At 43.2% G+C, this 60,948-nt stretch overlaps 1 protein-coding gene across 1 annotated transcript; it reads right to left on the reverse strand.

The window, feature by feature from the left end:
• Positions 1-22,660: 22,660 nt before the first annotated feature.
• Positions 22,661-44,862, reverse strand: ATP7B (ATPase copper transporting beta). The gene is made up of 20 exons (XM_009486293.2): positions 43,662-44,862; positions 41,867-42,103; positions 40,542-40,705; positions 39,497-39,658; positions 37,953-38,029; positions 37,400-37,574; positions 36,598-36,831; positions 36,317-36,408; positions 36,050-36,177; positions 34,777-34,931; positions 34,445-34,579; positions 33,519-33,713; positions 31,790-31,972; positions 30,071-30,221; positions 28,795-28,932; positions 27,326-27,468; positions 25,513-25,716; positions 25,285-25,402; positions 24,395-24,497; positions 22,661-22,925 (listed from the first exon to the last, which is right to left on the reverse strand). Exons 1-20 carry the CDS (start codon positions 44,857-44,859, stop codon positions 22,661-22,663), a joined length of 4,257 nt encoding a protein of 1,418 aa, XP_009484568.1. The 5' UTR covers positions 44,860-44,862.
• Positions 44,863-60,948: the final 16,086 nt, after the last annotated feature.

The following is a 60,948-nucleotide window of genomic DNA, read 5'->3' on the forward strand; positions in this document are numbered from 1 at the left end:
ATCTCACAGAACAGCGTTTATAGTCTACTCCAAACAGAAGCTACCTTGTAGAAGGGCACACAGATTTGGCTGCGGGACTGCAGGCAAGGGGTACCTACAACACCTCTGCGTGCATATTCCCATAGGCTGCTCCCTTTGCATTGCCTCTCTGAAAAACATTTGTGATCCAGCTCCCATCACAAGCGCTTTCTACTAGTGAACCTCTGACATCCTCCAGCGGTTTTATCCTACAGTTCTTCTGTGTGGTCAGGACACGTACTATGGTATGTATACATATTACTATGTCAGTGTAACAGGCCGGAGACACAGGCAACGTGCTACCAATGTGCATGGCCTGGGTGCATCCTAATGCCATACTGGAAGCCCGGGGCACACCACTGTCCTTGCCCAGTGCCCTGGTTTACATGGGAAGGAAACAGAGGCAGACGTAAGAGATGCAGATGGGTCTGGATGTCAGGGGAGGACTGCAGTCATACTATAAACCTAAGGTCCAGATTAAGGTTGATATTTGGGCACCAAATGCGATTAATGTCACTGTGCATGAAAGTCCTGCGCACCTCCAAGGGTCTGGGCAGGGGTGGCCTGTCTGACAGCAGAAAGATGGCTCTCAAAGGGCTGACCCTGTTTTTTGGGGGGCATTTCATAGTGCACAGACCACAGCCGCCTTCTCCCCGCTCCTTGGCTGCAGCCACGATGGAGACACTAGAAACAGCCATAAGAACAAGACAGTGCTGTACAAAACTCTTAAACATGACACAGTGATTTCCAGGCTCCCTTTTGACCAAGCGATAAGATAACCCTGACTTCAGATGCTTACATACCATTTAACCATACACTTAACACCTCTCCAGCTTGTTCACATGTTACCTGCTCACAGTCAACTGCCAGCAATGGGGCCAATGTGTCTCGTGACAACTGTAAGGAGAGGAATGCTATTTTTAACCCAATTACTGCTGATAGCACACTGCAGACATTATGGGAAACCTGTGGGCTAGATTTCCTAAAGAACAGCTCAGTCATCAGACAGAGAGCCGTGCTCCCAGTGGCGGGCGATGCCGCCTTCACCTCTCCAATACCCACCTTGGCAGCAGAAACAACCAGCTTCACCCTCCAGCACCCCCTGCCACACTTAGTCTCCCGTCTCTGCCCCATCTCCTCCCCTTGCTGGGGAGCTCCTCCCCAGCACAGCCCCAACCCTTCCTCCTCCACAGGAGATTTCTTGATGCATGGCAACCTGCCTGGAGGCAAGCAGCAGGTTAGCATATAACCTATAGCCAGACACTTTGAGAAATAGAGAAAAAAAACCTCAAAATAAAGCAGGCAGAAGTGCTGGCTGGAAAGAGGATACGGCCAGGAAAACCCAAATGGGTGGCAGCCACAGCCAGCATGACCCTCCTCATGATGTGCCTATTTTCCACTGAACAGCAAACAGTGACAAATATATGTAATGTTTCATTGCTAAAATGATTTGTATTATAGGTAGAGATGCTGGACTCCTCAATTTAGTGCTGGCATGTGAAATTATCAGTTCGCAGCCTTAAACACTGAGACAATAACTGGTGCGGCACACATTGTCAGTGCTACGTATTTTTAGACTGCTGTAGGCGTTTGCAGTCATTTCAAAGAGCCTTGATGATTTTTCACGCGTTTTTCCAAAGGAATGAAGATTGCTTCCTGAGCTGGGACAAAATGAATGGTGTGCAAAAAAAATGGCCAAGTGACAGTATTTTGCCCTCAGGTCAGGGCAGATTTTGGGGGGACAAGAGCAATTCTGAGGCTGCACAGTCCTTCCTTCTGCTTTCTCTCTGAAGGGCTTTGTGATGTTGGCCAGAAACAGTTTTCATGACTGCCCATTCTACCATGCCCTCAAGCAGGGACGTGCTCCTCAGGGGTTGCAGGAAGGTTTCGCTCGCAGATGTTTAGGCAGGGGCTGGTTTTCTCCCTTGTGCTCCCTGAAGGCAGGCTGTCCTTGGGACAATGCCAATTAAACCCAAATGCTTTAATTGCATTATAAAAAAAAAAAAAACCCAAAAAAAACAACTGTGAAAATTTGATTTTAGTGGGTAGCAGGTTCACAGTTCCTACAACATCATTCATGAGTGGTTCAGGAAATAATGTTGGCTTTCTGCAGGACTCTGGCAGGGCTGAGCCAAGCCCTGCAGGGAGCTGGGACCAAGGAGCAGCAGGAGAGCTGGAGGGCAGCACTCGGCTCCTTGCAACTCACCCATTGCAAGGATGCTCACATCCAACAGCTTTCTTGGGGCTGGGGACAAGTTTATAAGATGATACTCAGACTATGGTTCATCTCTGATCAAATCAGGGTTTGCTGGGAGAGCGAGGCAGTGAGAACAAGGGATGACTCCATTACATATGAGGCATTTGCTATCGTGGACAGGGTTTTCAGCAGTTTCCACCAAAAATCCAAATTAAACAGTAAGTGCCTCAATGTAATGATTACATGTTGATGGTTTTTAATAGCTATAAATATATGTGCATTCGTGTGTGCAAATATGTATGTGCAAACAGGTGTCTCTGGGTTTATAATCATACCCACAATGAGACTCAGACCTGCCTGAGACCACATACACTTTAAAATGTGCTTTTTGCCTAAAGATTTACTCTAAGGGCTCTAAAACCTGGATGAAATTTCTAGCTCCTCCTTCTGCAGTGCTTGGGTGCTTTTCATGGCCTGAATTTGGGCTTCTTTGACAAGGAGATTCATGAGAAACAGAGGGGAAAAAAACCAACAGTTTTTGAATAGAGTCAACCGATGCTTAAAACAATCATGCATGCCTGGGTGTGCATGAAAATCGCAGGACCAAACCTTGCCCTCCAAATTGTCCAAATTTGGTTTTGGCTAGTGCATAGTGAGCCTTGGACTTTAGGAAAGTGTGCTGGAAGACAGTGCAGGAAGATTTCAGGTCTTTAAAATGGTCTGTACAGAGCAGTTGGCACCACCAAGATGGAAACATGGATGTGCACAGGGTTACAAGGATTGCATTTTCACTGTGTTGTAACTCAATGGGTCCAAAAGGCATGGTGGGATCATTAAACTCGAACCTACACCACACAGCCTGTCAGTCCATCTCATCCTTGGCTGTCTTGGGAGAGAGGGCTGCCAGCGGTATGGTTCTGCACACTTGTGTCAAGGAGGTTTTACTGCTATGATGGAAATGTGCCCTGTGATGTTTGGAAAGGGCTTGGACTATTCTCTTGAAAATAATACATTGTCCCCATTGGATCAGTTCCAGGGTATGTTGCTGTTTTTCCATTTGAGAGCCAGAATAATCATTCACATGCATTTATAATCAGTTTGCTGTGATTTAGCAACAGGGAATATAAAGGGCAGAGTCATGTAATTACACTCCAGGAACAATGGGTCTGTGTAAGCTTAATGTCAAGGTGTTCTGTGCATGAGGTGCTGGCAATATTTTTGGATGTCTATCCCTTTTTTTGGAACAGATCCCTGGAAGAAGAGGGTGAGGGCAGTGGGCAGTGAACAGTGGGGGCAACTGGGACAGGGGGAGGAGTTGGGGTGGAAGGTGGGGCTGGGAAGGGATGGGAAAGTCCCAGCCAGGGTGAGTCGGGGGTCATGGGTGGGCAGAGCAGGAGCACTTAGACGGGTCAGCTCCACATGTGCAACTCCTCCCTTGCACTGCACTGCTGGGGAAGGATATCGGTCCTTCTTCCGTCTCCCCTGCCCTGCCCTGGGGCTCTGGGCTGACTTCTCTGGCCAGGAGAGCAGCTGGTGGGCTGTAATACATAGAGCAATTCAAACATCAACACAGTGATCAAAGCGGGGCAAAGAAGCAAAAAGAAATGTTCATAAAATCATAGAATCGTTTAGGTTGGAAAAGACCTTCAAGATCATCCAGTCCAACCATTAACCTACACTACCAAGTCCACACTAAAACAATCAAGGGTAGACTAGACTAAACCATGTCCCGAAGAGCCACATCTACCCGTTTTTTGAACACTTCCAGGGATGGTGACTCCACCACCTCTCTGGGCAGCCTGTTCCAGTGTTTGACTACCCCTTCCATGAAGAAATTTTTCCTAATATCCAACCTAAACCTCCCCTGGCACAGCTTAAGCCCATTTCCTCTCGTCCTATCGCTAACTACTTGGGAGAAGAGACCAACACCCACCTCACTACAACCTCCTTTCAGGTAGTTGTAGAGAGCGATAAGGTCTCCCCTCAGCCGCCTCTTCTCCAGACCAAACAACCCCAGTTCCCTCAGCCGCTCCTCATAAGGCCTGTGCTCCAGACCCTTCACCAGCCTTGTTGCCCTTCTCTGAACACACTCCAGTACCTCAATGTCTTTCTTGTAGTGAGGGGCCCAAAACTGGACACAGTATGCCAGGTGCGGCCTCACCAGCGCCAAGTACATGGGGACAGTCACCTCCCTGCTCCTGCTGGCCACACTATTCCTGATACAAGCCAGGATGCTGTTGGCCTTCTTGGCCACCTGGGCACACTGCTGGCTCATGTTCAGCCGGCTGTCGACCAACACCCCCAGGTCCTTTTTGGCCAGGCAGCTTTCCAGCCACTCTTCCCCAAACCTGTAGCATTGCATGGGGTTGTTGTGACCAAAGTGCAGGACCCGGCTCTTGGCCTTGTTAAACCTCATACAGTTGGCCTCAGCCCATCGGTCCAGCCTGTCCAGGTCCCTCTGCAGGGCCATCTTACCCTCGAGCAGATTGACACTCCCACCCAGTTTGGTGTTGTCTGCAAACTTACTGAGGGTATACTCAATCCCCTCATCCAGATCATCGATAAAGATATTGAACAAGGCTGGCCCCAAAACAGAGCCCTGCGGAACACCGCTCGTGACCGGCTGCCAACTGGACTTAACACCATTCACCACTACTCTCTGGGCTCGGCCAGCCAACCAGTTTTTTACCCAGCAAAGACTACGCCCATCCAAGCCATGAGCTGCCAGCTTCCCAAGGAGAATATTATGGGAGACGGTGTCAAAAGCCTTGTTAAAGTCCAGGTAAATGACATCCACAGCCTTCCCATCATCTACCAGGTGGGTCACCAGGTCATAAAAGGAGATCAGGTTGGTCAAGCAGGACCTGCCTTTCATGAAGCCATGCTGGCTGGGCCTGATCCCCTGGTTGACCTGCACTTGCCTGTTGAGTTCACTCAGGATGAACCTCTCCATAATCTTTCCTGGCACTGAGGTCAGGCTGACAGGCCTGTAGTTTCCCGGGTCCTCCTTCCGGCCCTTCTTGTAGATGGGCGTTACATTGGCAAGCCTCCAGTCATCAGGGACCTCCCCTGTTAACCAGGACTGCTGATAGATGATGGAAAGTGGCTTGGCAAGCTCCTCTGCCAGCTCCCTCAGTACTCTCGGGTGGATCCCATCTGGCCCCATAGACTTGTGAGCATCCAGGTGGCATAGCAGGTCATTAACTGCTACCTCCTGGACTATGAGGGCTCCATTCTGGTCCCCATCCCTATCCTGTAGCTCAGGGGCCTGAGTACCCTGGGGATGACCGGTCTGGCTGTTAAACACAGAGGCAAAGGCGGCATTAAGTACCTCAGCATTTTCCTTGTCCTCAGTGACAATGTTCCCCCCCACATCCAGCAAAGCATGGAGATCCTCCTTGGCTCTTTTATTGCTGATGTACTTATAAAAGCATTTTTTATTATCTTTTACAGCATTGGCCAGATTGAGTTCTAGCTGGGCTTTTGCTTTCCTAATTTCCTCCCTGCAGGTCCTAACAAGATCCCTGTACTCCTCCTGAGTTGCCCGCCCCTTCTTCCAAAGGCGGTAGACTCTCCTTTTTTCCCTGAGTCCCCACAAAAGCTCCCTATTCAGCCAGGTCGGTTGTTTTCCCCGCCGGTTGGTCTTATGGCACACGGGGACAGCCCGCTCCTGCGCCCTTAAGACTTCCTTCTTGAAGAAGGCCCAGCCTTCCTGGACCCCTTTGCCTTTCAGGACTGCCTCCCAAGGGACTTTCCCAACCAGGGTCCTGAACAGGCCAAAGTCTGCCCTCCAGAAGTCCATAGTAACAGTTTTGCTGCCCCTCTGCTTGGCATCACCCAGAATTGAGAACTTTATCATATTGTGGTCGCTAAGCCCGAGACGGCCTCCGACCTCGACATTTTCCACAAGCCCTTGTCTGTTAGCAAACAGCAGGGAATTAATTGGAAAGAAATAGAGTAGAGCAGAAAATATGCCATTGTAGAAGTCAATGGTGTGTGTGGATCTGGTATCTCCATCTCCTGAAGTGAAAAGGATGCAGTGATGGGAACCCGGGAAGCAGGAAATGTGGGACAGGTCCTGTGCAGCTCAGCCTACAAAAGAGGTGAGTGGAGACAGAAATGAAAAAGGTCTCTGAAGTCCTGCGGGGCACAGACAAAGCTACTAGTCTGCACTACTACAAAATTCAGGAGGCATCGAAAGAAACTAGCTGTGTTGGCATGAATAGTATTCCCTATTTTAAGTGCCCAACATTTCCTGGTTTCCAGAAATGTAGTTTTAATCGCTAGCCCTTTCCAAGTCTTCAGAGGTTTGAAGTATATGACCCGAAATATAGCATACCAGAGGCAACCTTAATTCCCCTTTAACCAAGTTCTGCTGCAGGGTTTTGTACTGAATGCCAGCCAACCAAGCCATTTCCAAGGGACTAAAAGTCTTTTAACACCTGGAAATCCATCAGAGAGGTCCTGCATGATTTTTAGGTCACTGTAGTGTGAAAATCCTCCCACGCCAAAGGATAAAGTCTGTAACCATGAGGGACATCAAACACCACAACCAGCTCCACAAAAAGAAAAGCTAGCACAAAGCAGGTGAAGAAGGGAGCATCCATGCCACGTCACACTGCTGCTGTGCAGTACCTTGTCCCTGCTCCCGAGGGCTCTGTCTGACCTTGCCACATCGCTGCCAGGGCTGGCACAGCGCACGGCAGCACAAGGACAGCAAACACAAGAAACACAGGAAACTCAGCAGCAGCAGCCTATGGGTGGCTGCCCTGGGGGCATGCCGGGCAGCCTGGGTATGCAGCACTCCCAATTTCTCACCGCTCCACTGCTAGACAAGCTTTTATTAGAGCTTGGTAGGAGTTTAGGTAAACCCATTTATTATTTTTATTACTGCCTCAGCAAAAGTGTTCCTGCTCTCAGCAATATCAGGAAAGTTTTATGGGTTCGTATGGAAGAGACAGACCCTGGCATCAGTAGATTCTCATCGTTTGTATTATTATAGGTCCTAAACAACCTGTTTGGTGTCAGTGTTTCTTGTATTAGATGCTATCAGTAATTCTGTGCCCCTCACTCATCAATTAATGTTCATAATGAAAATCTACCCAGCCAGTTTATCTCACTAAGTAAGTCCGCTGTGTTTGTCATCCTGGCATCTGAATGTCCAGTACTGCAATTGCAATCAAAGGGAGAGATCATCCATGGTACAATTTCTCTCTCATTCCCCAGAGCCAGACAGAAGAAAACAGCAGTGAGAGACAAAATAACCCTCTTGCTGCTTTTAAATGTCAGCCACAGCCTCCAAGGAGCTGGAGAAATGGGCCTCTATTATTAAACCATAAATTGCATGTGCCATATATAAAGGATTATGTTGGACTGTTTACATTTTCCTACATTAGATCAGCATTGTCCTTTTCTTTTTTTCACCTAGTTTGTCAAACGAGCTGGATCCTGACTGCTTTTATCAGTTAAACTCTTCAGGACATGAGAAGAACACCCAACCAGTCATGCCTACCTGTCTTTCTATGTCAATGAAGAGCTGCGGAGGTGGAATCCCTTCCCTACCCTAAAACACTTGCAAGGAGCCAGGCCGGAAGCTGGTTATGTACCCTAACTAATACAGGTAGCTGCTGGTACTGGTAGCAGTTGTTGAAGAGCTCATAGATGTTTGCCTGAAGTGGGGGGAGAAGGCAGGTACTTACAAGTACTTATTGTGTGGGAAGGTCCAGGTGGCAAAATACTACATCAGCAATAATGCTGCACCGGTAGCCCACTTGCAACATAGCTGCCCCATAACACAGTTAAAAATATAGTGGAACTGGGATCTTATTGTGTTTTATGGGTTTTCTCAAATACCTGAGAACAGTAACTACGGGCACAGATAAAGAAAGATTCTAGCAGGGTTTAGACATGTCCTTAAAACACTGTTTTTTTCTCATTATTATTTTCATTCTTAAAAAGGACTTTTAAAGGATTTCAGGAATACTTAGTGTTTTCAACGCAGGCACCATCTGCCTGGGGAGGATGCCCTGAAGTCCTCCAGCAGGCATCCTCCAGGTCTGGCCATGCCATCTGGAGAGGATGATGTCCCAGAGTTGTGCCACTGGGAAATACCAGGGGAGCAGATCATTCAAAAACAGAATAGCTGTGTAAACACTTTCTGAAGTGAACTGTGTGGCTGCCCATAAAAGCATTTCTTCACTATGCTGGTGAGTGTTAAAACCTGCAATGCTCATCATGGCAGCTCATGCTCCTCTGCATTGTGGTGAGCAAACCCCAAGCCCTTCTGCGCTGCAGCTGGGCTCTGAAACACGGATGCAGCTGGGTGATGTAGCAGAGTGCAGGCTGAACTGCGCCATTTAAAGGCAAACCAGCAGATTCAGGCAAATCTCGAATTAAGTAAAGCCTAGGAGTTCAAATTAAGACTAAGGGGCTGCACGCTCCTGCTGGTGGGAGAAGCATGGCTAAGCTCCAGGATCACCAAGCCTTCAGGAAGCAGGTGTCTCTGCTAGAAGAGGGAGGCCTCCAAGTATGCTGGAAAGAGCAGAGACAACTGAGTCCATATCACTGAATTGCCTCTGCAAAGGGTAAATCTGGATGAAGGGGCAAATTGTACCCTCAGCAAGTCTGCTGATGACACCAAGCTGGGAGGAGTGGCTGGTAGACCAGAGGATCATGCTGCCATCCAGTGGGACCACAACAGGCTGCAGAAATGGGCTGACAGGAACTTCGTGAACTTCAACAAGAAGTGCAAAGTTCTGCACCTGGGGAGGAACAACCCCATGCACCAGTACATGCTGGGGGCTGTCCAGCTGGAAAGCAGCTTGGCAGAAAAGGCCCCGGGGGTCCTTCTGGACAACAATTTGACCATGAGCCAGCAATGGGCCCTTGCTGCAAAGAAGGCTCATGACGCCATGGGCTACATTAGACAAAGTATTGCCAGCAGGTGATCTTTCCCCTCTGCTCAGCACTGGTGAGGCCACACCTGGAGTGCTGTGCCCAGTTCTGAGCTCTGCAGTACAAGAGAGACATGGACATACTGGAGACAGTCCAGTGAAGGGCCACAAAGATGGTTAAGGGACTGGAGCACTTCTCTCACGAGGAAGGGCTGAAAGAGTTCAGACTGTTAAGCCTAGAGAAGGCTCAGGTGGGATCTTATCAATGAATAGAGATACCCGAAGGGAGGGTACAAAGAGGATGGAGCCAGGCTCTCTTCAGTGGTGTCCAGTGACAGGACAACAGGCAATGGGCACAAATGGAAACACAGGAGGTTCCTTCTGAACATCGGGAAACGCTTTTTCACTGTGAGTGTGACCGAGCACTGGCACAGGTTGCCCAGAGAGGTTGTGGAGTCTCCCTCCTTGGAGATACTCAAAAGCCATCTGGACATGGTCCTGGGCAACTGGCTGTAAGTGGCCCTACTTGATCAGGGAGTTGGACCAGATGACCTTCCCACCTCAACCATTCTGTGAATCTAATTGCTCCGACCAGCATGTGCTCTTAACACATTACACTTTTGCATTAAAACTTTCTTAGCAGTGAAGGGACATGGAGAAAAACTGGTAAATGTTGGTTGACGTTCATGATCTCTCTCTAATTCTCAGCTTCTAGAGGCAGGGACAAGCAGTGCATTCCCATACGGTGACAGGAGTGGCTCTGGGAAATGCATGTTGCAAACACGGTGCCACATGATCATCGGCACAGGACCAGCAGTGATGGGAACAGCACATCTGACGTGGACAGAGAGACAGGACGTCCACATGGGCTTTTGTGGTGAAAACGCATTCCCCAGCTATCCAAGGCCATGGGAAATGCTGGTTCCTGGCTCTTCCTGTAGTCAAGCCAATCTCTTTGAGTAGGAAAGCCACCTCCCCGCTCCCTGGCAATTGCTTTTGTGGTAAATACAGTTGGGGCTGAATAACACTAACAAGGATAGCTTTTCTGCAATTAATTATTTTCAAAAGGAACTGGGATTCAGCCAAACGCTAATGAAGTCAGAGGGAACCGGGAGCTGGGCCATGCATGAAGCAATGAAAAAGCTTTACCAGCAGTTTAAGAGCTGTATCGTTTTCTTCACAAAACCAGATGGATACATCTTTCTGCAGCCCTTTGCAGTCACTTTTCACACTTGAGCTCTCCATTCCTTCTGCAAACCGTATCACTGAAATCCTATGCTGGTATTTTAAAAGAGAAACTAATATAAGATGAAAGACTGGTGTACAGTGGAAAAGCCTGAGCCAGAACTTGAAAATATTAAGAGTGAATGAGAAATAGCTTGTTTAGTCTGAAATAACTTGCTTAGTGTGGAAAATAGGATGGGGAGAAAGGCCAAATGGAAAGAAACCCATGCGAGAGGAAGTGCCTGATATTTTTTTAAGCACCAGGTAGAAAAAGAGATGTAGGGACACAGGGGCTTGCAGGTCTTGGGTTAAATAAATGAGAGGGTCCTGTGTTTTCGACCCTATACCCACCTCCAAGAGCAGCAATGAGCCAAGGCCATGAGAGCTGCTTGCTCACACAGAGCTACAGGGGAACAGACGGCAGGGTGAGCAGTACATGAAATCCCCATGCTGACACCGTGCTAGTGACTGGGATCACTGGCAGTCGGAACATTTGAAATGAGACCATGCGGCTTACCAACTCTTTTTTTCCCAAAGGTTTTCAGTACTATCTTGGATTAACAGCCAAAGAGTATGGCTCATCCAGCACATGGGTATTCACTATCTGGCAGGCCAGGTTCTTGAGCTTTTGCTGTATAGAAATACGCCTACCTTGTCTTTATGATCCAAATGATTTTATGTACCTTCTGTTAGGCATGAATAACATCTTCCCTTAAACTTTCACATTCATATGCAAATAAACAACACAGACGTCTTGCCAATGTCTCCTCCATATTTCAAGAAAACTCAGCCATCCTCCTCTTTTCCAAATCATCCAGCCTCTATTAGAAACACCTTTTATTTTTAAATCAGTTGTGTGGAATTGCTGTGTTTCAGAATCCAGGAGAGGGTAAAGCAGACAAGCTTGCTGTGGACAAACAGGGGAGAGTGGTAAAGATCAGAAAAGAGAAATGTATAATCAATAAATTAATACTTACAATAACTACTAAGTTATTGAGAAAAAACTAGTTGTGTTCACGCCCCTTGACGATGGGCTGCTATTAGCCAGAATGATGTAATTAAAATTAATCAAACCAGGCAGTTTGAAAGCCCTTCCCATTCCCCTGCCTCACATCCCCAGCTATCTCTCTGTCTGAGATTTCCATGTTTGAAATATGTTAAAAGATGCCTTGCAAACATGCACAAGGTTTGATACAGTAAGCATGTGTAGGATTTACTGCACATACCATATCAAGTTGACCTGCAGATGGGCTGTGGCCACTTGCCAAGGACATGGCGGTGTCTGGCAGCTGGCTGAGAATTATTTTGGATATCCAGAGGTTCTGGGCAAATGCTCAAAGTCTTCTAATGCCATCCCAAGTTTCTAGGCAGAAAAAGAAACCACCACATGTGGAAAAGACCCAGGCATGTGTCAGCCCCAATTATGTGTCTGGGGATAATATATCTGAGTCCCGCTCTTCTAAACAAGGTACGCTAGTCCACTTCAACCTTAGCAGCGTGAAGAAAGGGGTGATGGACCTGAAGTAAGTGCATGATGACCCAGGCTAACAGGGTCAGCGTTGCTCCAGTCTGTGTGTCACATGGGACTGAAAAAATAAAGATGACACTGGGATCTGCTAAAAATACACCTCTCCTGTTGGTGATGGTAGAAGCCACCTTCAGAAGCAGCAAGGCAGCTTTTTCTCTCAGTTAGTAGAAGAGGAGAGGTGGCATAAGACCCTGGTGACTTAGGCTTGGTTTCTCCAGACTCTGCCCTTGAGCTGCTATGCATGTGTAGCCTCTGTTGCATTTCCACATACAAATCCCAAAGTGTCTTACACACAGGACACCAGCTAAACTTGTAGAGGGAGATGAGAAACAGAGAAGTAAAGTATTGTCACAAGTGACAAATTTAACAGACCTCTGTGCCTCCTCTTGCCATGCCAATGACTTAAGCTTGGAGTGGCCTTATTAAGTAAATGGAAAGATAATTTTTCTTTCTGAGGCAATAGGAGACCCTCAGCACAGAAGAAACCATGGTCATCAAAGCACCGAACTCTGTAAACAAGAACCTTGGGATCAATAGAAAACCAAGAAGAAAAGGAAAAAAAGGACTAATGTTCTCTCAGAATAACAGAGGATAAAATGGGATAGCAGATGATGCAGGTGAAGCAGCCCTTGGGGGAAATGTGCTAGCACTTTCTAGTTATTGCTTTGATACTGCCCTGTATGCAAGCGCTGGTGTCAAGAGCTGGAATTGCTTAGAGTATTACTGCTTGCTCCGTGCCCCAGCACCTGTCTGAACAACTAATCAGAGTAAAAAGAATATATAATTTGCCATCGTTTGCCATTTCCGTCTCTGTTTTTTTGGTTCTTGGGTGTTAAAAGTGCTTTTCTGCTGAAGCCAGTGTATGCATTGCAAAAACACTGTGGCCATTCACAGCACCAGATGTGCCTGTGTACAGCATAGTAAATTAAATGGGGAGATTATTAATACTGGTATAGGTGTAGTCATTCTCATTACACCTACTGCTATTTCTAAACATGTGTTTTAATTAATGAAGACGTAAGTGGAAGAAGAGCATTCAGAGAAAGCTCTGTCATTAGTGCAGATGAGTAAACATGATGCATAGAGAGTACACGCACTGTGGCAGAACTTGTAATCTGCTCATTTCATTACTCTTCAGGTCTCTTATTACAGGGTTTTCCAATGCGTCTCTTTTCTGACTTACTCATACAAGATGTTGAAAATGATGGAAGAGCTGGTGGGGATGGAGAAGGGGAAGAATTTGTTGGGGATACAATCATACGTGTCTGAATCAGAGACTAATAACTTGTCTGTGGGTGAGTTATGTTTTTGTTCATTTGTTTTTATGAAGCTAAGTGAGTTATTTTAAACCCAATTTTTATTTTATTTGGGTTTTTTTTAGAAAGAAGTGAAGCAATCAGGAGAACAAGGCAAGATGGTGGTGAAGAGGCAGGGCTGAAACACAAAACATCCTGGTAACTGCTGGGGTCAGACACTGCTCAGGTCACTTCACCTGTGCCTCAGTTCAGCCTTGTGTAGGATGCAATCAACACTTTCCCCATGGATGTGGCTTGATGTTTTATTGCTGTAAAGTGCCTTTATCTCAGGGCTTACATTTAACAAATGTGCAGGGAATTAAATAACAGCAATGATAGTGCTACCAAATCAGTGCTGTGCTTTTCTGTAGAATTTAGCACCTTTTCAAAGGAAGAAAACAGCGAGGCTACTTTGGGCTTAGCCTTGTTTCCACCTCCCTTCCCAGCCCTCCCCCTCAGCGCTGCTGTAGAGGCCCTGCCCTCTCTGGGACAAGATCCTGGGATGAAACTCTCCGAGCAAAGCTGCTTTTCTTGGTACTTTAAAGATTGCTCAAGAGCAAGCCTATTTTTATGCTGCCTTACCTTTGTCCAACCTGCTTATTATTTAAGCAAGAGGATCTTATCCTGCAACCTAATGTGTTCAGAAGGGAAAGTGCTCTGTCAAATTCCCATTTCCTGCCTTCTCTTTAGGCATGCAGAGTTGTTGCCATAGCCATTACTAACTGGCTAATGGCTTCTGCAGGGAAAGGGACTTGATCTGCTGCCTCCTTCACTGCAAATGTGCTGTGTGAAACCTGCCATGGACTCACAGGTTTTGGGGTGCTCCCGGCTCCAGCTGGAGGCTGTTGTGGGTGCTGGTCAGACCCTGGCACTGCTCTGAACGGCTGAGGCTTTCCACCATCTGGGATCCCCCAGCAAAGTGCCCCAGTGGCCTGGAAATCCAGGTGCCCCCTTCCTACAGAAGCAACCCTCACGTCCCAGTTTCTCTCTCTGCTCATGACAGGTCTCGGTGAGATGCTCCTACCCCCTTCAAGATACCTGTGTGCCTTGCAAATATTTCTCCTCCTTGTAGTTTCCCTTTCCCACCTTATTCAACAGCGCCATATAAACCCATATTTTATGGTCCATAGATTGTATAAGTCATACTTTCCTGTCTGCACAGCTGCTATTTGTCACGGTAGTCATGAGTGAAAATCAGGCACCCTGTTTTCAGAACAGACAGGAGTCACCTGGTGTCTTTGGTTTGCTATAGCAAACCTTCATGGAGGAGGGAAATAAGTTACGGCAGAAGTGCTCTGGCCACAGCGTCCCTCAACAAGTTCTGCAGGTTGGCAGGGCAGGCACGGTGGGAGCTTATGCCCAGCACCCATCGCTGGGTTTCTCAGCCCACCCATCCTGGGGGTGGGTACCTGCACCAGCAGAAGCAGGTGACTGCAGGCAGATTCCACCAAAACTTCCTTTTCAGCAGCTTCTTGTGAGCTAAGGGTATAAACTTTCTCATTGCAACATGGCCTTGGCCAAGGTAGCATTGGCCAAGTCACCTTTACAGCCAAAATCTGCTTCCCCCATGGGTGTGAAGCAAGCAGCATGCTCCCCAAAAGCCTTGCCTACCTCCTTTTCATCCCTAAGATGATGATGTGCTTAATGAGCTCCACGGTCTGTAAAGAGAACAATCAAAAAACAGCCTCTAAGTTACTTGTGGCACGAATATATTGGCAGCTGTATGTGGTTTTTCTAATCCTCCTGCCATAGTGAGAGGATAAAATTCCCAACACAAATGGCAACTCTGCAGCAAGTATCTGACATAATTACAGTAATTATATTGTCTCCACACTCTCTTATAAATCAGTGACAGTATATATTTAATGAGCTCTTTCCTGTTCAGCAGGTTGCTCCCAGCCACTCAGATTTGCAACTGCAATGCAGAGGTATCTTAAAATAACATTAATGCTTGGAAGCGATGCCCCTTTCTGCAGGGACCCGGGAGGGTCTCTCGGAGCAGCGTCTGACTCTGCACGCCCTTCCCTGTGCCGCTGGAAAGCACAGGCAGGCTTTGGAGCAAGCCCCTGTGCAGGTCTGGGTTGCCCTGGTGAGTAAAATTTTGCCAGTTCTGCCCACGTGAGCTGGATGCGGTGGGTGTGAGCACTGTCGGGATGTAAGCTGCTTGTAACCTGCTCTCTGTGCACGGAGCGTGCAGCTGGCCAGCGCTGCGTGGCACATCCCGTACATCCCAGTCAGTGGGGAGGTAATACGGTTCACTCTGGGGATGTGCTGCATCTAAGCCATTTAAAATCCAGCATTCCTCTGCAAAGAAGCCCGTTACATTTCCATGCCAGGGACAAAGACAAAGCTTATCGTGTCTGTTGCCGGGAGCACGTGATGAAGCAATCCCCCCGGCTGGCAGGAAAGCTGGCACACACCCGTGCACTGAAGCACCTACATCCGACCTTCACTGCCAACTCAGAAGTGCTCTGCCTGCCCCAGCCAAGACCCTTAGCTGTGTCCCCTGCTTCAGGCACATACACTGGCCCACTGACATGCAGGGAATTTAAGAACCAGCTCTAAAAACTGAAAACGAGTGCACACCAGAGGACCAACAGCCAACTCCCTGGTGTGGGGTGCCCCCAGCGCAGTGGGGGAGGCCCCCCAACCTTTCCCAGCAGCGGGCTTGGCACCAGCTCCGGCTCACACCTCTGTGGCAGGACTGCACTGGGTCCCCCAAGGGCCCTGACTAAATCCATGTGTGTTTTGTGCATCTGGCCTGTGCCTCCGGCACCGTGCACTGCTTGCCAGGCAAAGAGAAAGCTGCAGAGCTGCAGGACAGCTGGGGAGTAGCAGGTTTGCTGTGCAGCCCCTCCATGCTTGGCCAAAAGGGACTGTGCCCTCCTCCTGCCACCCATGGCTGGGGGACAGGGTGCCACCTCCAGCCCTTGCCCTAACACATCACCCTTGTGCATGGGTAGGAGAAAGGTGAGAAAGTGGAGAGCTCAGGGGACACTGACGCTCAGCCAGGTGTTCCCGAGCAACAGAAATGTCTAAAAAAATAATAGAAGTGCAGAGATAAAAGCTAATTTAAAAGTTATTTGCTTTAAGCAAAACTGCCACAAAACATCCCCTACCAAAGCAGGGTGATCCCATTGAACTTGTGTATCCCCAACAGCATCTTTGGCATTGCCTGGGAGCTGCTCTTCCTCTTTAGCAGCCTGTGTCACCTGGGAGGTCCTCATGCTGCTGGGGACTGAAGGCAAGCAGGGTTACAGAGGTTTAAATAATAATACAGAGCTACAGCACTTCATGATGGTGGCATTGCTGCTTTTCACAGCAGCGATGTGCCATCTGCCAACCACACAGATGTGTCCTGCACCATGTCCAACTTAAAATGAGGTTACAGTGGGGGAAAACCAGTTTGGTGAACTTCTTTCAAACCCTATTTGAGGTCTATTTACTTATTTTAAAGAAAGTAATTCGAATTTTGGGCAGCTCCCTAAGTGTGTGGAGGCCTCAAATATTCAGATTTATGCCTAAATTTTTTTTATTTAATATCTACCATGAGCATGCAACCCCATGCAACACTATAGGCTTGGGGAAGAGTGGCTGGAAAGCTGCCTGGCCGAAAAGGACCTGGGGGTGTTGGTAGACAGCTGGCTGAACATGAGCCAGCAGTGTGCCCAGGTGGCCAAGAAGGCCAACAGCATCCTGGCTTGTATCAGGAATAGTGTGGCCAGCAGGAGCAGGGAGGTGATTGTCCCCCTGTACTCGGCGCTGGTGAGGCCGCACCTGGAATACTGTGTCCAGTTTTGGGCCCCTCACTACAAGAAAGACATTGAGGTGCTGGAGCGTGTCCGGAGAAGGGCAACGAAGCTGGTGAAGGGTCTGGAGCACAGGCCTTATGAGGAGCAGCTGAGGGAACTGGGGTTGTTTGGTCTGGAGAAGAGGAGGCTGAGGGGAGACCTTATCACTCTCTACAACTACCTGAAAGGAGGTTGTAGTGAGGTGGGTGTTGGTCTCTTCTCCGAGGTAGCTAGTGATAGGACAAGAGGAAATGGGCTCAAGCTGTACCAGGGGAGGTTTAGACTGGATATTAGGAAAAATTTCTTTACGGAAAGGGTAGTCAAGCATTGGAACAGGCTGCCCAGAGAGGTGGTGGAGTCACCATCCCTGGAAGTGTTCAAAAAACGGGTAGATGTGGCACTTTGGGACATGGTTTAGTCTAGTCTACCCTTGATTGTTTTAGTGTGGACTTGGTAGTGTAGGTTAATGGTTGGACTGGATGATCTTGAAGGTCTTTTCCAACATAAACGATTCTATGATTCTATGATTCTATGAGACACGTGCAGCTGTAGTTCAGAGGAGTGTTGAATACGTGCCTTATCTTCATTGAATTCAGAAGCATTTACACTTGTGCTTTGGTGCTCTCCTGAACAGCAACATATTCCTGGAGCCTTTTGGTGGGTCTACATGGTGACTTCCCCCATGGTAAGAGTCTACTTAAAAACCAAACAAACACGCAGTCTTACACCTTCAGCTGCCTGGGGAGTTTAAATTCACGTCACAAAGTGCAGGTTTGTTCCAAGAGTGCAGGCTCCATGCTTCGCCTTCCTGAAGCACTGCTTTTCTTCTTGAATCTCAACGTGTCCAAGGAAAAGAAAAAAAAATGCTAACCATCATTTCAGAAAACAGCATATGCAGAGCTCAGGAATTACTTAAGTGTCAAATAATACTAACAGGGTAGCAATTCAGAGCTCAACACAATCACTTGCCAGAAATCTGCTCCTGGGCTATATAATTTCAAATCAGCCCAAAATTTTAGGCATGTTATATTATTTGACTTAAACTGCCCCCTTTGCATTTTTTTCCCTCACTGCTAACCAGCACTGAATGTGTTGGATTTTCAGATGCTTTACAGATTAAGGGGATTCTGTGGCTTGGGCTGGACCTGCAGTGACATCTCGTGGTCCCCCCGCGAGGCAAGGTGGTGGCTGCCAGGCGGCACAGCCCCCCCAGACCCAAACCTTGCACTGGTGCCCCTGGACCACAGAACTGACCAGCACTGACCAGCACAAATCTCCCAGGGGGACTCAACCTCCACCCGGGGCATCTGGATGCCCAAGTGGGGAAACAAGCACACACCTCCTGCTGCGACATCCCTTCCCCTTCACCTGCAGCACCAGGGGAAACTTCAGAAGTCATCCTTTTATGCATGAAGATAAACAAATCATGAAAATCAGATCATTGCATGGAGAGCCTGTGGGTGGGCCATGCGTGCCTGCAAAGCCTAGGTGCTTTTAACTCAAGACAAGGAGAGGAATTATTCTGCCTCCTCCTGTGTTTGTGCCCATTTGAGACTCACATATGAGCAGAATGCTTTGCCCTTTGCCACTTCTTCTTTTGTTGTGACTCTCAAATAATTTCCCACTGAAAACCAACGTGCTTGCTGTTGGCATCTTAGTAGAGGAAATTAAATCTGACATTTTGTTGTTATCTGATTTCCCATCCCTGTAGACCATTGTGTAGTTTCACCACCTACTCAGTTGTTTTCTTCACACACACAAGTGCATTTAGAGTAAATACAATCCTTGGAAGAATATTTAGTCAGAGAAGGGTTGTAATCAGCTTGGATAGAAATCAGACAGTTCATTTGCCTGAAAAAGGGGGAAGGGAGGAGGAAATGAAATTCAATAATTTTTTTGCTGTGAACTTAGGGCACCAAAAAATTTTATGGCAAACTATAGCATGAGAAGGAAAGTAGTTGAAAAACTTTGCAGGAAACACTGCTCCTGACCTATTGCACTAAAACCAACATGAAAGCCAAAATAAAAGATCTGATTCATTAGACATCTTCTGTGTTCATAAAAGAAAAAAAAAAAAGTTACAGGAAAAGACTCACGAGCTTTTCCCAGGGCAAAATAACCAGACATCCCATGTAAATCATCAGCTATATCAGCATTTAGGGTCAGATCAGCAGTAACTGAGTCATGCCGGGAGAACCTGCAGAATGTAGACACCTAAGACCAAAACTGGGATTTGAAAAGCTTCTCCACACTGTCTAATCCACCAAAATACTCAGTCCTGGGAAAGAGGAGAAGCACGGTGTACTGGCAAGCAGCTGGAGCACCGAGCTTAGGGATTACCTCAAGAGCCCGTCCTCTCGGGCACCTTCCTCCAGCCCTTTCACTGGGCCTGGCTCATAGCACAGAGGACCACCAGTCACAAAGTCATCTCACTCTGCCGGGGGGTCTACAGGCAGAAGGTCCCAGTGAAGGCAAGAAAGCTCGGTGAAGGCGAGGAAAGCTCTTATTTATATTATGCAGAAATGCGGATGCTGTCCTCTCATCAGCCCCTCCAGTGAGCCAGCTCAGGTTTAACAAGAGCACATGATCACGTGTCAGCACTAGCACTTATATCTCTTTTTCTTGACTACGTGTAGCTATTCTAACTTCCTTATAGGCATTTATGCAAGTTTCACAGCAGATTATAGTCTAAGACATTATGCAAATATAGTTAGGAAACTGGATATTTTCCAGTTCATTTCAAGTCATTAAATAAAGTCAAAACGAATCTTTCTTCCAGTCCTTTGGCACCTCTTGAGAGCAGGATAGTATAATCAGTCCTCTACTCCAATAATTTTCCAGTTCACATTACGTTCACAGAAGTAAGAGAAAGGCCAACTGGAGAGAAGGTCAGGAGATGTCCACAGCAGTCGCCTGCCCCAAGGCAGGATTCACCTCTGGCTAACGCATTTTCATCAGATATGTGCCCGATTGCCCTCCACATCCAAAGAGCCCCCCCCTCGGCAATCTCTTCCAGTGCTTCATAATCTTTCCTGTTACATGGTTCCTCCCTAGTGACTAATCTAAATCTTCTTTATTTCAGTAAGCCTTTTATTTCTTGTTCTAGCCACCACGAACATAAAAGACGCTGAAAAGATGAAAGGAATAAATTGTTCTCTTTGTGTTGGAGACTCGTATTTCCTTTGAGTATTCTGTAGGCAAACCTACTCAAACTCCTTCGATCTTCTTATATTTCTCATTCTCATGTACTTATATTCTCATGTTTCGTAGATTTCTGTTAATCTCATTGCTCTTCTCTGAACTGTCTCTGTTTTTTCCTAACAAGTATGACATATAAAACTAGACGTGATACATCAGCTGATGCCTCTCCAGAGCTGAACAGAAAGAGGGATTTTATGTCACATGGATGATAAAGTCTTTATACATCTCAGTGTTTCTGTTCATTTTGCACCATCACTGTGTTGTTTGAATGGGTCACAAAATGAATGCCAGCCAACTACCTGACCTTTTTCTGCCAAGTTGATCTTTAATTCCTCTCTTTCCTGTTGGCAAATTTTGTCACTTCTGTCCAATTTCTCAAGATGATATTGAATCCTAATTCCACCCTTCAACATGCTTGCAACCCCACTTGCCTCAACATACAATACAAACCTGTCTCTTTTTTCCCTGCTCTACATCCTGCCTGAAATAGATCACAAAGCAGTCACAAAATCTCTCTTACGCATATGTATCCTGCAATCCAACAATCTGCTTACACTTCTTTTTTTGCTGTACCCCTCAAAAAACCAAAGGTGCGAAGTTGTTTGTTTGTTTGTTTGTTTTAAAAAACACAATATTTTTATTGTAAGCACTGATAAGAAAACATAAAACAGTGAAACAGCAGACCATCTTCCCCACAGGGACATGTATAGGAACCTACGGCATGTTTGAAAAGTGTGTGTGCTGTGAAAGTAATCTCTACACATGTAAAGAGATTCTACAGTTTTAAAACTGATTTGTAATTGTATTTAAGACAGTGCTGTCAATGTTTGCTAAGGAGAGCTCAAAAATAATATTAAGAGGAAGAGAGAATGCTCAATGCTTTAAGCACAGTTCTTTTCCTCTCTGACTTGTTTTTCATTTTTACATTAGGAGGAGCAGGATTTGAAGCCATGTTGGAAACAGTTCTGTATTTAAGTCAGTGAAATTAAATGGTTATTTCACATTGCTTAGCACAGAAATTCCTGTTCTTTCACTTTTTTAGATTAGACTATAAAACTCCGGTTTGCTCACTTCAGTCCCACAGTTGAGCAATGCAGCACATTGGGACCAGATTCAGTGCACCAAAGCCATTGATTCCTACTGTCCTGACTAAAAAGTGTTAAAGGATGAATTTGACATTCACAGTGATAAAGTTATTTCAAGCTTTGGTAAAGACATTAAAGTGAAAAAAGGGTAGTTCAGCACCTTGATTTCTCATGAAACTAGAGCAAAAAGGGAAATTAAAACCAATTCAAAACATGAATACAAATTTACATTAAAATTCAAGCTATTACAAATCTTCTTAGGTCAAGTCCTTCTGTCATCAGAAATGGTTATTTATATGATAGCAAATAGAAGCCCCACATTTTAAAGACATTTTTCCACCTTTCCCATTTAAACTTTTGGTTCCATTTTAAGCAACCAGCAAGTTGGGGTTAACTTATGCAATAAACTCACTCCATTCAGCCATGCTGGAGTCACAGCAGTGCAAGTTCTGCTCTCAGTCACACCACGGTAAATACCTCCTTTGCTTGCACTGGCATAAATTCTTCACTCTGTCAGAGCGAAGAGACAGACAACTGCCCAACTGTCAGGAGATTCATGGGGTCCTGCAAGGTATCCACAGGACCAGGAATTGTTCTGCCTTTGTGGACTTCAATAGGAATGGAAAAGTTCCTGGTGACTTAAAGGAGTTTGTCCCAAACAGGAATATCTGTAAACATAACAATAACTCATAGAAGATACCTTGTGCAAAGAAAGGGGAAAAAAGAGCTCATATGGAGTAAAAGAGAAAATCTAGGAGAGCAGTGGGAATGACAGAACAAGTTAGCAATGGAAATGTGTATCAAAAGGATACGATACCTGAAAGCAAGTGAAAATCTTTGAAAGAGACCTTTCAGAGAGGTATAGTCAGTAAAACACTGAAGCATTTTTGGTCCAAGGAGATGCACATGAATCCTAAATACAAAGTGCTCTCACAGTGATGTGACTAGTTAGGATTCTGTGTAAAAATGCAACTTCCGACCACAGAGCTCCTTATGTCGTTGCTATTTTCACTTGGACACAGAAATTAATATTTGGCAGCTCTGAAGACATTTTTGCTTCATGTGCTCTTGAAAGAAGTTAGAAGTTAGAAAGAGTGAAAAGTATGAAACTTGGTGCCCAACAAACAGTCTAGAAGAGAGAAACTCTTTTAGACTCTGAAAATTACAATTTTACATTATTTCACTAATTGCTGTGTGCAAAGGAGCCAGTTCATTATAGAGCCACAGATTCTTTCCATGACTAGAAATAGCTGGTGACCTGAAAAAAAATCCATGGTCCATACAACCCAACATTGAGCTGAGTTGTAATTGTTTTGTGAGTTGAAGGAATGACTTAATTTACAGCCCTGAAGCTCTTGATGACATAAGTCAGTCCCTCCCATCACTGGCAAGGAGGAACATTTCCTTCTGTACTAAGAATACAGTGCTTCAGATGTACTGTTCTTCATCTCCTCCATTCATGAGCAATGACCACTTGTCCCCTTCCTCCTCAACAAAACCATTACGTCTTGGCAGCTTGTCTGAAGTCAAGGAAGAGAGAGACACTTGGCTAATCTGATCCCAAGGAGCCGGTCTGGATGAATCCCTCCTCCTATCATCCATTCCAATATGAACACTAATTTGGGAAGGAGTAAGCGGCTTCATGCGGCCTTGAGCTTGTGCTTCATAACTTTCTGTGTCTGGCTTCTTATAACTAAGAAGAGGAAGAGAAAAGATGTTTAGTACCTAGGGGTCAACACGTAGAAGCATCTTCAGCATTAGAACAAATCAGAAGCTTCTGACAACCTAAATGTTACCTGCTCTTCAGACACAACGTTAATGGCTAAGAGTACTGCTCACACAGCATTAAGACATTTCAATAGTAAAAAAGAGGGACACTCAAAGTGAGGTTTTTTAAGAAAAATTATGAGTTTGCTGAATTATGAAAAGGTATGTAGTAGACAATTGCAGGGGAATGGACCTGATGACCCAAAAATCACTTTCTGATTCAATGTATTCTAGGTCAAAAAAAGCCCAGCAGTGGCAAGGATGCATGGTCTTCTTCACATATATGTATTATGGTGTTCTTTGGAATCTGGAGTTCTGTTCAGCTGATGTGAAGCTTCGAGAAAGATTATTGTCCTACAGAGTATACTGTAATACAGGTTCCATAAGTCTGAAGCCAAATATGTTTTGGGGGGTTCTCAATATCTAACCACAGTGGTGTCCGATACTTAATGTAATCAGCACAAGATCAAAAGAATTGGAGAATAAGGAATCCCTTTATAGAAATTTCTCATACTTCAGATAACTACACACAGAAAGTTTTTAGGATGAAAAACCTGTAGTAGTAGGGTGGATTCTGCAAACAGACATGAGCACATATGTAGTTTTTATTCTATATTGTGGTCTCATTGAGCCTTTCCAGCATCAGAATCATGACGCAGCAACAGATTTCCTGTATTAGTTTATACTGTACTATACTATACTATGCACTACAGAAGACCCCAGCTACAGTAGAAATATTTAAAGGTTTGGACTAATCTCAAACACTGTAAAAAGTCTTATTTTTGAAAGATGTTTTCTCACAATGCTGTTAAAAACAGGTCCACTGTAACTGCACCCAAAAAGGGTACCCCAAAAATGTAGCATAAAAAAATTAACAGAATTTGAAAAATCTTGTTATAGTCCAGAAACTGGTTCACTTCCAAAAAAATAGAGCATGATACTTTATCTGTGGCAAGGTGCAAATGAATAAATACACTGCTTCTCTGTTTCTTTCTGGCTGAATTAAATAGAGAAAAAAAAAACAAAACCCAGGTACAAATCTTTTAAAAAACATCTTCTGCCACATTATGGACAACTGTCTTTTGAATGACTTGTTCACTTGATATTCACAGCAAAACCAGTGCTGATCATTACCTCACTTGGTATTCAACTAGATCTCCAACACAGGTGCCCAGGTGGCATCCGGTCACACTTTTAGCTGCTAAAGAATGCTCAGCACAGTCTTAGTCCAGGTGACATCTGTCTCTTTTGGAGCCAAGGATTAGACAGGACAACCCCAAGCTAAAGGACTGTCAGGTACTTTTTTGGTATACAAAGCCCAAAGTAACATCTCACTGGAGTCCCAGCAGCAGTGCTGTCTATGGTTCCCCAATTGATTAGTATGAGACAACTTACCATTTCAGCTGCAGGGAAGACAGCACGACAGACACAGAAGAAGCTGCCATTGCAGCTGATCCCATCCAAGGCTGAAGCACAAGGCCAACAGGCATGAACACACCTAGCAAAAAAAACATAGGGACATCAGCCAGAGCCACCAGTCCCAATACAGACATTTCTGTCCCTGCATATCATAGAACAGATCAGCAGTTCTACAATTGACTTGCTAAGACCTCCATAAACACAACTACATTGATATATATTTACTCACTTGTTTTTAAATACGTCCCTTCCGTTGCAAGGGATGACCTTTGCACCAATTCAGCTACAAGACTGCGGCCACAAGGTAAGACTATTTGTCCCTTCCAGCTATTCTGCACATATGAAACAAAGCAAAAGCAAGAGAAAGACAAGGCAATAGTCCAGGCAAAGGAAGGAGAAGTTACTCATAAAGAAAAAGAGGAATGCTTGAAGTAAGTTTTAAGGAGGAATTTGGAGCATGAGAAGATATCTGAGAGAAGCAGAAAGAATGCAAGTAGTAGGAGAGAAAATGTGTGATTCAGGGTGAATAAAAGAGGAAGCACCCAGAAGTGGGATGGTATTTCTGATTAGAGCTGGGTTTGAATATACAGAAACTAATCCTCAAGTACTGCTATGTGGAATAAAAGCTGGGTTTTAATTTCATCATATAAGAATTTATTCCTCAGCGTTTAAAATTTGAGGAACAAAGATTTTTTTCTACACCATGAAAAAAAAAAATGAATGTATTTATTTTGTCCTCCTTCTGCCAAGTTTTAAATATTCTAGGAACCTCTCTTTGGTTCCTTGAGCAGGAAACCCTGTGACAGGCACCCCAGAGCTCAACTGTGCTGCTGTCTTCGACCAGCTGAGCCCTGGTAGTCACATACCTGCTGCTATGGGTATTCCAAGTAGATTATAAATTAAGGCAAGAATCAGATTTATTCGTATTCTTCGAACTGTTCTCTTTGATAAGCGAATACTGGCAACTACATCCAGCAAGTCGTTCTGCAAGACAGAAGAGCATTGAAAGTTTTCCACGTGCAGTCTTCAGAATACCAAACCAAAAAGAGGAGTGTCAGTGATAAAAGAGGGCAGGTCAAAACTGTAGTGCTCACTCGGATAAGAACAACATCTGCTGCTTCAATGGCAACATCAGTGCCCGTTCCAATTGCAATTCCAACGTCAGCCCTGGCTAGTGCAGGGGAATCATTGACTCCATCACCAACCATCGCAACCTTCCTCCTCCCATTTTGGAGCTCCTGGACCTTTGCAACCTTGTGAGAAGGAAGAACCTCAGCAAAGACTTTTTTGATTCCAACCTACGTACAAAGAAAGAAACATACCCAGTTGGTGATATGCTTCATGCTAAAAGCAAGAGCCATTTGCTGTTTTGGGTGAAGGGGAAACAAAGGAAGATCAACCAAACTGATCCCAGTGGAGGCAACACTTGCAAGCTACACAGAAAGCTGAAGAGCAACATGCCTTTGGCATAAGAAAGGGACTGGTTACAGCCCCCTCCATCTTTACTGCAGAGATGCTGGCAAACCATGCTCTGCCCTTAGCATCATGCCCCACAGCGCTTCTGAAGTTCTACTGCCCTGGCAATAACGGTTTGATGGTTAAAAGAGCCAGTTTTCAGCTAATCTTGCTGTTTGATGCACCAATAAAGGTTTCAGGGAAATGCAACACAGGAACCACGTATGATCAGGCAGTTACACTGGGGGAAACACAGAAATGCCAAGTATGTGCACATCTCAGGGAAACTATGAAAATAAAGCAGATGATGGCTGGCTAAATGCTTGTACCCATCTGCATCTCAACTAATATGGAGTTGCTACCAATGGCTTTAGAGCTATAGTTCAAAAACAGGTGGGTGTACTAAAAGAGGGCCAGAATAATGCCTCTGGTTTGGCTGCCTGACCAGGCACAGATCAGTTTTTCACTACACAAGGTAGAAGCTCTCTTTTAACCTTTCAAAAAGTAACATCTGTAAAAGATTTTAGGACTGGCTTACCATTTTTCCATTGGAAAGGAAGCAAGTGCCAAAAATTCAATGAAAATTTAGGTTGGCACAGACTAAGCTTGTTTGAAAACTTCACTTGAGTACCTGGAACCATAAATCGAAGCTTGTTTCTGAAAGACTTCTCTTAACAAAGAAAGGTGGGGTGGGAAAGTGCTTTACCACAATTGAACACAAAAGCAAAAGCATGAATCAAAATAGGAGAAGGATTAACGCATCACACTGAGAAACAAAAGAGACCTCACAACATTTGAGAACGTGCATACCACAGTGCTGGCTGAGGTAGCTGTGTGGTAGGATACCTTAGGAAAGCAACGTGGCACATGGTAGATTAGAAGTAGACTGATGCAAAGGGAAAGAGGGAAATGAGGATGGAGAGGGTGGAAAATGTAGCAAGATAGAGTGAGAATTTGGGTTTGCCTTTGGAGCAACATTTATAATTTGAGATCAAGGAAATCTCATAAAAACCCAACCTCTTTTAGGCTGCTATGCTTCTTAACAATAATTCTTATTGTTATTACTATGTTAACCTTAAAGATGATGACAAATCTCCACTTCCCTTATTGGGAACAGGACTGGACCTTAAAGCACCTTTCCTTTGTTACTAACCAAATACGACTGCCCTTCATTGAAGGGAAGCAGGAGGCTTCAGTTCAGCAATGGACTAATTACTGCAAGAAACTCTGTACCTCTGGAGAAGGTAACATTTGTCTTCAGTGTGGTCTTAATGCACCCACTGGCCTTTACTATGCCATTGTACCTGACCTGATTTTCATTCCAATTCAAGAAAGGTTAGTCTTCATTTAACATATCCAGGGAAACTCTGAGTTCCTGCTCCAAATTCGCTGAGTTAAGCAGAGTTTTAGAACCTCATCATGTATTTTTTTGAAACGCAAAGAAGCGGATACCTGAGTAGCAATGGCTTTTGCAGTTTTTCTGTTGTCCCCTGTTATCAGCACCACATCTATTCCCATGTTTTTCAGCGTGTGCACAGCAAGGGCTGCCTCCTGCTTCACAGTGTCTGCTATTGCAATCATTCCACACAATACACCTGCAGAAAGAAATGTCCTGTGTTAGAGAGAGCTGTGGAGGCAAAGTGGCAGCAAGAGAACAGGACTTCCCCTCCATCACACCACGGCAGCTTGTGAAATAACACATTCTGGGAAATATTGACACTCATAAGCCTGAACAACTACAATTTTCTAAGTTATGGTCTCTTTCTTACACACACAGACACGCTTTTCTCATTTATCTGTTTCAGATCGAACAACAAACACTTTTGATATTTAGGGACTAGGAGGAAGGGGAGAAGAGGAGCTTAGCTTTTAAATATGCCTGATGTCTAGGTTTTATGGTATGGACAAATACAATAGTGGGCCAGAGAAAGTTTTGGTATTTGTGCCCAGGTCAGATGTTGAAGGCACTCCTCCAGAAGGAAGCATATAGAGTATCTGGTTTTATGTCCCCTAATCTTTCTGGGTTGGTTCTCTATTATAATTAATTACTTTCATACAGAAGTGTTGCACCTGCCTTCCAACACATTGACTCAAAGGTGCATTCACATTTCCTTCACGTGACCTACAAAAGTCTCACATTGGTTTATCATTGCATGTTACCTTTCAAAAGCAAGGACTTAAGTAGGTTTTGCACCCCTGTATCTCTATTTGCTATCACTAGCAGTGATAAGAATGCCAGCTGTACATCAGAGCCCTTATTTCCATGTTAAGAGCACTTGATTTTGCTGGACTGCTGATGGATCCCTGGCTGAGACATGCAAATGCCTCTCAAAATTGCTCTGGAGGAGCACCAAGAATATTTATTCAGTAATTGAATCAGAGGCCCCATTTCAAGATCACAGATGCACTGGCAATCTATAACACCGTTATAGCAGTTTCTCATCTTAAGGTATTGTCTGGGATCTCTTTCTGCGTAGCACAGACAGAATCCCTCTGGCAAAAATCATTTAGTCTGATCTATTATACTTGAATGATCTAATGAATCATCATGTTTATTCATGAAATGTTTTTAAATCAGTGATGCAATAGGTTGGCGTGTGATCCTTAAGTGATGTAAAGTCAGGATGGGACATGGCACTGCACTGGCACTGCTTTTCTGAACAGCAGTCCTAGACAACAGGGGGTTCAGAAATTAATACTTAAATTAAAAAATACCCAACAAAATCTTGTAAACACTGTTCTGAGGTGAAACCTTCTTTTAAGAACACCTGGTACTTTGCAGTTCACAAGCAGTTCTGCACTAAAAGATTAGTAGTTTCTTGACACTAAGCCACTGATCAATTGCCCCAGAGTTTGTTTTTATCCATTCCACGGTAGGATCAATTGATATTTATTAAGTCACTCCGAAGAACAGCAGTTACCATCTATAGCCACTAGTATGGCAGTCTGTCCTTTTGTTTCATGGTCTGTCATTGCATCATTTACGTCATTGGCAATGTGCAAGCCATTACGTCGCATCCACTCACGATTTCCAATCAACACCGAGTATGTATGAGAAGCTGATGGACCTTTGTGCACAGACAAAAAGAAAAATGAGCAACTCAGAAATAGTGAACACAAGCCAGAGATGTTTGAGGATGACAATGTCAGGCTGCATTAGCTACAGAAAGATATTCTGAAGAGGTTTTCCTAATTTTTTTGTGTGTGTGTTCTGGACTGGCAATGGTCACACTAAGACACAAACAGAATTAGTCTTGTTGAAGTACTGCTGTCACGGCCACACACAAATGCATAGGCACTACCTGAAGACAGCCTCATAAAACTTTTCTCCTTCAAGACTCAGTCTGTGCCTGTTTATACACATAACTGTATCATGAACTTAATGGAAGTATTTGCCTGTATTTTCCTGTACCAGTTGGCATTGTTTTTCTGGATAAGTGCAGTATGCACATTTCATAAATGCCATGCTGCTTTGTTCTCACGACTAATGACTTCTTTCAAATATAAAGGCTATTTCTGGTAAGAAAAAAGTAGTTTTGTTCTAACAAACAATGAAACGGTATGTAGAGCACCTCATTATGAATTCAGTCCAACTTCACAAGAGCTGTATGAGGCAGGTGACAAAATATTACATGAACACCATTCACAAATGGCACAATTCTGATGATTAAAGTTCTTATTTTATTTAATTCTTCTAATAGCTTTCTCAAAAAGGCCAGGAGAGCCACAGTCTTCTGAAGAGAACTGATGAGCTTCTTAAGGAAGGCTTTAAATACTTGTTCTTTCTCTCCTACACTACAAAAGAGCAAAGTGACTTCCACAGAGCCTGAAACAAAAACAAATGTATTGGCCTACATTGCTGGGTATGCCTTATTGCCTATGTATTGTATGGACTTTTCAAGTACCTGTCACTGTAGCATCTAAATTCTTATTTAGGTTTCTGAATTGCAAAGAGATCGAGAGCAGGGGAAAGAAAGCGCTCCAATTTTTGTTATGGCGCATTTTTGTCCCTCATGTTCTTTGCTTCCTTCTTCCATACATCCACCTTTTGCTTGTTCCTAGTCCAACAGGATTGTTTTACAGTGGTCGGCACTGTCGATTCATTAGCCCTCTCATTGCGACTGGCGGTCACTTCGGGGGCAGACATACCATGTGATTCGGAGAGCGTGATCAGCGCGTTATCTCCCAGAGGAGCACTGCTGTCCTTGCTCCTGTTAGCGTCCAGCTTATCGAGACCCTCCTCAGCTGTGCCCAGGACGGCCTCAACACCTCCGACTTTGCAGCTGATGCCACAGCCTGGGACTGCCTGGAAGTCGGTGCAGTATCCTAGGCTCTGAGTGCCAAGCTCCTGCAGACATAACCAGAGTTCATCATCAGCCTGTGCTGCCCATGTGGGGTGCAAATATTAGGTAACTCCTGCCGAAAAGAGGCCTCATTCCTCCTCTTGACAATGACTGACAGAAAAGCAGCGTGGGGTATCAGTAGCGCAGAACTAAAAATAAAGATGTTCTGGACGTGCTGTGGTTTAGACTTCTAGAAAGGGGCAGCCATACGGATCATATCCAGGTCTCAGCCCTAGCAGCAGGAAACCGTAAAGGAGAGCTTTTCCTGGTAGTTCAAGGATGAGGTAGTTACATTGGTGGTTCACGACCTCAGCCAAGACTAGGAACTAAAGAGAAATACTACCACAATAAGCCATACAGCTTCTGAAAAGATGCAACTTCTAATTAACCTCACAGACAACTGGCTGTGGGGGATCAGGCCTTTTATATATATGTAAAAGTACAGTGAAAAAACATATCTAATTCCTGGAGTGGTCTGGTTGGATGATAAGGAAACTGGGTCTTTCTGTTGAGTTAGAGAGAGAAGCCAGTGAGTACCTTCAGGATGAGAAAAGGGATTACCAGGACCCTATGAGTTACAAAAAGAATGGAGAAAACATGCATTCATACACAAGTTATTCTGGGTCATCTCAGGAAGTTGGAATTATATGTACCTTTCAGTGACCTTCTTACAACACAGGGTTGATAAGGCAGGTGGTAAGAATATTAGCAAACAGTATAGCATTGCAATTCATATAAGCCATGATCCAGTAATAACTGGTGCATGGGATGACTACAGAAGTGTCGGGGAACGAAGACAAATTTGAAAAGAGAAAATGTAAAACACGAGAGAGGCAACTGAATCATTACCCGTACTCTCTTTTTCCTTCTAAATTTATATGTTAATTTCCAAATTTTACCACTGAAAGATCTATTACTAATAAGTTTGACATATTCTTGCCAATGAATTTTTCCATAAATCAATTAATGACTTGTCTCAGCAGAAAGAAATTCTTTATTTAAACCAGGCTTCCTATTTTGGTTACTATTTGTGCTTTCATTCTTCCTGAAACATTTGAGGAACACATGCAATATATAAATGACCTTTGAGGATTTGCAAAATTTGCAAAGACTTGAGTAATCTATTAATTCATTTGTGAAATTCACAAATATCACAGTTTAATATTCAGGTTTTAAAGCTTTTTGCCTCAGCTATTCAGATAAGCAAGTGACTAATAGAAGTGACTAGAATCAGGTAACATATGAAATGTCACTACACGCATTTGCTTCACAATGCTATTTTAAGCATAAGCATTCCTCCTGCACATATTCCACAATCCTTATTTTCCCACTAGTTCAGGAAAAACTTTGTAAGATCTTGCTTGAGACCTCCACAGCGTTACCAGAAAAGCAAAGCTTAAAAAATGCCTTCTGGTATTGTCCAGACTAAGATGCACAATCATAAAACCTGCCAGCTTTCCAGCCTGTTACTTTTCAGGCAGGCCTGTCCCTCTGGGACTTGCTCATTTTATACAACATTGCTGCATTTGCACAGATCCCTTCAGGCCTTAGATGAAATAGGAAGGCTAAGTACCTCTTTGCAATATTTAGTGACTGCCAGTCCTAAAGGATGCTCACTGCTGGCTTCTGCAGTGCCAACCACCGCCAGTACCTTCTTCAGAGAGAGCACAGCCGTGTCTCCCAGCAAAAGCACCCTCATGACTTTAGGAACTCCGCAAGTGATGGTCCCAGTTTTATCAAACATCACAGTCTTGATCTGCAAGAAATAAACTGGAGTTACTGCCTAAGCCCTGTGAGTATAGGGATGCTCATATGCTCTAGGCACATAAATACAGGCAAGACCTTAATAATCAGTTGACAATATCCACACCAAGACAGAATAAACCTACAAAAGTGGGATTCCTGCATGTACCTTGAACTGTCTGTACAGTAGCTCTCCTTATGCTTTCTTATTCATTCCCCATACAGTTATTCACTGAAGCTACAACATCATCCCCTATCTATATCAGGATCTCAGACAACAGAGTCATTGCAGGACTTGTACTGTCCTTTGTGTGTGTATGTATGTATTCACATGCAGGATTGACATAATGGCACCTTAATCACTTTTACCACAAGGTATATGATGCAAGGAGGGCTTTTACAAATGCTGTTCTAAACAATTAATAATAGCACTGAGGAAAGAGGAGACAGGAAGTTATTTGGTGATAAGACCAGGTGGGAAGAGTGCAAGAAGCTGCAACAAGTTCCAGAAACAACCACCTAACCAAAACCAACCTCATACTATTCACCAAATTGAGCAATCACTTGTTAGGCAGCCCAATGGGTCTTGAGGAATCGGGAATGAACCAAAAAACACAGGCCCACATACACTGAAACCCAAAGCTCAAGTCAATTCTAATCCTGAAAATAAACATGGCACAGAGAAACACACGAACCAAAAAACTCAACAAAATAGGCTCTATTTCCATTTCCAGCTATTCCAACCCACCAGCCTTGTACAATCCAACAGGTCACCTAATTTTCCAAGCCCTGACCCTAGCCTCACTCAGATTCAAAAAGTAAAAAGTCCTGACACTAATTAGCAGTCATTATTTGGTTTTTGCAGAGCCTTGGAAAAAATTCTGGTCTATGCTTTATAATGTACAGTAAGAACAAGAATTACCAGTCTGATTAATTTATTCTTACCACCCTTTTCACTTAAAATGTTCTGCCTATGTCTAATCCAGTCTACCATAGAATGGTTTAAACTCATATTCTTTTCACTGGCTGTGGACATGTCAAACCTCCTCCTCCTTCAATCTCCTCCTCCTCTTTTCATCAGTTTTCTGTCTTTGAAGGGCTTTTTCTGCCTCCCGTCCATCCTTTTCCTATACACTAAAAGAACTTCAAATCATTCTGTTTCTCTTACATCCTACAGTTTAAACTATTGATCATGAACAATATGCATTTCACAACAGCCTTCTGAGGAACGAAGGAAAACACCAGATTATTGGGCTCTTTGGCAGAAGAGGTAAAGAGAGTGCAAAAGTCAGAAACCTCTGAGGTCATACAGAACATTAGCAGCCTCACTGGCATAAGATTGCAGGAACTGTTGGCTCTCAACACTTTGCTGTGACTGCTTTGAAGAAAGAAGGTCAGATCTGTCTTCTTTACCTTAATGAGCAGCAACCAATAGGAAAAAAAAACCAAACAAACAACATTCTGCAGCCTTTCTCCCCAAGCAGCAGGATTTCCTGGGAAATTATATTCCATGTAGCAACAGCTGGATAAGCTACAAAAGTACAGAACGAACTATTTACCTTGTGTGCCATTTCCAGTGGTTTTCCACCTTTGATGAGAATACCATTCTGCGCAGCAACTCCTGTGCCCACCATCACAGCTGTGGGGGTAGCCAAGCCTAAAGAACAGGGGCATGCAATGCTCAGCACAGTGATTGAGGTTTGAAATGCAAACCTCAGTATTAGTTCAGCTTTTGAAACATGTTTGTTCTGATTCTGCAAGAAAAGGGAAGAGAGGGGGAAAAAAAAAGAGATGCATGATTGCTGATAGAAGATAACATAGATGTAAAATCAATCATAGCCATTTCAAAAAACACATTTACCTGGAAACCTCCAGTATAGGAAAGCAATCTATTATTGTTACTGCAATGGTAGAGAAAAGTCAATGTTACGAATTGTTTATGGCAGTATTTTCTGGCTTTTTTTCTGCTCAAGCACACATATGCTTGGCTCTGCTCTCAAGCTCCTGGATGACAATATAGCTTGCTGGCATTTCCTTTATAGCTTAGCAAAGAAGAAGCCTGTTTCCAGGTACACAGATCCCCACAGTTGCTGAGCATAGCAAATACACATCCTAAAGACAACAGAAGCTCATCTTCTTTCTAAAGCCAAACCCACTATCTGCCATCAGGAGCAAGGATGTCCAAAAAAATTTCAGGCAATATAGGAAAGGCTTAGCTCCTTGCAATGCAGCTATAGATCATGTTTAGTCCAGAAAGACTGCCAATAATTTCAGTTTGTAGGAACCCCATGCAGAACTAAGGGGTAAATGCAAAGGTATATTTATACCTGCAGATAGATTTTAATTATCTGCTCTGTGTAGAAAACACCACATTATACAAAAGTATTTGCCAGGTCGCAACATCAAACCCTACACACCGAAGGCATGTTAATTACACTGGAAGATATCCTAGCACCAAAATCCAGCTTTTAATGAAATTACTTACAGGAAAATATTTTTGAATAACATCAAAATTTATAAAACCAATTGCGATCCATACTATCAATGTCACTGTTGAAATGATGATGATAAATGGAACAAAATATCCACTAAACTTATCTGCCAGTTGCTGTATGGGTGCCTGTAAAAAAGAAATGTTTACAATCAAAACACATAAGTATGTAGAGTTCATGAAAATATCTAATATTCTTCATCTGATTCTTTTTTGAAGTCTGGAAAACACATAGTTTGTTGAACAAGTAAATATATAAAAATATAGAATCTTTTTCTTATATAATCAAAATCTGTGAATAAATTTTTCTTTTCTATTATTTTTACCTTTGACATTTGAGCTTCTTCCACCAATTTCACGATTTGTGCCAGAGTGGTATCATTACCAACATGAGTTGCATTAACAAGAACTGAGCCATGTGCATTTATAGAACCAGCAATCACTGTGCTCCCAGGCTTTTTAGTGACTGGCATAGCTTCCCCTAGAAAGAAAAGGAAAGAATAAATGAGGCAATACCCCTAATAATAGTGAACATAGCTCATTAGCACACAGCTTATTGTATGCTGGCAAAATCAGCATGCTAAGCAATAATGACAAGAAATCACATACGGTATATCTCTGTCTAGTGAAGACATCTGTAAGTGCTGTCATACTTCTATAAACCTTTTTCTAGGTTTAGTTTCAAAGCAAATGCTGTTTCCTTGGTCCTAACCCTCCAGTATGCCATCCCTCAAAAGGGCCAGGAGCAAATTGATTGTGAAAGGAACTGCTAAGAATTTCTCCGATTAATACTTTGCATAGCCATGGGAGTTTGAGCAATCTGTCTTTATTTCCACCACCCTCAGTTTTCAAAGACTAGAAAAGTTGTCTCTGTGGCAAAGCTCCTGTTTTCACGCTGCCTTTCCAACAATACTAGCTCTACATAATCTTTATTTTCTCTGTTTTTAGGGTTAGTGGTAATAACTGGTTCTCTTAAACTAAGGGTGTCCCTGTTCCCCAAGCAAACTAAAACAAGTAAGGCGATGCCAATGTAAAGGTTTTATATCCTTTACCTTATAAATAAGAATTGCGTGATGCAGCAAATCCTTATTATATTTACAAAATGAAATGAAAATTTCAGAAGCTGTGAAATGTCCCATGATCCTTAATGAGTATCAAGTCGTGAGGCTTTCTTTCCCTCTTCTTGCTCACTGGAGATCCCTGTCAGAAGCCCTGTTCAGTGCCCACGCATACACACCCCAATGTCTCAGCAGTATTTCCTCATCACCCCTTAGAAGTTATTTCTGAGAAGGTACCATCTCTACAAATACATTCCGAGGGAAACTCCCATCAGATCTCTGAAATAACAACAACTGTGTTTAGACTCTACCCATCCCATCAGTACGTTAGTAAAAGTGACGAAACTGAGCGGAAATTCTTCAGCTTTTTAGGGTGCGTGCAGATGCGGGATTTGGATTCAAGCTCACAAAGGCCAGGCACAGCATCCATTAAGGTGGGAGGTTATTCAGACAGCAGCTTTTGGGTTGGGTCTGCTCTCTTTTCTTGGAAGAAAGTGTTCTAGAAGATGTTACTTCTTCATGTAAGTGTAAGGGAAGTTACCGGTAATGAGAGACTCATCTGCCATAGAACTGCCTTCAATGACCTTTCCATCCACTGGGAACTTTCCACCAGGAACAACCTTTACAATATCACCCCTTTGAACCAGTTCAACAGCTACCTGCTCCTCCCTGCAAAAGACACAAGTAGAACAGACAAATTATTTACACCATCAGCTTCAGAAGAATAACAATGCTTTAACATTAACTGCATCAAGCCTAGTCTAAGCAGCCGGGCAAGCTGAAGGGGTTTTGGTTCATAAATATATACCTGACAATCGAGTGGTCAGGTCCAAGAGTCACCACAGTGGCTTCTGTGGCTTGAAGAGATATAAGTTTAGCAAGAGCTTCTGAGGTCTTACTCTAAGAAACAGAGATAAATGTTTAAGATATATTGAGATATATAAATGCTGATGTCTACTTAACACAATGAACTCTAAATGACCTTGTATAATATAAGCTACATCAGAAACATCTGACTCAAAATTCCTCTGAATAGTTTTATTCTCCTCTCATCATAAATACACAATAATTTGTGTGAAGGTGAATTACCTTTGCTATGTGTTCCAGCCATCTCCCAAGGGCAATGAACACGAACAGCATCGGAGGAGTGTCAAAGAAAGTGACAGGGCTTTTCTCTGCCTTTTCAATTATTGCTACCATCAGGATCACACAGGAATACACATAAGCAATTGTTGTGGCCAGTACAATGAGCACATCCATATTGGCTGTCTTGTGCTTCAGTGATTTGTAAGCTTGTACGTAAAAATACCATCCACCAAGAAACTGTTGGTGTAAGCAAGGACAGACTTGTATTAAGATCACAGCAGTGAAAGCAGAGAGTACATAATACTACCTACAGCAGAATTATAAACACCTAGTAGATAAGGGAAGGCATTGCTGTCCCATGCAAATTTTATACTGATATAACTTCAGTGGAGTGGTCCACTAGGAGGCTGACTCCATTGTCATCTTCTCACTTGCCCTTCCTTGTTCTCAGAACAACACTGCCACCTAAATATCATCCTTTTCCTCAGCAATGCAAAGCAAAGAAGTTGAAGGGATTTACCTATAGCTACCCAATTAGTTTGCAGCTGGTCAGGTATTTCTTCAGTTTAACACTACCTTCCCCACATGGAAAACTATCTGATGCAACTTTGGCGGGAGTAAGTGCTGTGAGCAATTACAGAATGGATAACTTGCAGAAAAGTGCCACTTCATTCTGTGTAGGCGGTAGAGACAAGAGGGCAGGGCTAATCCACCAAACCTTTCCAGTCTTCTGTCTTTATCACATCAGATTACATAAATGGGAGATGAACAGAAAGCAAACCCTTAGAAAGTACTGTGGACATACCTGAACAAAAGTGCACAGGACAAAGAAGAGAAGATTTAAAATAGATAATCCAGGAATGAGATTCTGTTCCAGCACCATAGACCCATGGTGCTCACCGTCGGGTATTAGCATATAAATCATTAGGATTAAGACAGGGATACCAAACAGTAGGCTGCACAAGAAAGATTTCCTCCACCTGAAAAGTAGAAGCTGTAAATCCCTGGTTGTCGTACACCCCGCAGTACCCAGGCCAAACAGTGTGCTCACAGTGCAGAGCTTGGGTATTAGTACTGATCTAACACACAGCTTCAGGGTATTTGGGAAAGATCCAACACTTTGGGACAGTTTCAGTATCTCCTACATGTTTAACTCTATAGACTTCAATCCATTAAAAACTGAAACTAATGAAAGTAATAAAAGTACTTGAACCGAATGGCAAACCATAAAATTAAATACGCTTTACACAAGGATAAGCTAAATTAACTGGGAAGGCGGGGGGTGGGGGGGGGGGGGAGGTGAGTTACAAGAGATGATCTATACACATTATTAGTGAGAGAGAAAGAGAAATACTTACTGCTGTATTTCCCTTTTATGATCCAGGTTATGTGCATTTGGAACTCTTCTAGCCACAGAAGCATGAAAGCCAATTTCCTTTTTATTGAAAGAGAAGGCAAGATGAGTTAGTTTTGATTAAACTAACCATATTACTTATAACATATTCAAATGACACTAGTTTTAGAAGAAATGTCAGAAAAGGACACTTCCATATTTAATAAATGCCAACTTCTTACTTATTTTTAGATCCTGCCAACATAAGAGGATATTTCAGACAGTACTCAAAATGTGGGCTGCAAAGGATTTCTGCTACCTATACATGGACACAGTGTAGAGATGCAGTAAGTGTCCCAGGGTTCTTAGGCACAGGAGGCTCCCACTGTCAGCTGGAGTTCTGCTGCCCTCCCCCTCAAGGGAAATTTATGCCCTTTCATTTCCACTGGAATAAATATGAGAGATGGGAAATACCACAAAGGAAGGTAAAAATGTACAAGCCACTGGGCTAGTCAACCTTGCAAGCATCTCCTTAACACAAGGACTGAGTAGATATACCTGAATTTGAAAATCAAAGTGGCTAGAATCAGTTTAAACCTGTAAAACAACAAACTGCAGGGCAAAGCATCCCAGAAACAAATATATGCGACAAGCCAGTTTTGACTGATGCTTCAGTGATTTACTGCAGTAGAACTACCCCCGCCCCCAAAATAAAAAAAAACCACAAAAAAACCAAAGCAGACTTGCAAGCACAATACATTTAAACTTCGTATCTGTATCATGAGATGCTCCTGTGGCAAGATGCACTTTACAGGACTATGCCAGCCTGAAGAGTCTACTAGTTAACATGTTAATCAATGCTGCCACATCAATTCTGCGGTCTAGGAGCTTTTTTCTGAGCTAATACGCTAGAACATGAAATGCAAACAGCCTCTCCTGTCCTGACTACTCACTGCATGCACGTCATACAGTAAGTTCTCTTCCCTTCTGGTGGGGCAGAGAAGGAAAAAGGTTTGTCCACACCTGGGCCATGATAACAGCAGATTTTATGATCTGTGTGGTTACTGGTAAGCCAGGATCTTTTTTTCTTTTAGTGGCTGTATCACAAGCTCTTTTGGTTTAAAAAGTCTTTCTCTGAATTGATGTGGGAATAAGTGCCAGTGTATACAGAGATGTGTAATACGTGTGGTATGAGCTGTCGCAAAGCTTCTTTTACAGCCTCTTTCACCGGTAAGAGAAAGTAGTATTTTCTTCTGAAGTATCAACACGTCACTGAAATGACTGGAAATCAGAGGCACATGATTCCACACACAGAATTGCGAAGAATTAATATATGACACTTTCACAGGATATAGATAAAAACGTTTCTTTTTGTTGGTTTTAGGGCGTGTTTTTAGAGTAACAACCTGGGAGACTACGCACTACTGTGGAGTACAGCAGCTTCACCGCAAGAGCATAAAAACATATGGCATCTGCAAAAGTCAGTGAAACTCTCAAATACCAGCTGCTTTATTTCCTTTTTAACTTCACCTTATAATTGTCCATACATAAAAAATTTCTAAAGCCTACCTCAATTGTTTTTATAATATCTCGAGGTCCAGTAATTTCAGGATCAAACTGGATGTGAGCTTTGCAAGTAGCAAGTGCAACCGAGGCATAGAGTATGCCATTTGTTCTCATGAGTTTGGATTCAATATTGTGAACACAAGAAGCACAAGTCATCCCTGTAATCTAAAGAAAAGGCAAATTTAGGTACAGTGAGCAGTCCTCCACATTCACCCAATATCTGTGGATGAATTTGAAACAAGGCCTCCCCATGTCACAAAGGTACTAATGAGTATTCAAGCTCTGCTGGTACTGACCCAAAGCCTCAGCATGAAGATTTTATAGAGCGGTCTTCAATGAAACAAAGCTGAGAACACAACTATCCACTTTTATAATAAAAATTCTGCAACCAGCAATTATAGTCACAGCTATATATTTGTATAGCAGCACTCACACATTGTAGTAACTGTAATAGTATAGTTAATACAGTTCTATCAGCAGCTATATTAACATTGCCAAAGTCAAACTTCATGCGTAAATTCATCTTGTGTACTTGAATTTTCCTGTGGCTTCAATAAGGCACGTTCCTACTTTCTGATCTACTAGCACAACTGCAGACTGCTGTTATCTGTCTTCTAGTAGGTATATGTCAGAGAATAAAAATAGACTTTTGAAGAATCTGTCCTTCATATAAGCAATTTACTAATTTTATGCAAAGTTCTCAGATCTCTATACAAAGCCCCACGTATTTGGTGATACATTCTCCGTTGCTCTGAGTCTGTACTGTTGACTGAAGTGCCCTTCACAGAAAAGTTCTGCTTCGTTTCTCCTTGCTAAGAAAAGTCAATTCTGTACATACCATTATCACTTTTAATTTCAGTTCCTTTGGACAGGTTCTGCTAAGACAAAGTGATTTTGTCTTTTCAGCAATTAAGAAAAACCAGTGTCACCAGCCAGAACTGACCTGCTGAAGCCACAGCTCCTTATACAAAAGCATTTACAAGAAAATCTTTCTTCCAGACCTGACTTTTCCAAAACCAACATATAATTTCAAATACACATGACTTACAAGAAGCTCCACATTTCCTTCTGTTTCTGCATGATCTTCTATGATGGTAGCTTCAAAACCCAAATTCTGGATCAGCTGTGCTATTTCAAGAGGCTGTATGAATTCTGGCTTGTATTTTATCTCTGCTTTACCTGCCATCAGTGCTACCAACACTGAAACAATTCCTGCAGCGGCAATAATAAAAAATATTAGATAATGTAGCTCCTTTGAGGGAAAGAAAAATAAAATATTACAAGTGATTGTCAGTGAGGACTGTAACAACTTAGAGATGTTATAAGCCTAATGATTTCTCTCTGCTTCCTTCTAGTGTTGTTCCCTCGTCACAACAGCAAAGTTTTTACTGAGATCCAGCCACACTGCGGTTCCTTTTAGCAATGAGAGGGACCTCAAGAATTATACAGGGAAGAAGGTGAGTTCTGCTGTGATCTAATGAGACAAAAAGGATGTTCAGAAGCAACCTTCACACTTGCTGCTGCAAGCTCTATGCTAGACTCTCCAAGTTTGGAAAGCCCTAAACAAACCCCACAGCACAACACTAGGCCATTTTCTTTTCTTGTTTTTCCCTTTGGTGGTTTTTTTTTTTCTTCTTTTTTTTAAATAAATAAAACCACGGAAATCTACATTTAGAATTGAAAAACAAAACATAAAAATCACAGGCAAAAAAATTGTTCTGAAGTGTTAATGGTGTCTTGGATTTTTAAATCAAGGCAGTGAGACCATCACTGGGAGACTGGGGGCACAGGAATCAATAAGCAAAACCCTCCATAGGCATGCCTACACAAATTAAAGCAGACAGTGCTGAGGCTCACCTGTTCATCTTCTATATGGCCAGAGGAAAGGCAGCACCAGTCTGCAGACTTCTAACCTAATAAGCTTTGCTGTGCCAAAGCTGATGTAGTTACCCAGGCACTCGTGCCACGCATTTGTTTGTACTTGCTTGTGCAAATGTGCCCTGAAGGGTAAGTTTCACATCACAAACGTGTCAGAGGTCTCAACAGCTCTGGAACACATGGATTGCTCTGTAAGGCAATAAAGCCCTGAAAACTAAATGAGAATCATTTCTCTGTTCTTGTGTTGAGCCTTATTTGAAATTTTGATCACATTACAACAACATACTGTTACAATGCAAGTATGTCTATTGGGTTTGTCTACCAGTGCAGCAGGACAGTTAAAAAGTTATGTTAGTTACATTAGCACTAAGAAAGAGCATCAAATCTATTTAACGTCAAGATGTTGTACCACAGCCTCTTTCATTAACCACATAGAATACCTTTTCCAACTCGTAGACCCTTATAGACTCATTATAGGAATCTTAAATTTATTACCATCTTCTTTCTGCAAATTTCTTTCAATGGCAGACACACACGATGCACAGGTCATGCCTGTGATTTGTAAAAAACACTTTTTAGCTGTCACTCCGCTGGGCTGGTTTGGTCCATCGAGGTGAGGACTGTCTGGAGGAGCATCTGAGGCACAACCTTGATAAGGAGGCTCTGGAGCTTGAGGCTGCACGGCAGCATTGCTGGTGTCAGACCGGTGCCTACGTTCTCCAGCAGTGGTATCTTGAATAAATGCACAATAAACTGAACAAACACTATCTACATTGCTATTGGATGATGTAAAACTACATGCAGGTCATATTTATCAATCATGCAAAGTCTCTTAGTTGTTTGAAAGGTGACATGGTAATCTTGGTCTCTTCACAGAAATAATATAGATTGTTACTATGTGTATAACAACATACACTCACCAGTACCACTTGCATGACCATTTAACTCTACAGAACCGTTTTTCCGCTATCAGATGGCAAATGCTTCCCTCCAATTTCATATGCCTAGACCTGACAGCTACCTCCACTCAATAAAGATATATTGGTATCCAGAGGGTCCTTATCCAGCACAGAGAACACAGTCCAGCCTCACATCCATTCTGTCCTTGTCATCTGTGCAGGACTCATAGCACTTCATCTCAAACAAGGAAAAGGACAAGTTTCTCAAAAGGTTTCTCTTTATGGCACAATATTTACACTGCGAGTACTGCAAAACGAGTAGCAGAAGGATTTGCAGCACCCAGAAGACCTCCACACATACAGGCCTGTTGCAATCATTTTTGTTCTTTACCAGATACTGAACAGACGCCCCACAGCTCCAGCTGCCTTCACAAACTGCCTCCCTTGGGCAGATGTCTGCGTAAAGGAGCAAGAGTTCCTTCTGAACACGTTAAACAGAGGGGGTCCCCTCCTTTTCCACAGATGGATAAGGAGGTCTCCCACCAACAAATTATAAATGAAACAAATCATAATTAAACAGCACATACAGGCTCCTCCTCATCTGTAGCAGTTCCACAGACTCAGAGGGATTGGACCCATGAGAAAAGCTAACAGGATGTTGTCTATTGGGATCAAACTAATTCATTCCAGGTAAACTACATCAGTATGTCAAAGCAAATCTATTGAGTTGAAGCAGATAAATATTGCTGCATTTGAAATTCGCTAGAGAGGAGATTATGCACCATAGCAACTTCTTAAACATTGAGCACATGTACAAAATGTACAAACTGTGCTGCAGCTGACATGTAAAAGCACCTGCTCCCACCAAAGAGTACCTGCATCTTGCCACTTACCTCACTTAAAGTAAGGCTTAGTAAAGTAGGGCTAGTAAAAATACTCAAGAAATAAAGTTCAAAGGATTAGGACACTAAAAAGAGATTTTAGCTTGGTAAAAAGTAGTTTTAAATGAAAAAGTTTTCATTAAGTTTGTGGGTTTTAGTATTTTGGAACACAAATGAAAATATTTGGTTTGATAGGTCTACTTACAGCAGCGTGTAGACATAGGAGGAAACCTACTACTTCAGTGGGTAAGGGGATCAGCTATTTGCAAGACCTTGTACCAACTTCCAAATCTTTTGGCTTCATAATGTAACTCAACTCTTCCACCCACTAGTGCAGTTATTAAGGGCTGAAATAAGGTGCTTCACAGCTGAAATCTCTCTGCCTTGCTAAGTGAGGTCAGATCAGGCCAGTCCCTTAGAAAAGATAATGCCAATGTGATGTTCTAAGAGTTTCTCTCCATTAGAGTCTCAACGGAGATGTGGCATGGCCCAGCTTCGCACACTACCCACAGAAGAAAAAACAGTTACCTGTCAGCACAGAAGCATCAAACCCCATGTCCTCTATGGCAGCTCTTAACTCTTCTCCATTAGTGACAGCTGGATCATAATGTATGGTCCCAGTCCCATCAGCTAGAGAAACTGCTATACATTGCACTCCTTGTCGCTGTGATATGGTCCCTTCTATGGACTGTACGCAGGAATTGCAGGTCATGCCATCAATCCTAATTACAGCTGTGCGTGTCTTGTCTTGCAGCGGCTCTCTGAAGAGATCGCATAGCAAAGCAGGTGATGGAGATTCTCCCATATTAACTTCTGAACCATTAAGGAGACATACTTTAAAGTTTCCAGGTGGAAGGGATTCAATAGCTTGCTGCAAAGCTGACAGGGTAATTAAATTTGGGCTATACTGTACCACAGCACGTTTATGCTCCAAAGACACTTTAATACTTTGTATGCCAGGAAGATCTGATATATTTCCTTCAATGTTTCTGACACAGGATTTGCAGTGCATGCCTTCTATCCGTACAGCCACTGTAGCTGTGCCACTCATCTTGGTGACCAGTGGATCCACCCCACCAGTCTCGAGACTTGCTGGTGTCTCCTGGGGTTTTGCATTTTGCAGGCGCCCCAGATCGAGGACACCAAGCTTCAAAGGGGCTGATTTACTTTTAATGGTGCATTCATACCCCAGGTTACTGATATGGCTCTTGAGGTCATCAGGCTGAATGATGTAAGGATAGTAAGCAATAATGGCTTCCTGGTTACCAAGTGACACCTTGATTCTCACCACACCATGCAGTTTTCCAATTTTCCCTTCAATGTTGGTGACACAGGACTGGCATGTCATGCCTTCTACCCGAAGCTTAACTACTGCTTCTCTCAAGCACGACAAATTTACGGTCGCTGTTGTCAACCTCTCTTCTGCTATGTTGGCATCAAAGCCCATATCCTGAATTTCCTGGCAAATCTGTTCAGGACTTATTTCTGACTGCAGATACTTTATTACAGCATTGTTCTGTTCAAGGGAGACTTTAATACTCACAACACCCTTCACCTTGGAAATTCGGCCTTCTATCGACTGCACACAAGATTGGCAAGTCATTCCCACAATGTTGACTGCCACAATGTGTTCTTGGGAAGATGGAGAGGGTGCAGTTTCAAAGCTCTCTTCATAGCCCATGTTGTCAAAAGCAAAATTGTGTTTCATTGTAGGCTCCAGCTCACAGCCAAGAGGAGAATCAGTGTTGGACAAAGCCTGAAGAGAAAGAGGAAAAGTCAAAATAAAATGCATGTATCTTTAGCACTGTAAAAGTAGCAGTATTCTGCATGGCCTCTCAAGCACATATGAGAAGTGCTCTCAGGTCAGTCCATGCCACCAAAACGCTTCACAATGTTAACTTATACTTTCAATATATTACCATTTAGCTATGCCCACAATGATGAATCAGGCCTCTGGCACATCTCTTGAGCAGCAACTTAAAAAATATTCACTAGGTTTATAAAAGCAAAATTGCCTCAGTATTTCCAATCCAATCATTTAAAACTTGAGCTCTCTGCAGCCACAGGGGCACTTTCACCATGCAGCCCCAGCCCTGCTCTTCAGAGCACGCTGTCGTCTGCACAAAGGGTCACAGCAGAGTGGGCTGAATGTCTCTCCGCAAATGTCAGAAGCCAGCTCAGTTTGTCCAACCTGCTATTTCTCAGCAGCAGTTCAAACCAAACCAAACCAAACCAAACCAAAACACCCAGAGACAACAAAATCAAGAATTTCCCAAGAGCCTGAAACCAGCTGGCGCAGAGGTTGCATGGCATGTGAAGATCTGTACGTGTGCACACAAGGGCCTGGGCTGTCTGTATATATACAGATCTTTAAGTTAAAGTCTATATCTGACAAAGATTTTAAAAGACACAGACCTATATGCAGATACTTCCACTATGGTTTAGTTTCATCTATCTCTTTGTGAGGCACCTAAGAAAGACCATATATTGAGCTGCAAGAACTCACTGATTTGATCCAACACCGATTTTTAGGATGTAATGGCCAGTATTGAAGTAGATTAGGCAGAAGTGGACTATCCGTCAGCCAGATCATGGGTTGCACAGTACTGGGACTCTACAGTTTAGTGCACTCAACTCAACTGAAAATGAAATATTAAAAAAAAAAGTGATAAAAGCAATGCTCCTCGCAGAACAGGTCATCAGAGCACAGACTCTGTTATCAAAGGAAATTGCTGGTGCCAAGCAATAAGGAAGATTGAGAAGGTGAGGGACAAGGCCCATATTGTCAGGTTTCATGGAAAGAACATCAAAATTCATGTCTGTGACTTAAGGCAGCTTTAACTACTAAATATCTAGATGCAAGCTACTCTGATGAATCTATTCGCTTGCCTGCAAAGCCGTGGGCTCTCCACCATTCAATAAAGCACCTAATGCTGGGCATTACTGCAGGGAGGGGGTCACTGGACCAGGCTCAGTACTGCAAATCTTGTTCCTACCACTGAGAAGAAAACTCCCTCCTTGGTACCTCAGTGTGGATGAGAAGCATTTAGGCTGCTTATTAACACTAGACTGCATCCAGTTCATTTGATGCAGTGTTCAAATTTCATTAACTTGATTTTGTTTCACGCTTAGACAGCTTGGGAATAATGAGGTCTGGGGTCATGACCAAAACGGCAAAAATTTAACACAAGAAATTTGCTTTCAGCCTTCTCCATACTGTATTTATTAGAACAGGAGGAGGAATGACCAACTTCACCTCTTCAGCATTACGGCACAGCCCCTCGCTATCCTGACTGTGAGCTCTCCCCCGATGCCCCCTCCATCTCCACTTGGCCTCAAGGCTACGCTCCGGGCATGCTGGGGAACAAGAGTCACAGGAATATTTTAGTCCCGACATCCCCTTTTACCTCTCCCTCCCGCAGGCCTGCCAGCACCCGGGGCATGTACCCCTCTCCTTACACTTTCCTTCCCAGAAGTGACTGAAATCCCCAATGTAGGTGGAAATGCACAGCCAGTCCCTTCTTTCAAAACAAAATATACACAGTTAATCGGACCTCTCTGCAGAGGTGGTTCCCTGTTTAAGTGCACACAAAGACAACCGCATGCTTATTTCCTCCTGTTTGTGCTCCCCCACACTTTAAGATAATAACATGGCCTCGAATATGGAAAAGAAGCCAGTCTGCAAATGCAAACAGTCTCTCACCCACCACATTTCAAACACAGCTGAAACTCAAATTTGCATTTATTGTAATGCCTACCTCAGGAAACATTATTTGAATACTGTCCTTTATCTCCTCTTCCATATCTCCTGTCCCCAGCCCACCAAGGACACTTTGCTTGCAGTGGTCAGCTCTTCTTATCACAAACACCCGGTAAAGCAAAAATCTGCGTGCGCGTTACAGAAGCTCACCCTGTACGTTTACTTTGGCTTGTACGACAAAGGCATTTGCCTTCCACATCCTTTGGTGAAACAGAACATGAGAGACAGGCGAGATGAACATCTGCCACTCTCCTGCTCCCCTTTCTGCCAGAAACTGCGTTTCTGGCAGCCACTTGCAGATGAAAACCAGGAACCATCACAGGCCTTATGTCCTCCACTGAGTTCCCTCCACTCTGACACTCATCAACCATCTCAGTTTTCCTACGTACCCAGTGATATAAAAGCAATTCAAATTAAATGTATAACAAGATGAAAGGGTATTTCTCATCCTCTAGTCTTTTGAAAAACTTAAAAGCAGTGACTGATTCTGCTATTTCAATGCATTGTAAGCCACAGAAACATCAGAACTTGGCCAATGCTTTATATTTTGGATAAAAAGCTATCCCAACATTCAGAAGAATTGGCAAAAATATTTTGTTTGTTATTTGACAAAACCAGATGTTTATGCTCTGTAGGAGAAAAATCCTTGCACACAAATTTTTAAATGGCAAGGAAAATATTAGAGAGGGGACATGGATGTGAAAAAAAATAAAAGGTTTATTTCCCTTAAAAAAACCAACCAAACAAAAGGAACCACAAATGCCAAATCACTGAAGAATCTCCCCCCAAAAACCAGAAATGTGCACAGGTTCAAACACAGTATTCACAAAGCCTTTACTATTTGTTTAACAGTTTCAAAAGAAAAGAAGGAGCACAAATACATCTGTGTGTGTATTTGTGAGAAGGGGTTTTTCTACACCAGATCAGAGGAAAACAGCAGGTTCACGTAAGGACACAAGCATGAGAATGCAGAAATGTGCTCATAGTTTTCCTCAGGCACACGCTAGGTCTCAGAAGAGGGTTTCCTGATACCAGCTAACACCCACACATAAAATGGCATCTCTGTATAGCAATCCAGAGACACCATCTGCAAGAGGATCAGAGAAGCAATCACCTCCAAAAATGCCAAAAAAGGTGCCTGAGATTCCCAGGTGTTGCCCCTCCTGTGTGCTTCTGCCTAGAGAGAAATCCCAATGAAATAATGATAATGCATCTGACTCCATATCCATACAGGAATGTGAAGAATGGGCTGTAGTTACTGACTATTTTGTCTCTCACACCAAAGGAGACCTGCTTACTTTTAAGTGCAGGTGTACGCAGAGTCTGTTTGCTCTACCACTCTCGCGCATATTTTTACAGTGACTACATAAAAAATACGCAAATAATGAAAACATGAAATTATGACAATTCTTTCCCTCCCTTGTTCTGCACGTAGAAGTTACAACTCAAAATGCACAGCAGAGCAAGGCTGTAGTCTGAAAGCTGAGAATCCCTACAGAAAGCAGTGTTATGGTCATTTAAACAATACAGAAAAAAAAAAAAAGAAAGAAAAAAGAAGAAAATTAAGAAGATAGCCATTGACACAGAAGCAGCAGTAGCTGGGAAGCTTTAACGGAAGCACCAGAGCTGGATGGAAAAAAATCATAGAATCATAGAATCGTTTAGGTTGGAAAAGACCTTTAAGATCATCCAGTCCAACCATTAACTTACACTACCAAGTCCACACTAAACCAATCAAGGGTAGACTAGACTAAACCATGTCCCGAAGTGCCACATCTACCCGTTTTTTGAACACATTAAATCCCATCTACAGAAGACAGCTCTGAACCAGACCCAAGATGAGTAGCAACTGAAACTGCTGATGTGCGTGAGCGTGGGATCTGAAGCCCAGTTCCCAGTATGAGGATTTCAGAGCAAACCCACCAGCGTGAAGAACAACCCTTGCTGCCCCAGACAGGAGCTGGAGCACTCATGGCTGCCCTGGGGCAAAGCAGGGCTTGGGGACGGCAGGAAGCGGCAGGGGCTCCTGCTCCCCATCCTGACTGCCTCTGGCCAGCAGGAAGGAGATCATCCAACAGGAATATGCCTTGGGGCTGGACTAAGTTTTTGGGAAAGCATGGAGGTGGAGCAGGGCAGGGAGACACTGCTGGATCGGGAGCACCAAGACTCGAGCCCTGGCTTGGCACGCAGCTCTTGGCGTTACAGCATCCAGAGCTCAGCGGCTGGTCCGGGGGGAAAGGCGGTCGCTGTGTACGGCCTGTGTGACTGGTGGGGTAAAACCGCTCCATCAAGGGCTGCCCTCAGAGGTCTGGCATCAGACTGCCCCACTGTCTCCCAAAACGGGCTGTTTCTTTTGTGTACTCCCATTCAGAATGCAAAGGCCAAGGGTTTAACACAACAGTGAGGGGATACAGAATAAATGAAAGAAAATCAACTGAACTGGGAAAAAACAACCCAAAGAACAAGAAACCACAGAACCGGGGGAGACCCTCCCGCACAGCACATGGTGACTGGCATCCTGACAATGGATGCAACCCCATGGCTGTAAATTCAACCAGGTTTGCGCCCTCCTCCTCAGCCTTGCGCCCCAGCCGCTAGCCACCCCTGGCTGGGTCCCCAGGCTCCCTCCACCCCTGTGCTCCATGGTCACCTCGTGGGGCGGCTTGTCACTGGGAAAGCCATCCCTCACGCCCCCACCTCGCCTTCCCAAGAGGTGCAGCCGCCACCCAAACACCAGTGTAAAGCTCTTGGCCTCTAGAGCATGGGGCCGTGGCCGCGCTGGGCACACCCCGCAGCTCCCCGAGCATCACCCACACCGAGATCCCACACGGCCGCTGCTCCTCTCTGGTGCTCCAGCAAGGCTCTCCCCGCAGGGCTGGCACTGCCCTCCCGCCCTCCTTCATGTGGCACACAAGGATGCGAATTTTCACGTCCTGAAATTCAAGCGCCGGACTCCTCACCGTGATGCCAGGCGGTCAGCCGGCAAGGAAACGGAGCCTGGCCCGTTCAGCGCCTTCCCCTCTGCCTCTCCCCATCTGCTCACCCGCGAACGCCGGATCTCACCGAACCTCTCGCCCAGTATCTCCAGAGGTTTTGGGCTGCTCTTCTGCCCGTACCTCCGCAGGCTGAAACCAGCTATCGCCCTCTCGCCTTCGAGCGCTCACAACTGCCAAAGAATTATCTTATCTGTGTCGCTGTTTTACCTTTCCTGCTTCGTTCTTTCACAACCCACTGATTCACGGCTTTGGATTCAGGCAGGCAGTAACACACAACTGAAAAGCCACATACTACTAATTAAATGCTTCAGATGTTTTCCCAGTTTGTTATAGGCAGCCAGAACAACAAAATGAGGGCAGAGCAGCCTCAGGAACATCAAAGGTCCGAGTCTTCAATTTCGTGCCTATAACAGCAGCACTTCTGAGCGGGCAGAAATTCAACCCTCATCCTCCTTAACAAATTTCAGTGCAACTTGTCCATCCGTCTCGTTAGCACATATTGTTTACATGTATTAGAACTTAGCTGGTTGTTCTTCCTTCCCTCTTCCCCCAAGCTTAGCAAAGATTAGCAAATGTCAGTAGCTACTATTTTCAGTAACTACTTGTAACGCAGCTCATTATTTCTCAACGAGGGAAAACCCATCCTCCCCACCTGTAAATCAATATTCAATGAAAATATTGCATTAAAGCAGCTTTTATGGTGTTTTTGTTTTCAAAATACTAATTTAGTTGCCCTAATGCTTCTGCCAAGGGACTGCTATTCTCCGTCTGGCAACAGGTTTCTCCGACAGTGCAGACGATGGGGAAAGATTTAGGCAGCTGCAGCTAGTCTTACTGAAATGATACCTACATACACCATAGTTAACAAACCTTAGAGACCTTAGCAGGTACTTTTAAATTAAAGGGAGCTATGTAAACCACGCTTGGTTTAGTGGAGAAGGGGAAGGCCTTGTTGTAAACTGATTGGTTTTTAATTTAGAATTAAAGCAAAACACTTTGTGATGTTCTTCATGGCTCCAGCACAAGCAACGTGTATATCCCAGTGAACTGAATACAGAAAAGAGACCTTTTGGTAGAAAAAGTCATTTATGTCATGATTGTTTTCTGGCAAACATTTATAATATAAGAAGTAACTTGATGCAGAAAAAGCCTTCAGGTATATTTGGTTTGTCCTGGCTGTTATTTCATTCCTGTCTGACACTAATTATTTAAGCCATTCTAAGCATACGCAGTTTCAATGGACACAAAATTTTTTCTGAGAGTGTCTTTTCCTTAAATATTCACAATATCCAAACTACATTACTGTAATTTACATACCTTTTAAATAGCAAAACCTCTTTTTAAAATAATAAACTTCATGACGTTTTTATCAGCATTGATCTTTCTAAGCCTCTTCTCCACAACAGTTAATCTCCAAAAATACCATAGTTATATACAACATTGAACAAAAAAATAGTCTTGCCACAGATGTATTATCAAGAACTTTTGCTAGCATCCACTTAGTAATAAACTACTTACCTACAATTAGGACCTTTTAATGTTTCTTCAATTTCTATTATTCCAGAGAATAACCTGGTATGAGCTGCTGTCAAACTACTCAAGCAATTGCAGTTTAAAAGGAGAAATACTAATACGTTTCCTTACTAAGAATCACCACTCTATATTATTAGAGGTGGAGCTGAAAAAATGCTCATTAGTTACTACAGCATAACTCATCATTAACATCTGCTTTCAAAGATTACTTTCAGAGGCTCTCCAGAGGACTTTGCACGTGTGTACTGTTCGTTATGGGGTAGGCATATGGGATGCTGGGGATTGAGACAATTTAGATAAAGAAGGTTTAACTTCCTTTAATGTACAACCCGCATCCAACATGCTTTGTTTTAAATTCTCCAGTTCAGAAACACCTCTTCCCTCCCAACACACACACCAGCTCACTGACCTGTCTTTCAACTGTATCGACTTCTGGCATTCCCATGGAGTAACTCTGCAAAAGTTTCTCTTCTTTCTGCAAGTTACTGCTTGCTTTTAGCGGAGATCCTGTGTTGGACTTTTCACCAATAATCAGTAGTTCAGGCACATCATGAGCTGCCTGCCGCTTACGAACAGACACCAGGGTTATGTTTTTGTTGTTTAAAGTAGCTAAGCAGGACAGTTCCCTTTTCATTTTATTGTCCAATTTTCTCTCCATTATCTTTCCGGGCTTCAAATATTGCAGCGCCGAAGGAAAGCTTTACGAGAGCAGTTATTTGGTGTCTTATCAGCCACACTTCTTTCAGCTACATTTACAACAGCTTGAGGAGTTCTGCCCGCCTAATCAACATGCTCATTAGGCATTCATCATGAAATCTCAGCTGTAACCTGTGACCCTTGCGTACACTGCTTGCTGCACTCAGCTACCTGCTCTTCCTGCCGGTTTAAATGCTTCCCACCAATTGGCATCCCTTGTGCTTACCGAACTGCGTTCAGCACTGCTGATCTTTGCACACGGCGTTGCAGCAAGCTCAGCCAAGGCTGCCTTTCACAAGCTAGTCAAACATGACCCGTGTGTAGCAAGCCAGTGCATAATTAACTCAGCCAGCCAGGCATTAGCTCCTTGTGGCCATGTACATAATCACAGCTCCGACAAAGGGCAATGCTATTCCATTTCCTTCTTCTACGAAATTACCAGGGATTTCTTGGATAAGATGTCCCGTCTAACACTGAAAACATGCCTATGATTATATCATTAGATAAGGTTCCTAGATTGAAGGTCTTTCACTCACTGAGGTGAGGAGAACATTCATTCTTTGATTCAAGAAGGGAAAAAAAAGGAGTGAGTGCAATATTTATACTTTTTAAAATGTGCCTTTTTACCATCAGCAAACTTTACTAAAAAACAAACAAACAAACAAAATTAAACCACCAGTTAGTGCCAGAAAATAAAGAAAAAAAAAAAAAAAAAAGACATTCCCTCTGACAGACTCAGTTCCCCTTAAATTCTCTGGGCAACTACAAGGACATCTAATTTAGACAGCCATACACATGATAGGTACCACCACTAGAAGTGCCTTGAGCCAAGCCTGGATATATTTCTATGGGATTGCCTGCAGCAAATTCACAGAACTGTGCTAATTTGGTGAGTGGAGATCTCAAGTTCCCTAAGCCCACAGTAGTGCAGTCCACTTCTGAAGAAACCCCTGAACAGGGACATCTAAATAATGGCCATGCAGGGAATTTATATAATATAGTTGATGTGTCATCAGTTCACACCCTCCCTGGCTATGCAGTGACCTCACTGCACAGGCAAGCCATTAAAATAATTGTTTTACGTTTAATCAGAATCTCTTGAACTTCTTGGAAAAAGTCACCAAATTTACTCCTATGCAGAGAGAGTAAATCTCAGCATATCTATGTCATGTCACAAAAACGTGAAGGAATAGACGACACTCCACCCGTCTGGCAGGAAAAATTCAGATTGTTTTTAATTCCAAAAGCACAGGTACATCCCTCACACCCTTGCCACAAAGACAGTGGTCCAGAAAGCCACCATGCAGGACATTAGCATCCTGGCTTGTCTTCCTGTCATAACTTCCCCACAAAGATGAATCCTCTGCTCTGCTCACACCATCCAGTTCTTGACTCCAGAGTTAAGAGCCATCTTTGGAAAAAGAAGTTCTGCCAATGAAACGAAACTCAAAATACTGTTGTAGCACTATTTTGTATCATTGTCTTAATATACAAGATTGGTGATAAACTTTAAAAAAGGGTTATTTTGAAAACATTTTGAGAAATGGCCCTTCTAAAGAGAATTACTACAAAGAGTAAAGCACCTGTGTTTGTTCTGTATTTATCAATGAAACCGATTAAAAACACACCTGAATTCAGATGGAACACTTTTCTGAAAAAGAAAACTGTGTTAGAGGCAAAATCTTTTCAGGAACTGATTTTAACTGGTTTTGAAACAAGCAATTGAAAAATCACAAAATTTGACTTATGTGAAAACATTTCATTACAATGTCTTTAAATACTAATGCTACATCTACATACTAAAATACAAATATATTTAAAATCTGGTTTTTGTCTTTCTAAACCAAAACAATTCTCTAATCCCAAATCAAAGATATTCAGAAATTCAACTCTGCATCCTAATTCCAAATAACAGAAATTTCAAATTCTAGAATGTCTTAGGGAACAGAAATTCCAGTTTCTGGCAAGCTCTAAAGTATATACTTGGTCCACTCAGACAGCATCTTTGCTATTAAAAATATCCCAAACCCTACCTAGCATGTTTCTACAAGTAACTAATATTCATAAAATTATCATATGACGAGACATACTATAAAAACAAGTTGGTTTTTTTCTTCTTCATTTCAGGTTCACCAGCAAAGTTCAACTTAGATTGTCAGAATAAAGAGATGTTTAGTAAGTATCTTCTCTCCGATTCCCCTCACTCATCTTTTTTTTCCCCAGCTTCTGAGCAACTCAAAGGTAAAAATCTGTTTGTTTCTAAAGGCAGTGGAGACAAGTTCTTACTTAGTGCCCCATAGTCCTTTGCCTTTGGCAGAGTCCTGAATACTGATTTGGAGGTAGAGAAGAAACAAGATGATGCTGTGCTTTGAACACGTTCAGTTTACAAAATATTTACCCACATTAAAAAAGAATTATTTGGCTGGAAAAAAAGTTTGCTAAAGTTCTTCAGATGAAAGGGGCATAAGATATATTTCAACCAGTCTAGCTGATTTAAAATACCTAGCTTAGCTGCAGGCTCAAGCAGAACTATATGGCCATGGCAAATGAAACCTGGGCAGCTGAGTTATGAGCAGCTCTTGGAGAGGAGGTACCATTCACAAAGCAGAAACTGCTGAGCATCTTGCAAAACCAAACAATTTCCATTTACCTTAATACACCAGACTGCAAGCTCAGAGGTGCTGCCCCACCCCAACCACTTTACAAGTCTCATGGTTCAGGAAGGGATCTGATGTTGGCACCTCAAGGGTGGCAATGTCTGCCAGGGGAGCGAGGCAGCTGCTTGGAGTTCACCGCTGCGATTGCCTCCTGCTGAACTCTGACAGACTCCTACTTCTTTAGCATTTTAATGAAGGCTGCAGTAAGAAAGGCAATGTTGCCCATCTCACCTGATAACAGTAGCATGCGATGGTTCAAGGCTAGATTTTGCGCAGCTTAGGGTTTTTGCCAGGAAGAGTCACTTGGGTTTGGGAGCGTGAAGTTTAGGTGGCAAACAGAAAATACGCCTGCTGCCTTTGCAGCTCTCTGCTAGTGTCAGGCAGAGATGTTTGCATTTTCACGTCAGAAAATGCAGAACATCCCAAGAAAATGAAATCCTTTTGACTTAAAGCCTCAAGAGCTGATAAAACATGAGGTTTTGCCTTTACATTACCTGCTACTATCAGAGAATATGATAAACACACAAGAACTATGTGTCTGCAGGTAAATTACGCTTCCTCGGTGCATTCACCCCTGGCTTTATAGGATGATCTGGCCTGCATCTAATCCCTCTGGCTCCTTGCCCAAATAAAGCATCTTGAAATAGTCTTAACAATGCCTTGAAAGTTGAGAAGCTTGGGTTCAAGGAAAAAAATGGGAGGCTGGAGGTAAGGGGGTCATATTGCCTTAATCTGACAGACGGACAAGAGGAACCGGTTCAGATACGTGCACATCACATCAGTGCAAAGAGGGATGTATTAATACTAACAGATCGCTCTAGAAATCCAGTCTGCCTTTGGATGTGTAATCGTTTTCCTACTCTCCTTCTCAGACATCATTTTACACCACTGAAGTACAATCCATCCTGAGGCATACGAAAAATGACATGAGGCTAAAACCCAAGCAGTTTCACATTTGACAGTGTTTTGAGTTCTTTTTAATTTGTCTTCAGGATACAGTCAGCTAAAATTTTTGAATTTTTCCCCATCATAACAGAGTTAGATTGACTTTGTTTTTTACACATAGAATGCAACTGAAGGAACTGGAGATTTAAAGAAAAAAAAAGGGGGGAAAAAGCAAAGCATTGCAAAGCTCCTAGTAACATCATGAACAACAGAGCTGGTAACTCACAGTTATCAACAAGTTGTTAACAACACTGCTTGGGGGGGGGACCGGTGAAACACCCAGCCCTTGTGTGAAACAACTGCTGCTTCTCTGTCAGTGTCTTTTTTATGCCAAAAGAATAGTTAGTAAAGGTATGCACTTTTTCCTCAAGCAAATCCCTGTGCTTGCTCAGCAGTCATTTTTCAGCCCTACTAAGCAACGCAAGCCTCACATTTCCCCCATGAAGTCAATCAGTTGCAGCTGAAAGTTTAGTGGAAGCCTGGTCAGATTCATGTATATAACTGCATCCCCGACTTCTTTAAACTGACATACTTATTACAGAAAATAAAAAAAAAAGCCATACCTTTTTAGCATTGAAGAGGCAATAAAACTCCCTCTTTATCTACATTTGCTCCTAGTTTTGAGCCATGAAATCAGAAAGACAACTCTCTGGCTACAGTCCTAAGAAAACTGGCAGCCATCAGATACACAAGCATTTCTATAGCATGAATGGTATACATATTTCTTTCAACAGATAAAGAAGCATGATCATAAGTAATAAAATTTCTTATGCTATAAGAAAAAAGGAAACACACATAAGCCTGCAATACAAGGAATCGAATTCCTACCTGCTGTGAATAAAATTGCTTAAGAGTTGACGGCCTCATTTCAAATCAAGTCAGCTCAGACTTTGGCTTCAGTTTTTCAGGAAGCAGATTCAATCTTCTCTAAATATTTAAAAAAGGGTTGTTTGCTCTAAACCAGCAAAACTCAACGGAGTATCTCTTTTGTAACAGGGCCCCAAAACACGTGCTAATTTTTTTCATTCCATGGCTTCTAATATGATTGCAAATTTTGTGGACTTGGTACTTCTAGCTTTTAGCAGTGTTGATTTCATTATGATAATTTCTGTTATCGGTCTATTTATACGACAGAAATTTGTTTTGAAATGCCTGGAAACTTCCAGGCTGATCATAGTACCACAGGAAAAGGCACACCTTTTGGGTCAGGGTTTAAGTGCAAAGAACATTTGCAATCTGCATAAATTAATGCGAGTCCAGATTTCCAGTAACGTTCTTTCACCTAGCAGGTGAAGAAGGCTGGCAGTGCCACAACAAAACCAGTATTATCACTTCTGTGTTCTCAACTTATTTTCTGATGTTCTCCATGATTTGCTGTTGCTCAGAGCTGGTTTTGGCTTGTGAAGTTTGAGCCAAAGCTTTTTTGAACTCCATACAGAGAAAAAGGACCCACATTTTATCCATCTTAACTGCAATATTTCAAGTATAACTTGAGAATAAGGAATATCAGAAAAGTAACTATTTTTAAAGGCTAATTTGAGAAGGCAGAAAAACCTATTACTTGTGAACTATATCAGTCATTACTAAAGATCATAGCTTTTGTCACCTACATTTGTGATCCACATTTAGAAATAAGACTCAGGTTCTTAATTCCAGTTTTATTTGGTAAATTTCTCCATATTTGTTGTGGGGTTTCAAAAATATCTTTTACACTTTTTTTGAATAAATAAAGTGGTAAGTCTCTGAATTGTGATTTAAGTAAATGGGAAGACTGATTTTTTTTTTTTTTCCCCCCAAAGTAAGCAGCCGTTTACCCTGTAGCAGGCAAACTAATAGCAGACCCTAAGATGCCCTGCCAAATCTGCAATTAAATTTTCCCCTATACAGATCAGGAATGTAAGCCTATGTCTTAAGTGACCTCCATATGTAATAGATATCCTCTAAACTGTCCCCAACTGTAGCATCCACACCACTTAGATTTACTATTAGTTCCTTGCCAGCACCTGTTTCAAATCATTCTTGTGGTCATGTTTGACAGCCAGAGACAGAGATTACACTTTGATGACTCACATGACACTATGTAAATAACATAAAGCACATCATATTTGTAAAGTATGCAAAAAAAGAAAAATGGGAAAAAAAAAAAAAAGAAATGTAACTCTGAATTAAGCCTGTATTTCTGGTTCTATGGCCAGTGTTTAATCCCAAGTCAAACTGCTTGTGTCTGAATAAAAGGTTATTTCATCCCATTTCATTTATATACACCACAAGCACCTTCATTTCAAGAAAAAAAGATAAAACAACATCTTCTGTTTGCATTACATGTCTAAAATACAAACATACTGCCTTTCTTAGGACAGGCTAGATATGTAAAAGCAAGCCCAAATTCAGTTTCTCTTAACAGTTGTTTCTGGCTATTTCATCCTGGCAGAAACCACCTCTACACAGAAAGAGAGGAATTTCCAGCAATTCCCAAATCCCTAAGAAAGCTTGACAGCAGCACTCCTCATCACAGCACCTGGGCTCCTCCAACATAGAGTCCTGAGCAAAGTCCTATCTACTTCCTTGCTATTCCAGGCAAAACTGCCTGGGAAGAAGGGTTTCCACTTTCTACATCATCCATTTGGTCCTTTTAGTCCTTTTTTCCCTTCTCTCCCCATGGACTGGTTGCAGTTACTGGGTAGAAAAAGGCATGAGGGTGTGAGGGCCCTCTCTGCGATCTCATCCTTGCAGAGAGGGCAATCTCTTAGGTGATCCTATGGCCACAGGGGCTCAGACACAACCTTGCCAGGCTGGCACAAAGGCCCTTCTCACCCATCCTCCACTACTTGCCCTTTTGGACTCTGCCATGTGCTGCCAAAACAAGGCTACTGCCCTCCCGTGAGGGAACAAACCAGGGCACTGCTCACACACCACTGACCTTGGCATCACTCTGCTCGTGGTGGGACCGAAGGGACAGGAGGGTCAGTGGCAGGGGCCTCCCTAACTACAGTGCTGCCCTTAGGCGGGTTTTTCTTCCCGATTTGGAGATGGATGAAGATCTGACAGCTCTCTGGCTGACTCCCTCTACCACAGCAGGCAAGAAGTGAGGAGGGAAACCTCTGATGAGAACACTACAGGCACACAGGGCAGAGGCTTTGCTATTCCCAGTTGTCAGAGATCCAAAATGTAATGTATGTGAGCTGCTGTTTAGCTAACTTATTTTTCTTCAAAAATCCTGTTAATTATTTGCTCTTCAGGGCTAGGAACTATTACAGCACTGCCCTGTCCAGGTCTAATACCTCACATGAACTTACAGTCAACTCTCAGGCACGAGCCACAGGCAGGGAGGTGCCAGTTTCTGTCAGTGGACACAATATACTTCCAAGTGACCATGAAAATACGTGGAGCTCGCCTGGATAGAGCCATACTGATTCACTGCAGAAGCTTATAGAAACTAAGCGGAGAAATAAAAAATAAAGATAAAAACATATTTGCTGTTATATTTTTCTGTTTTGTTTTTTTTTTTTTTAATATTCCCTATTACATCAAATAACACTGGCAGCCTATAACAAGTAGTGGGGAAGAATTCAGGTGGAAATGTCAGAACTAAAGCGACAGTCACGGGTGAAAGTATCAACACAGGAAACAGTGCCACTAATTCTACACAATCTCTTCCATACAAACAGATGCTTCAAAAAACATCTAAAGGAAATGGCAACACAGAGTAAACCTCTTTCTGTTTACAAGTATTTTCATCTGAAATATTTAACACCTGGATTGAAATATGCAGTTAAAATCCTCCTTTCAAATGCAGATGGGTTTTCTCAGGTTGTTTCCTATGGCATGCATACTGGCTCATCATGACTCAAACTCACTGTAAAAATAGTGTTTAGTTATTGCATGAGCACACAGAGCAAACTGGAGACATTTGACTCCCAAAGAAAGAGTTCCTGGGAGCCTGCAGTTGTGAGAAAATGAAAATACAAAAAAGCTTTCTGATAGTGAAATGGAGGGGGTTTTCAGCTCTCAGCAATCCTGTCATTTCCAGAGTTCACCTCCGCCTGTTCTCCAGAAAAAGAATGTTTCTTTCAAGGACACATTTAGTCAAAACCAATGCATTCTGCAGCTCGGTACAAAAGAAGGTAACCATCCTGAGAGTTGCTGAGCAACCTTCTGAGATTTATTAACTGCCCTCAATTCCTGGGAAACAGAGATGTTAATCCATGGAAATTCAGGCTCAGTTCATTTATCATTCCCTCCTGGTACCTCTGCTTGTTGAAAGAAAAGGTAGTGCGGCAGGGAACTACTTTTAAGCAGCCCTAGTTCACCCCCCAGAAGAGAATCTTTGCTTGAGTCTACCCCATGGGAAAATCACCGACCTTTCAAACTTTCTTCATCCCCAGAATAGAAATAAGTCAGAGGAGGTGATGAGGCACAGTGTCTGCATCTCTCATGTCTGGACTAGCCAAACAGTCTCCTCCAATAACTGTAACTCCCTTCTGTCCTGCTCTGCAGGCAGTTTCTGGCTCCTTTCTCTTTCTTGATCAGTGCCAAGGAGCCAGCCGTGAGCACAGAATGCAAATCCTGCCTCGTCCTGGCTTCATGTGAAACAATTTGGATTTTCATCCAAATAGCACTCTCCCTTGCTTCCTGAAACAAGCAAAGATAAGCACACACAAACACAAGGTGCACAAATGCACCTTGAAAAAGTTAGTGCAGGGTGTATTTTTTCAATATGTGAACCCTTTAAAGTTTGATGATGGAGGTGCCTAACTCAGTAAAAATTTCACACTGTGAAGTTTTGCAGCTTCCTGAGCAGTTTCATAGTTGATTTAAACAGATGCTAAGGCACAACTGTGAAAGAGGTGGTCCTTCATGATCCCCTTCATGTCCTGGTTAGGTGCAGATGGCCACAGAGACATTAGTATCTGCATAAGGGAGAAAGAAAAGCAAGAAGGGTTTGGGTCTGCTATCACAGACACTTAAAAATAGCCCCCAGCCCCTCAAGAATTCCAAATTTTCAGCTGAAAAAGCTGGGACTTAAGGTGAGCCTACATGTTATTTTGCAAGTTCAGTGATGTTATCAGTAGGGCTACATCATTTGCCATCTCATTTCTGCCTGTGCTCTGAGTTGCTTGAATACATTTCCTTCACCCACCCTAAAAAATGTCAGACATTTTGATTTTTCCTGCTGATGACTGTTTAGGAGAGCTGACAGAAGAGTCCAT

The sequence above is a fragment of the Pelecanus crispus genome, chromosome 1, assembly GCF_030463565.1.
Source record: "Pelecanus crispus isolate bPelCri1 chromosome 1, bPelCri1.pri, whole genome shotgun sequence".
Classification (NCBI taxonomy): domain Eukaryota; kingdom Metazoa; phylum Chordata; class Aves; order Pelecaniformes; family Pelecanidae; genus Pelecanus; species Pelecanus crispus.

Bases quoted from the DNA above. Each gene is read 5' to 3' on its own strand.
- ATP7B (XM_009486293.2), bottom strand. From the start codon at position 44,859: ATGAAACACAATTTTGCTTTTGACAACATGGGCTATGAAGAGAGCTTT. The intron at 34,932-36,049 runs GTAACTTCCCTT...TTTTCTTTCTAG, and splicing joins AGATGAGTCTCTCATTACCG to GGGAAGCTATGCCAGTCACT. The intron at 34,580-34,776 runs GTAAAAATAATA...TCTTTTTTACAG, and splicing joins AAGAAGCTCAAATGTCAAAG to GCACCCATACAGCAACTGGC.